Raw genomic sequence first — 72,089 nt, forward strand, 5'->3', positions numbered from 1 at the left:
CTTAGAATTTTTAGGGCAGTAAAACAATTCTGTATGATATTGTAATGATGGATACGTTTGTCCAAATCCACAGAGCAAATAACACTAAGACTGAACTGTGATATAAACTATAGACAGTGTGATTATGTTGTATACATGTAGGTCAACCAAGTCTAACAAATGGACCACTCTGACCAAGAAGGAAATTTGTAATGAGGAAGGTTGTGCATGTGTGGTGGCAGGGGGCATATGGGAAGGATCTATACCTTCCTTTCAAATTTGCTGTGAACTTAACATTGCTCTTAAAAAAGTGTTAAAATTTTCCAAAAACACCAAAAAATTCCTGTGCTTCACCTATTTAACCCTTCCCCTCACCCTTGTAAATCACTGATTAGTTTTCCATCTTTACAGTATTTCTTTCAGAATGCTTTATTAATGCAACCATCCAGTATGTAGCCTTTTTTTCACTTAGCAATATTTATTTAAGTTTCATCCATGTTCTTGCATGAGCTGATCCATCTTTTTTTATTGCTAAGTAATATTTCACTGTATGACTGCACTACAATTTTTTTATCTTTTCACCTATTGAAGGACTTCTTGGTTGCTTCCAGTTTTGGGCAATCTTGAATAAAGCTGCAATAAACATTAATGTGGAGGTATTCATGTGGATGTAAGTTTTCAAATCAGATAAATATGTAAATTATGAGGTCTGTGTCTAGGCTCATTACTTGCTGGTGGACATCTAAGTTTTAGTGCTACTTGTTGAAAAGCCTATCATTTTCCCATTAAATTGCCTTGGTCAAACATTCGTTGATGATATTTGTATAAGTTAATTTCTTTTATTCTTTTTTTTTAATTCCAATGTAGTTAACATACAGTGTTACATTACTTTCAGGTATATCATATAACAATTCAACAATTCCGTATATTACCCAGTCTTCATCAAGATAAGTATACTCTTTTTTGTTGTTTATTTTTGAGAGAAGAAAAGAGTGGGGAAGTGGCAGAGAGAGAGAGAGAGAGACAGAGAATCCAAAGCAGGCTCCAGGCTCTGAGCTGTCAGCACAGAGCCCAACCTGGGACTCGAACTCACAAACTGTGAGATCATGACCTGAGCCAAAGTCAGATGCTTAACCAACTGAGCCACCCAGGTTCCCCAAGATAAGTATATTCTTAATCCCATTTCCCATTGTACCCATCCCACCACCCACCTCCCCTCTGGTAACCCTATGTTCTCTATAGTTAAGAGTCTGTTTTTTGGTTTCTCTCTTTTTTTTCCTTTGTTTTTGTTTCTTAAATTCTACATATGAATGAAATCATATGGTATTTGTCTTTCTCCGATTTACTTTGCTTACTGTTACACTCTTTAGATCCATACATGTCACAAATGGCAATATTTCATTCTTTTTCCCAACTGAATAATATTCCATTGTGTGTGAGTGTGTGTGTGTGTGTGTGTGTGTGTGTGTGTGTGTGTGTGTGTATACACATAAACCACTTCTTTATCCATCCATCTATGGACGGACCCTTGGGCTACCTCCATAATATGGCTTTTGTAAATAGTGCTGCAATAGACATAGGCATATATCCCTTCGAATTAGTGTTTCCGTGTTCTTTGGGTAAATACCCAGTAATGTGATTGCTAAATCATAGGGTAGTTCTATTTTTAATTTTTTGAGGAGGCTCCATTCTGTCTTCCACAGCAACGACCCAATTTGCATTCCCACCAACAGTGCACTGGGGTTCCTTCTTCACCATAGCCTTGCTAACACTTGTTCTCTCTTGAGTTGTTGATTTTAACCATTCTGATAGGTGTAAGATGATATCTCATTGTGGTTTTGATTTTCATTTCCCTGATGATGAGTGATATTGAGCATCATTTCCTATGTCTGTTGGCCATCTGTATGAAATCTTTGGCAAAATATCTGTTCATGTATTCTCCCCATTTCATAATTGGATTATTTGGTTTTTGGTGTTGAGTTATATAAGTTTTTTTTATATATTTTGGATACACTAACCCTTTACTGGTTATGTAATTTGCAAATATCTTCTTTCACTCAATAGGTTGTCTTTTAGTTTTGTTGGTGTTCCTTTGCTGTGCAGAAGCTTTTTTCATTAAGTACCAATAGTTTACTTTTGGTTCCTTTGCCTCAGTATTCATATCTAGAAAGATGTTATAGCCAATGTCAGAGAAATTTCTGCCTGTGCTCTTCTTCTAGGATTTTTATAGTTTCAGGTCTCACATTTAGGTCTTTAGTCCATTTTGAGTTAATTTTTGTGTATGGCCTAAGAAAGAGGTTGAGTGTCATTCTTTTGCAGGTAGCTGTCCAGTTTTCCCAGAGAGATTGTCTTTTTCCCATTGTATACTCTTGCCTCTTTTGTTGAAGATTAATTGACCATATAATTTGGGTTTATTTCTTGGATTTCTATTCTGTTCCATTGATCTATGGGTCTGTTTTTGTACCAGTACCATATTGTTTTGATTACTACAGCTTAGTAATAGAACTTGAAGTCTGGAATTCTGCTAACTCCAGTTTTGTTTTTCTTTATCAAGATTGCTTTGGTTATTTGGGGTCTTTTTTAGTTTCATACAAATTATAGGATTGATGAAACTATTATTATACTCTTTGTTAACTAAATGGAATTTAAATAAAAACTTCAGGGGCACCTGGGCGGCTTAGTTGGTTAAGCATTTGACTTGATTTCGGCTCAGGTCATGATCTCATAATTGTCAGATTGAGCCTTGAGTCAGGCTCTGCACTGGGATGGAGCCTAAGATTCTGTCTCCCCCTCCCTCTGCCCCTCCCCCCACTGGTTCTCTCTCTGTCTCTCTCTCTGCCTCCCCCTCTCTCAAAAAAAAAAACTTTAAAATTTAGGATTTTTTGTTCTAATTCTATGAAAAATGCTGTTGATATTTTGATAGGAATTGCATTAAATCTGTACATTTCTTGCGCTGGTATGGATATTTTAATATTTGTTGTTCCAGTCCTTGTATGAAATATCTTTCCATTTCTTTGTGTCACGCTCAATTTCTTTTATCAGTGTTTTATAGTTTTCAGAGTGTAGGTCATTCATCTCTTTGGTTATGTTTATTTCTAGGTATTTTATTTTTGGTGCCATTGTAAATGGGATTCTTTTCTCAATTTCTCCTGCTGCTGCTTCATTATTAGTGTACAGAAATGCAACAGATTTCTATATATTGATTTTGTATCCTGAGACCTTAGTTCTAATAGATTTAGAGTTTCTATATATATTATCATGTGATCTGCAAATAGTGAATGTTTTACTTCTTACCAATTTGGATTCCTTTTATTTATTTTTGTTTGATTTCTGTGGCTAGGACTTCCAGTACTATGTTGTATAAAAGTGGTAAGAGTGAACACCATTCTCTTGTTCCTGACCTTAGAAGAAATGCTCTTAGTTTTCCCTGGTGAGTATGATGTTTATTGAGGGTTTATCATATAAGGTCTTTATTACGTTAAGGTATGTTCCCTCCAAACCTACTTTGTTGAGGGTTTTTTATCATGAATGGATGTTGTACTTTGTCAAACGCTTTTTCTGCATCTATAGAAATGATCATAAAGTTTTTACCCTCTTATTAATGTGATGTATCGTGTTGATTTCTTTGTGAATATTGAACCATCCTTGCCTCCTAGGAATAAATCCCACTTGATCATGGTGAATGATTTTTTCAATGTATTGCTAGATTCAGTTGGCTAAGATTTTGATGAGGATTTTTGCATTTATGTTCTTCAGAGATACTGGCCTGTGTTTCTCTTTTTCCATGGTGTCTTTATCTGGATTTGGTATCAGGGTAATGCTGACCTCATAGAATGAATTTGGAAGTTTTCCTTCCTCTTCTGTTTTTTGGAAAACTTCAAGAAGAATATCTATTAATTCTTCTTTAAATGTTTGGTAGAATTCACCTGTGAAGCCCTCTGGTCCTGGACTCTTGTTTGTTGGGAGTTTTGTTTATTATTGATTCAATATTATTGCTGGTAATCACTCTATTCAAATTTTGTATTTTCTCCTGCTTCAGTTTGGGTAGGTTGTATGTTTCTAGGAATTTATTTTCTTCAAGCTTGTCCAATTTGTTGGCATGTAATTTTCACAATGTTCTCTTAAAATCCTTTGTATTTCTTTGGTGTTGGTGGTTGTTTCTCCACTTTCATTTCTTTGAGTCCTGTCTCTGCTTTTTTGAAGAGTCTGGATAGAGGTTTATGAATTTTGCTTATCTTTTCAAAGAACAAGCTCCTAGGCTATTTATTCTATTTTATTGTTTGTTTCTATATCATTTATTTCTGCTCTAATATTTATTATTTCATTTCTTCTCTTGGTTCTGAGTTTTGTTTGATCTTCTTCTAGCTCCTTTACGTACAAGGTTAAGGTATTTGAGATGTTTCTTCTTCAGGTAGGCCAGTATTGCTATAAATTGTTCTCTTAGAACTATGTATGCTGCATCCTAAAGATTTTTAGATTATTGTGTTTTATTTTCCTTTGTCTCCATGTATTTTTTATTTGTTCTTTGATTTCTTGGTTGACCATTCATTGTTTAGTAGCATGTTACTTAACTTCCATGTATTTGTGCTCTTTCCAGATTGTTTCTTATTGATGATTTCTAGTTTCATGGTATTGTGGTCATAAAAGATGCATGGTATAACTTGGATCTTCTGGAATTTGTTAAGACATGTTTTGTGGCCTAATATGTAATCTATTCTGAGGAATGTCGAGAAACAAATGTGTATTCTGCTGCGTTAGGATGGATCTTCTGAATATATCTATTAAATCCTCCTGGTCCAATATGTCATTCAAAGCCACTGTTTCTTTGTTGATACTGTTTAGATGATCTATCCATTGATGTAAGCGGGTGTGAAAGTTCCCTGCTATTACTGTATTATTATCAGTGATTTCCTTTACAGTTGCTATTAACTATTTTATTTATTTGGGTGCTTTCATGTTGGATGTATAGATATTTACACTTGTTATGTCCTCTTGTTGTATTATCCCCTTAATGATTATATAGTGTTCTTTGTTTCTCTTGAAGTCTTTGTTTTAAAGTGTATTTTGTCTTATATAACTATTGCTACCCCAACATTCTTTTCAGATCCATTGGTATGATCAGTGTTTCTCCATGCCCCTATTTTCAATTTGCATGTGTCTTTAGGTATGAAATGAATCTCTCAGAGGCAGCATATAGATGAGTGTTGTTGTTTTTTTTTTTTTTTTTTTTTATCCATGCCATCACCTTACATATTTGGATTGGAGCATTTAGTCCATTTACACTCAAAGTAAATAATGATAGGTATATATATATTGTCATTTTTTTTTAAGGTCTTCTCTGTTCCTTTCTTCCCTTGATCACTTTTCTCACCATAAGTTGGCTTTCTTTAGGGGTGTATTTAGATCCCTTTCTCTGCATTTTTTGCATATCTCTTACTGGTTTTTGATTTGTGGTTACCACTACATTTTTATGTAACATCTTCAGCATATAGCAGTCTATATTAAGTAGATGGTCACTTAAGTTTACTCCTCCCCACATTATAGGTATATAGTGTCATATTTTACATGCTTTTATATTGTGAGTTCCTTGGTTATTTTTACTTCTTTTGTGCTTCCTGTTTTTCTTAGTCTTACTTATGGTTTTCCCTTTCCACTCATGTAGTCTCCTTTGACATTTTTTACAGGAGTAGTTTATTGGTCATGAGCTCCTCTAGTTTTTATTTTTCTGAGAAACTCTTTATCTCTCTAATCTGAGTGATAGTCTTTCTTGATAGAGCATTCTTGGCTGCACGTTTTTTTCCTTTCAATACTTGGACTATATTATGCTACTCCCTCTGGCCTGCAAAGTTTCTGTTCAAAAATCTGATGGATTTATGGGGTTCCCTTGTATGTAACTGTTTTCTTCCCTCTTGCTGATTTTCAAATTACTTACTTTTTAATTAATGTGTGTCTTTGTATGGACCTCCTTGGGTTGTTTTGTAGGGGGATCTCTCTACCTCCTGCATTTGAATTTCCATTTCCTTCTCCAGATTTGGGGAATTTTCAGCTATTATTTCTTCACATAAAATTTCTGCCCCTTTTTCTCTTCTTCTGAGATCCTTATTATACAAATGTTATTACCTTTGATGTAGTCACTGTGTTCCCGAAGTCTCCTCTCATTTTGCATACTTTTTTTTTTTCCTCACCTGCTCAGCTTGATTACTTTCCATTACTCTGTCCTCCAGGTCACCAATTCATTCTTCTGCTTCTTCTAGTCTGCTATTTATTCCATCCAGTGTATTTTTAATTTCAATTACTGTGTTCATCTCTGGTTCTTTTTTAATCTCTTTAAGAATTTCACTGATGCCTTCTACTCCTTTCTCAAGTTGAGTATCTTTATGATTATTACTTTAAATTCTCTATCAGGCATATTACATTTTCCATTTTGCTTAGGTTTCTTGCTGTAATTTTTTTCCTGTTCTTTCCTTTGAGACATATTCCACTGTCTCTTCATTTTGTCTAATTCTCTGATGTTCTGTGACTTAGAAAAGTCAGCCACATCTCCTGCTCTTGAAAGTAGTAGGCAGGGCATACCCTTTTGATGAGGTATCCTCCACAGTTGACTGGCCACCAACACAGACCAAGGTCCCACAAAGTACAAAGTCAGAAGACACAGTGTTGGCTTGCACCACCAGTCTTCTGGGGAAGGGGACCCACAGCCCCAGGACTGAGGCAGTCCTGGCTTGAAGGGACATGGCAAGATGTAAACAAGTGGTGAATGTCCATGCCATTATGGTTCCTGAAGGTGGCCATGTATTTATGCTGAGGGGCAGGGGAGAGAGATGACAATTGCCAGCTCCTTTGTTCCTAGTCAAGTCCCTCAGAGAACGCTGCCCTCCCAGGACATGCTCTGAGATGAGTAAATAACTCTTTCTCTCCCATGTACCTCAGAAATTTTTCAAACTTCTGCTTTTAATCTATATAGTTACAGGCAGTTTGTCCTGCTGTCTCTGCACGCGTGGGGACTCAGCTTTCTATGGCCACCCTGGCTCTCCAAGACACAAGCCCACTGACTTTTAATGTTCCAGGCTTTCAGTCCCACTGGTTTTAAGAACTCAGAAAATTCAGCCCCTCTAGTTTTCCAAGCCAAATGCTATGGGGATTCTTCTTCCCCACGAGGGCTTCCCAGTGTGATAATCTGTTTCTTTTTCCTGTGTCCCCAGCTCCCTCCCACTTGTAGATGGCCACTGTTGATTTAGCTTTCCACCATGTCTCCACTCTTCCTGCTCTCTTCAATGTGGCCTCTTCTCTGCCTTCTGTAGTGGAGTTTGTTTTGCCAGTCTTTGGGTCATTTTCTGGGTTATTTACACTGATATGAGAGTTACCTAGTTGTATCCATGGGGCAAAGTGAGCCTAGGGTTCTCCTACACCATCTTCCCCAGAATTCCTATATAGGTTTACTTTTGGGCTCTCTATTCTGTTCCCTTCAGTGTTTCCATTCCTTACCAATACCACATTGTTTGATAACTGTAGCTTTATACTAGGACTTGAAATAGGGTAATGTGAGTCTTTAAACTTTTTTTTTTTCAAAATTGTGCTGTCTATGCTAACACCTTTGCCTTTCTATATAAATCTTAGAATCAGTTTGTCACTGTACACAAAGCAACATTCTGAGATTTAAGATTGCACTGAATCAATAGATCAAGCTGGAAAGAATTGATGTAACAATATTGAGCCTTTCAACCCATTAACTTGGAACATCTTTTTATTTCTTCCATCTGTGTATTGTAGTTCCTCATATAGATCGTGTACATATTTTTTAGCTTTATACCCAAGTACTTCACTTTTTTTTTGGTGCTATTGTAAATGGTATTTTTTTTATTTCTAATTCCAATTGTTAATGCTAGTATATAGAAAAACAAATAAATTTTATATCTTTCATATTCTCCCACCATGCTATATTCACTTGTTCCAATATTTATGTAGATTCTTTAGGTATTGTTTTTTTTACATAGAATAACCATGTCATTTGTAAACAGTTTTATTTATTCCTTTCCAATTTGTGTGTGTGTGTGTGTGTGTGTGTGTGTGTGTGTTTATTTATTTATTTCTGCACTCTTGGACCTGAAAGAGAGCACTCTTTCCTGTTTTCAGTTTTGAAAGAAAATGTTCAATCTCTCATTATTAAGTATCACTCTTATTTTTTTACTCTTTCTGAATTTTCGTTTCAGGTGGGTCTTATATAGACCATAGTGTTGAATTTTGCTTTGTTAAACAATCTGAAAATAGGTTTTTGGGTTTTTTTTTTTTTATTTTAGTTGACACACAATGTTAGATTAGTTTCAGGTGTATGCCACAGTGATTCAACATCTCTATACATTATGCTATACTTTTCACAAGTGGTTAGCAACTGTCACCATACAATGCTATTACGATATCACTGACTATATTCTCTGTGCTATAACTTCTATTCATTCCACAACTGGAGAGTGTATCTCCCACTCCCCTTTACCCATTTGCTCATTCCACTACCCCCTTCCCTCTGGCAGTCATCAGTTCTCTGTATTTATACAACTGATTCTGCTTTTTGTTTATTGATTTTTTAGATTTCACATATAATTGAAATCATGTTATTTGTCTGAGTCTGACATACTTCACTTAGCATAAGTCCTAGGTCCACCCATGTTGTTGCAAATGGCAAGATCTTCTCCTGTTTTATGCTGCCTAATATTCTAACGTGTGTGGATAGATGTATCCATTCATCTATCTATTGACGCTTTGGTTGCTTCCATATCTTGGCTATTGTCAATAATGCTGCCATAAACATAGGGGTGCATATATCTTGTTGAATTAATATTTTCATTTTCTTTGGGTAAATACTCAGCAGTGGAATTGTTGGATCACATGGTATTTCTATTTTTGACCTTTTGAGAAACCCCCATACTACTTTCCACCGCATCTGTACCAATTTACATTCCCACCAACATGCATGAGGGTTCTTTTTTCTACATCCTTGCCAAGGTGTTTGTTTTTTTGTTGTTGTTTTTTACTTTAGCCATTCTGACAAGTGTAAGGTGATGTCTCATTGTGGTTTTAATTTGCATTTCTGTGATAGTGATATCACCTTTTCATGGGTCTATTGGCCATCTGAATGTCTTCTTGGAAAAATGTCTGTTCAGGTCTTCTGCCTATTTTTGAATCAGATTGTTTTTAGTGTTGAGTTGAAGTTCTTCATATATTTTGGATATTAACTCCTTCTTGGATATATCATTTGCAAATATTGAACAATCTGAAAATTGTTGTTAGGACAAATCCATTTATATTTACTGATGCAATTGATATCTTTGGTGCTGATTTTGGCATTGTTTTATGGTATAATTATATATATTTACATCTTTATAATATCTATTTGCTCTTTTATTTTTGAATATTTTTCTGTTACTTAGAGATGTTTCTATTTTTGTTCTAATGGTTACTTTTATTCCAATCCTTGTGTATAACCCTTTTTGTCACTTGGTTAATGTCTATTGATCCCTTACCATCAGCAATATTGAAGTTAGCTAGTAACATTTTTTCCCAACCCTGACTCTTCGTTATCTGACTTGAAGTAATATCCTTTTACTTCGTTAATGACTCTCAGTCAGCTACCTAATTCTGCTTTTTCCATCTCTTCCCATTCTCCAAATTTTTTATAGTTTTACTGCAATTACATTAGAATACATAGCCATTGCATACCATACCCTATATCATGTAATCATTAGATTTATGCCTGTGAGTAAATATATATTTTTTCTTAACACAAATCGTTATATCAAATTGTCCAGTCATTTTGGTTATTTGAAGTTCACTCCGTTTAATAAATTCCTTAGGAAAGACCTTAAGGGAAATAGTTCCTAAATTTTAATGTGTTAAAAGAAATTGTCCTTTTTAAATTGAAAGTCAAATTGTTTTACTTTAAAATTTCTGGCTCATATTTCCTTCCTTTGAGTTTCTTAAACATTTTACACCATTGACTTCTGGTGTAAATTGTTGATGTTAAAGAGAAAAGAAAAGACATAAATAATCATAAAATGAGATGCTACATAAGGAACAATCTACAAAAAATGTATAATAATCACACATTTGGATGATCCTAGCAAAAACAGAATTATAAGCTAAAATTGATATCACCACAGCCATAGTGGGAAATTGTATTATATCTTTCAGAAAGTTATAAACCAAACAGACCTGAAGTTAATACATGTATATAAAGTCTGAATACAATTGATATGCATAACCTTGATCTAATAGAGAAACACTGAGAAGTGGGGAGGCAATTTAGTAAAGTGGATTAAGGAGTGTATTTTTATTTCAGATACTGTTTTTTGTTGTAATTCTGTTTGGTTCTTTAATATTTCTGTCTTTGCCGAGATTCCTTATTTTTCCATTCATTACAGCATCTTTACTTCATTGAGCATAGTTATAATAGCTGTCTCAAAGTCCTTGTCTGATCATGCCAACATCTAGATTATCTAAGGGTTGGCTTCCATTAATTGTCTTTTCTTTTCAGAATGATTACATTTTTTCTGGTTCCTTCAGTGCTGAGTAATTTTGAATTGTATCCTGGACATTGTGATAGTTATTTTATGGAGACCTAGATTCTATTTTACTCCTCAGATTGTGTTGAAACTTTTCTTCTGGCAATCAATTAACTTGGTTCAACTGAAACTGCAAATACTGTTTCACCTGTGGTTGGAAGTAACTCAAATCTCAGGTGAGTTTTTTGGCTTTAGCAATAAATTGCTTTGTGTCTACCCCAAAGGCATGCTTCAGGGATCAGTAGAGATTTGAGTACCATTCATACTCACAATCTGGGGCATGCCCTTCTCTGGTTCTTACTGTTCTGGGATTTCATTCTCTGTCAGTGACTGTGGTTGCTGCAGACTCTGCTCTCAAATTGTTGAAGCCATTTTAAAAAATAGTAGGTTTCTATTGCATTTTAGTACTCCATGCTTCTCTGTAAACTGTTCTCAGGTGAAAGCTTCAGAAACAGAAAACTTGCCTTTTCGTGGCTCCTGCTTCCAAGTTTCATCTTTCAAAATTTGCCTGCCCCTGTTCACTCTACATAGCCCTCAGGTACTTGTTTTTAGTATTTTCTCAGAGTTGATGATTGTTATCTGAAGGAAAGTCAATCTATCACAAGCTACATGGCCATATATGATTTTTTTGTTGTACTCTTTTCATTCATTCTCCATACTCTCACTCCCTTTTTCCCATGGTCACCCATTACATACTATGATTCCTCATAGCATTCCAGTTTTTATTCAACACATATATTTAGGCATGTATGTGACCTTGAAAGGCATACAGTATGGTGTTAGTATTTTTATTTTACTTACATAAATGCTTTAATTTTTTCATTCAAAATTATTCTTTGATGTCTAATTACATTGCTACATGTAAATATAATTCATGATGTCTGAGAGCTGCATGTATTCTACTGTGTGAACATACAAAGTGTAACTTATCTATTCTCCTAAATGAAATGCATCTCTTTCCTAATGTGCCCAGTAAGGTGATAAACATTTTGTTTATTTTTCTGCTGAGCTTACTGACATGTTCTTTATTTTCAGTAGTAACTCTTACACTCTACATAATAATTCTTCATTACTTTTAAATGTTCCATATGTATTATCCCAGTCTGTCATCAGTGAATAAAACTTTTAACTTTGAGTAACTGAATATATAAATACTTTATATAAATACTTACAGTTTCTGTTTTGAGATCTTTTTAAGAAATACTTCCTAATTTGAGATCATAAAGAAACTACATAGTTAGGTTTTTATTTCATTTGAGCTTCTCTGTATGCAGCATGAGATAGGAATCTTTGTTTTTTCCAATTTGTCACAAGTGAGACAACTTTTCCATTATGGTTCACTAAATATAATTTTCTGATTTGTGATGTTACCAATGACATATAGCAAACTGCCATCTATAAGCAGGTCTGTTTCCAGAGGACCTATTCAATTTGATTGGTTTATTTGATACTACAATACTGTTTTATTACTATAATTTATGGTAGGGGTAGTCGTATTTTTTAAATGTTTCCCAGGTATTCACAGACTATTACATTCTGCAAAATTTTACACTCAGGTTTTCTCTCCCAACCCAAGAAAATCCTCTTGGGAACTTAATTCGAAATACATAGAATTTTTTTTTTTAAACATGGACACAGTTGGCAGATTTATTCTTTCTGGTTTCAAGACTTATATAGTGGCGCCTAGGTGGCTCAGGTCACGATCCCATAAGATAGATCCCTGCATCAGGCTCTGTGCTTATAGTGCAGAGGCTGCTTGGGATTCTCTCTCCCTCTCAAAATAAATAAACGTGGGTTTTTTTTAAAGCCTTCTTATAAAGCCACAGTAATTAACACAGTGTGGTATTGACACAAAAGCAGACATAAAAATAAATCGAGCAGAATAGTTCAGAAATAAACATTAATATACAGGACCAAGTGATTTTCAATTTAAGTGCCAAAGAAATTCAGTGGTGAATAATCTTTTTAATAAGTGGCTAGAACACATATGTATATCCATCTGCAAAAAATGATCCACAAACATTCCCTCACACCATAAACAAAATTTAACTCAAAATGGAAAAAAAGTTGGTAAATATAAGTGAATGATTGCTTCAAAAAACAAAATAATATGCTGTTGATTTTAAAATATACATAAAATTAAAATACTAGACAAAAATAACAAAATCCAAAAGGGTAAGTAGTGTTAAAGAATTCTAAGTTTCTATCATAATCAAGGATGCAAGGTGTAATTTTTAAGATAGCCAATAAAAGATACTAAGATAATGTAAAACCCTTAGTTAAATAGAGGAATAAATGGAATAATTTAAACTATTTGATTAATCAGGTGCCTGGGTGGCTCAGTTGGTTAACTATCCAACACCAGCTGAGGTCATGATCTCACGGTTCATGAGTTGGAGCCCCCGCACAGGGCTGTCAGCACAGAGCCCACTTTGGATCCTCTTATCCCTCTTCCTCTTCGACTCCCCCACTCGTATGCTCTCCCTCTCTCTCAAAAATAAACCTTTTTTAATTTAAAAAAATACTTGATAAATCCAAAAGGAGGCAGTAAAATAGGCGGGTCCTGTAGGGAAAAAAAAAGATTAAATATACTAAAAACCAAGATTTGTCTCACCATATTAAAACAATAAAACTTCTATGTTGATTACAAGTGCCATATTATAAAGAACTTAATGTTTGAAAGTAAAAAAGGGGAGTATTTACCATTTCTCCTCCACCCCCAAAATAAACCAAACACTAACCAAAAAGAGAGGCAAACCAAGAAACAGACTCGTAACTATGGAGAACAGATAGTTACCAGATGGGAGGGGGTGGTGGGAGATGGGGATCAAGGAGTGCACTTGTTGGGATGAGCACTATACTGAACACTTGAAACCAATATGATACTGTATGCCAACGGACTGGAATTTAAACAATAACGTTAAAAAAATGCTTTTCTCAAAGCCTCTTTTGCCTTTCGTTATTGTAATTACACAAGCGTTTTTTTAGTTTATTTCGAGAGAGAGGGAGAGAGCACATGTGCACGCGTGCAGGATAGGAGCAGGGACAGAGAGAATCCCAAGCGGGCTCCATGCTGTCAGTGGAGAGCCCGACATGGGGCTCAAGCCCAGGAACCATGAGATCATGACCAGAGCTGAAATCAAGAGTTACCTGCTTAATCAACTGAACCACCTAGGCACCCCCAAACCGACCTTCTTAATGATAATATACCAGGAAAATATAATCAGGAAGATAATATACTCAGATAATCCACCAAGAAGTTATAATGATGCATGTACTAATACTATGTCCTCAAAATATATAAAGCAAAAATTGATAAAAAATAGAGACAAATCTACAGCCATATTAATAGACATTAACCTAAGTAATTTTTTACAAGTGAAACCTATGTGAAATACAATTGTGAACTGCACATTCTTGTAGGTGCACCTAGATCATTTCTGAAATTAGACCATAGCCTTCAGATAATGCAAGTCTCAATTTCTAAAGGTTAAAATTGTTCAGCGTATGCTTTCTGATATAGTGAAATTAGACCAGAAATCAAAAACTGAAAGTAGAAAGGGGCACCTGGGTGTCTCAGTCAATTAAGTGTCCGACTTCGGCTCAGGTCATGATCTCACTCACAGTTCATAGGTTTGAGCCCCGCATCCAGCTCTGTGATGACAGCTGAGAGCGTGGAGGGTGCTTCAGATTCTGTGTCTCCCCAACTCGTGATCTCTCTCAAAAATAAACATTAAAAAAAAAACTTTAAGTAGAAAGGCATCAACAGTTTGAGAACTAAATACATCAAGAGAAATACATAGAATTTTAAAGTTATTTAAGGGAAAATTAACAAATTTATAATATTAAGCCACCCTATTTTTCAAAGTGTTAGAGTTTTTCACTCAGGTCTTTTCAAAATGCCTCCATCAAGTTCAGAACTTACCTTCTATTATATTGTTTTGGTGATTATTATTGGTATAGGTAAGTGCTATTGATTTTTGCAAGTTTATTTTGTATCCAGTTCCTTACTGACTCTCTTAATGCACATAATTTGCTATGTTTGGTCTTCTTTGTGGACAATCACAACGTCTGCAAAAATAAGGACAGTTTGCTTTTTCCCTTAAAATTCTCATACCTCTGATTTTTTGTTTTATTCAGGGTTTCTAAAATTGCTAACCTCTTTGTCTTCTTCTGACCTCAAAAAGAAGGTATTTAGGGCTGCGTGGGTGGGTCAGTCGGTTAAGGGTCCAACTTGGGCTCAGGTCATGATAACACAGTAATGTCATTGGAGCCCCACATCAAGCTCGGGGTTGACAGCTCAGAGCCTGCTTCAGATTCCGTGTCTCCCTCTCTCTTCCCCTCCCCTACCCCACTCACACTCTGTCTCTCAAAAATAAACCTTATTTTTAATTTTTTAAAAGTATTTAACTTTTTAAATTGAATTTTAATGTTACATTAGTTTCGAAATACAGCAAATGTTATTTTGGCAACTGTACTCCTAATTTGAGAACAGTAAAAAACATGAAATGTTTGTCTTTAAACCACTAAGAATAAATTACACTGTAAGATCTTTCTCTCTGGGGCCATTTGTTAATCCTAAATTAATACGTAATTGACCATGATGAATAAACACACATACACAGTCAGGCTACATCTGTATCTACATTGATAGATATAAAAGAATCTTAAAGCCATGTTCAACATATGCAGAAGGGAAGGAAATAGGCCTATATTTTTCTTATATTATGCTTGTGAAGTCTTAGCATAAAACATATTTCTAACTCATAATATTAATTGGACAGTTTTTTCTCATTATGGAACCTAGGGATATCTGCACCCACTGATAAAACAATCTCAGCCTGTGACTTCTAGAAGTGGGGAAAATGGTAACATTTTATCATTATCACAATTACATTATTATTGTGTTTATTATTTATGTGTATTGAATGGTTATTCTCTATCCAATTTTTCTATTCCCTTTTGTGCAAATTAAGGTTTTTAAAATTTTCCAGAAGTACATGAAAAGATTCTTGTTTGGGGTTTTATTTATTTGCATCTCTATTTCTTCACTGATCTTGTCAGAGGTTGACTCTTGGGTTCCTTTAAGCTTTATTTTTTATAACATCTCATCTCCTTGGGTTTTTGTTTGTTTGTTGGTTTGTTTTTGTCCCTTTTGGTTTGCTCTACTGTTTTCTACCAGCCACAAGGATTTTATTGATTGTTGCTGGGGTGCAGTGGAGACATATTTTGGTGAAGCTTTATGTGTGTTGTTAACTTTTTTTTCTTCTGGTTTGTTATTAGTGTACAGAAATGTAAAGATTTATGTAATTGTCTGCCCTGCAACTTGAATGAATTCATTTATTCTATTTGGGCTTTTTTCTTTTTTTTTTTCACAGGGTCTATTTCCTCTACACAGTCATATGTCATCTGGAATTAGTTAAGGTTTTACTTCTTCCTTACCAACTTGGATGCATTTTATTTCTTTTCTGATTGTTGATGCTAGAACTTCCAATAGAAGTGGTGAAAGTGGACATGTGTGTCTTGTTCCAGATCTTAGAGGAAAAGCTTTCACGTTTTTACCACTGATTATGATGTTAGATGTGGGTGTGTCATATATGACCTTCATTATGTCGAGGTACGTACTCTCGACATCCACCTAGTTGAGAGTTCTTATTGTGAACACAAGTTGAATTTTGTCAAATGCTTTTTCTCCATCTGTTGAGATCATATAATTTTTAATGTTTTTGTTGTTGTTAATGTGGTATATTACATGGATCAATTTTGGATGTTAACTCATCCTTGCATCCCTGGAGTAAATCCAACTTGTTCATGGTGAATGATGCTTTTAATATACTACTGGACTCAATTACTTGCTGAGAATTTTGGCATCTATGTTTATTAGGGATATTATGTAGTTTGGCGGATTTTTTTAATAGTGTCTTTAGCTGTGGTATCAGAGAATAAATTTGGCATCACAGAATAAATTTGGAAAATTCCTTCCTCTTTAAGTTTGTGGAACATTTTGTAAAGAGTAAGTATTAACCCTTCTTAAAATATTTGGTAGCATTAGTCTGTGAAGCCATCTGGTCTTGGACTTTTGTTTTTTGGGGAGATTTTTGGATTACTGATTCAATTCTGTTACTAGTAACCAGTCTGTTCTGATTGTCTATTTCTTCCTGATTGAGTCTTGGAAAATTTTATTTTTCTAGAAATTTTTCCACTTATTCCAGTTTCTCAGCATGTAGTTTTTCATAGTAGTCCTTTATAGTCCTCTTTAACTTCTGATTTAAGTCCTCTTTTTTCCTGATGAATCTGGCCAATGGTTTATCTTCTTGAATTTACTGAGAATTACTTTGTAGCCTAACATGTGATCTATCCTAGAGAATTGTTCCATATGCATTTGAAAACTGTACTCTGCTGTGTGGGGATTGGAATGTTTTGTATATAATTGTTAAGTGTATCTGGTCTAATGTGTCATTCAAAGTCAGTGTTGTTTTTAATTGACTTGCTGCCTTGATGATCTATCCATTGATGCTGGGGTGTTATAGTACCTGACTATTACTGTATTCTGGTCAATTTCTCCTTTTATGTCTGTAATATCACTTTATATATTTAGGTGAGTCCATGTTTGGTGCATAAATATTTACAACTATTTATACTCTTGTTGAATTGATCCCTTTATCATTATGTAATTTTCTTCTACCTCTTGTTACAGTCTTTGTTTTAAAGTCTGTTTTGTCTATTAATATTGCTACCCTGACTTTTTGTTTCCATTTGCCTGGAATATATTTTTCCATTCCTTCACTTTCTTTCTGTATGTCTTTAAGACTGAAATGAGCTTCTTGTAGGCAGCATATAAATGGGTCTTTGGGTTTTGGTTTTTAATCTCTTTAGTCTCCCTTTGTCTTTTGATTGGAGCATTTAGTCCATTTACATTAGTTACTGATAGGTATGAACTTCCTGCTTTTTTGTTAATTGTCGTCTCCTTATTTTTGTAGCTCTTCTCTGGTCCTTCTCTTGCTTCCTTCCCTTGTGATTTGAAGGCTTTAGTATTATGGATTCCTTTTTCTTTATTCTATATCTATTAGAAGCTTTTATGTTTATAATATAGTTCATATATAGCCCCTAAGTGTATAGCAATCCATTTTAAGTGGATGGCCACTTAAAATGTGTTCCAACTTAAAAGCACTATATTTTTCTATGTCTCTGAAAGTTTAATATATATTTCACATCTTATTTTCTGTAGCTCTTAGCTAGTTATTATGGATATTTCATGCTATCAACATTCATATGTTATTGATCTATCTTCATTATGTTTCCTTTTGCCAGTGAAACATTTTTGTCATAATTTTCTTACTGTACTTATGGCCCTTTATTTTCCCCTTTGAAAAGTGTCATTACTAATTCTTGTAAGGTCAGTTTAATGGTGATAAACGTTCCTACACTTCCGAATCATTTTGCTGGTTAGAGTATTTTTGCTTGTAGGTATTTTCATCATGTTGAATATACCAGGTCAGTCTAGTTGGGTCTGAAACATTTCTGTTGAATCCCTTCTAGGGCTCTCTGTAAGGAGTTTGTTGTTTTGCTCTTTTTAAGATCTCCCTTCACCTTTTTTTGTTTTTCGACACTTTATGTGTCTTTGTGTGGACATCTTTGTGTTCATCTTGTGGAGTTTTCTGGTCCTCAATATCTGTTTCATTGCCCAGGTTTTCAAGTAAATTGTATGCCTCTCTCTTTCTCCAGAGGGGTCTGTAATGTGAATGCTACTATACTTGATGCTGTCCCAGATCCCTGAACCTATTCCCATTGTTTTCTTTTTGTTATTCAGCTTGGGCAATTTCCTGTCTTCTATTATCACTGATCCATTCTTCATCCTCTAATCTGTTGATTCCTTCTACTGTATTTTTGTTTCAGTTGTTATTCTATTCTGCTCTGATGGGTTGGGTTTTTATTTCTATCTCTATACTAACTTTCTCACTCGAGTTCTGTGAGCATCTTTTTGACGGTTATTTTGAATTCTTTCTCAGGTAGATTACCTCAGTTGTTTGTTTGAAGCCATTTCGTCTGCCTCTCTGTATTAGGTAGGTCAGCTCTATTTCCTGTTCTTGAAAGTAGCAGCCTTCTGTAGAAAATGTCCTGGGAGGCTCAGGAGTTTCTGATCACCAGGGGTGACTCCTGCATGGGCTGCATGTGCCCTCCTGTTGTAATTCACCAACTATGGGGGGGTGGCTGCCAGCCAGCCCCCTAGGCGACCAATCTAGCCCACCAGCATGCCCCCAGTAGTCATGGCTATCAGCTTGCCAGGAGGTGGGGTTAGCTCCCAGCATAGCTGGCTCCTTTCCCCCACCACTATGGCAGGAGTTGTTATGAAGGGACACCTGCAGTGGGGGGCAGCTTCGGTGATGTAGATCTGCACAAAAATACCAGGGTGGGGTGAGAACGAGTAGCAAGGTAGATGGAAAGTGCCTGAACTGCCTCCTGCGAAGGAAGGCAAGAAAAATGGCACCCCCTGATACTCCCAAAAAAGCTCCTACAGATTTCTGCCCCTCCAGCACACGCCCTAAAATTAGTTAGTGAGCCTCCTTCACATATAATCCAGACATGTTTCAAAGTGCTGCTTCTGTGCAAGAGATAGAGTGTGCTTGTCCTTTAAAAGAGGAGTCTTTATTTCCTATAGCCCCCTCAGGATCTGCCAAAGCCAGACATTATGGGTGCTTCTCTTTTTAGTGAAAGCTTTCCAGGGCTGTGGGCACCTAATGTGGAGCTTGATGCACACCTGTGATATTTCTACTGCAAGGGGTCACCACATTGGGAGTTTGGTTCATGACCACCTCCCTCCCCCTCCTATTCTTGTCAACGTGACCTTCTCTTTATACCTTCAGTTGTGGAGATCTATTCTGCCAGTCACAGGTCATTTTCAGAGTGAGTTGCATTATATGTAGTTATTGCCTCAGTGTGTCCCTGGGAGGAAGGGAGCTCAGGATCCTCTAGCTCTGCCATCTGCCAGACCAATAATCTTTTAGATTCAATATATTTACCCACAACTGTTCAAGTCTTCCATAAAATATGGAAGTTAAAATATATACCGCAGAGAATACTGATGAATAATTAATCGATTCGGGTGCATTTACTCTTCCTTTACTTATACAACTCATATCCTGCCATAACTAAGTTCTACTCGTTCTACCTCAATCTAGTTGTTTTTTTTTTTTAACCTATGTCTAATAGTCTTTTACTGGTCAAGAAGAGAGGTGAAGAATCTGAGCTCAATTCCTCCTGCAGACACAAGGCTGTAACGGCATATAGTACACCTCATTCTGAGAACAACCCAAAGACTGGCAGGACAGCTTTTCCACAGTTAAAGATACGAAGACAAAGCTACATCTAGAAAGGTATGATGGGCAGAGATGCAGTCCTGACAAAACCCTCAGTGACCAACGAGCAGGAAGGATATCACAGGGGTGGAGGTCCTCCCTGAAGGATGAGGGTTTGAAGTCCCTCATTGGGCACGCTCAGTCACAGGGATCTGCATTGGCTCCATGAGCCCCATAACATCAGGCTTTGAAGATAAGCAGGGGGTTAACTTCAGTAAGAGTGGAGGGCTATCAGAAAGAGGGATACACCCTTAAAGGGCTCAAGTACAATGAGACCACAGAGGCAGCAGTTTGAAAAGTGCCCAAGCTACACATGTAGGACATTTATAGACTAGGCCATGTGCCAGGGGGGCAGGAACCATCTCCAGGTACAGAAGTGCTGGCAGGTACCACTTTCCTTGCCCCTCTTGAGCCTAGCTGGCCTGACACAGGTAGGTGCCAGTTGGTCATTCACCATCTATCCTGTGGACTTACCATTGCAGGTGTTCCTGTATAGCGACTATTACCCTGCCATGCCTTGTGGTCAACCCGGTCCAGAACCAGCACCGCTCCAAAGCAAGTCTTGCCCTAGTAAGAGAAGGAGGTAGCCCTGCTTACCACCAAACCGTGGCAAGTTGTACCCAGGAATTTCACCCAGCTGCAAACATAGGAGACACCACTGGAACATCTGGTTCTACTAAACAGTAAGTACTGCACTAAAGGAAACCCCAAGATTTCTTCTCTATAGGGCCAGTAACTTTAAGACCAGGAGACATAGCTGACCTAATACATAGAGACAGAGTCAGACAAGTGACCTACCTGATCAAGAGTTCAAAGCAATAGTCATGAAGATGACCACCATACTTGAGAGAAGAGTGGATGAGCAGCTTGAAAACTTCAGCAAGGAAGCAGAAAATAGAACCAATCAGAGCTGTAAAGTACAACAACTGAAATGAAAAATATCGTACAGAGAATCAATAGCAGATAACAAGATGCAGGACAGATCAGTGATCTAAAAGAAGAAACCTCTAGGACAACATCAAGGATAATGCCATTCACATAGAAAACTTAAAGAAATAATCACTGAAAATTTCCCTACACTGGGGAATGAAACAGACATCAAGCTCCAGGATCGACAGAGAGCTCCAGTGTGAACCCAAAAAGGCCCACATCAGGACAGATACTAATTATGACATAGAAATTAAAGAGAATTTTTAAAGGCGCAAAAGAAAAGCAATTGCTTACTTGCAAGAAAACCCATTTTAAGCTTTAAGTTGATTCTTGAGCAGAAACTTTGCAGGCCAGAATGCAGTGGAATGGTATATTTGAAGTACTGAAAGGAAAAAACCTACAACCAAGTATACTGAAACCAGCAAGGTTAGCATTCAGAATTGAAGAAGACATAAAGAAGTTTCCAGATGAACAAAAGTTAGAGTGTATCACCACTAAAATGGCCATATAAGACATATTAGACTTCTTTGAAAGGAAAAAGAGCCCATAGAGAAAAAGCAGACCAAAAATTTACAAAAATACTAATATCAATTTTATATACAGTTAAGAGATACAAAAAAGATAGGAAATATTTCATATACATGGAAGAGGGAGTAAAAACATAATTCTTTTAGAATGTGTTCAAACTTAAGCAACAGTCACCTTTACATGAGGTGCTATATGCATAGGATGTTATATATGAACATCATGGTAACCACAAATCAAACTATAAAAGAAAGGATCACAAGGGAAGAACGAGAAGAAAAAAGGAAAATAAAATTAACAAAATGGGAACAAGCACATGTATATTAAATAATTACCTTAAATTAAATGGACTGAATGTTCCAATCAAAATAGACAGACTGAATGGATTTCAAAAAGAAAACAAAAGATCCACCTATATGTTGTTTACAAGAGACCCACTTCAGACCTAAAGACACATACAAACTGAAAGTTAAGGAATATATAAAGATATTCCATGCAAATAGAAGCAGGGGGGAAAAGCCAGTGTAGCTATACTTGTATCAGACATAATAAACTAAGAAAAAGACTATAGCAATATACAAGGGCAATGAAGAATAAGTGATAAGCAAGAGGATACAACAATTGTAGATATCTGTGCACTTACCATAGGCGCACCTGAATATATAAAAAAAATATTAACAGACATAGGGGAGAAATTGACAATAATACACTGATAGTAGGGAACTTGAACACCCCACTTACAGCAATAGAAAGATCATCCACACAGTCAATAAGAAAGAGTGGCTTTAAATGATACATTAGACCAAATGAACTTAAAATATACACATAACATGCCATCCACAAATAGCAGAACACACGTTCTTTATATGCACATGAAACACTCTCCAGGATACATCACATGTAAGAACACAAATTTAAATAAATTCAAAAAGATTGATCTTTTGCAAACACAATGGTATGAAACTAGAAATCAATTACAAAAATAAAACTAGAAAAGCAAGAAAACATGGATGTGAAACAACATACTACTAAACAACCAATGGGTTAATTAATGGAGAAAACAAGAAGGAACTTAAGCATGAGGACACAAATAAAAACCTTTGAGACACAAAAGCAGTTCCTAGAGGGACATATATGACAATAGAGCCATCAGAAGCAACACTTAATGGAGTCAGAAAAACTAAAAAACACACCCAAAATTAATAAAAGGAAAAAAACAATGAAATAAATACTTTAAAACAGAGTTCATTATTTGAAAAAAGAAACTGGGGATAAAAAAATGAACTCTTACCATTTGCAACAATGTGGATGGAACTAGAAAGTGTTATGCTAAGCAAAATAAGTCAGGCACAGAAAGACAAATAACAGATGATTTCACTCATTTGTGGAATTTAAAAACAACAGATGAACATACGGGAAGGGAAGGAAAAATAATAACAGAGAGAGGCACACCATAAGAGTCTTTTAAATATACAGAATAAACTGAGGGTTGCTGGAGGGGAGGTGGGGGGAAGGATGGGCTAAATGAGTCATGGACATTAAAAGAGGTCAGTTTTTTAATTTTTTGAGGAAACCTTAGACTGTTTTCCAGAGTGGCTGCACCAGTTTGCATTCCCATCAACAGTGCACAAGGCTTCCCCTTTCTCTACTGTTCCCTGAGTTGTTAATTGTAGCCATTCTGACCAGTGTGAGGTGGTCAGAATTGGTTTTGATTTGTATTTCTCTGATGATGAGTGATATTAAGCATGTTTTATAGGTCTGTTTGCCATCTGGAAATGTCCATTCATGTCTTCTGCCCCTCACTTAACTGGATTATTTGGGCTTTGGGGGTGTTGAGTTTGGTAAGATCTTTATAGATTTTGGTTACTAACCCTTTATCCAATGTGGCATTTGCAAATATCTTCTCCAATTCCATTGGTTGCCTTTTAGTGTTGTTCCCAGCAATTGCACTACTAGGCATTCATCCAAAGGATACAAAATACTGATTTGAAGGGGCACACTCGGGGCGCCTGGGTGGCGCAGTCGGTTAAGCGTCCGACTTCAGCCAGGTCATGATCTCGCGGTCCGTGAGTTCGAGCCCCGCATCAGGCTCTGGGCTGATGGCTCGGAGCCTGGAGCCTGTTTCCGATTCTGTGTCTCCCTCTCTCTCTGCCCCTCCCCCGTTCATGCTCTCTCTCTGTCCCAAAAATAAATAAACGTTGAAGGGGCACACTCATGCCAATGTTCATAGCAGCACTATCCAAATTATGGTAAGAGCCCAAATGTCCATCAAGTGATGGATTAAGAAGATGTAATATACGTATATACACATATATATCTCACACACACACAATGACAAATGATGAAAAAGAAGTCTTGCCATTTACAACAACGTGGATGGAACTGGAGAGTATTATGCTAAGCAAAATAAGTCAGAGAAAGATTATCATATGATTTCACTCATATGTGGAATTTGAGAAACTCCACAGATGAACATGGGGGAAGGGTAGTAAGAATAAGATAAAAACAGGGAGGCAAACCATAATACTCTTAAATATAGAGAACAAACAGAGGGTTGCTGGAAGGGAGGGTGGGTTAAATGGGTGGCGGGCATTACCATGGGCACTTTTCAGGATGAGCACTAGGTATCATATGGAAGAGATCAGTCACTGGATTCTACTCCTGAAACCATATAAAGCACTTGACAAAATTCAGCATTCATTTATGATAAAAACTCTTAACAAAGTATGTGTAGAGGGAATATACCTCAACATAAGAGAGGCAGTACATGACACATCCTCAGCCAACATCATACTCAGTGATGAAAAACTAAAGCCTTTCTTCTAAGATCAGGAACAAGAAAAGGATGTCCAGCTTCATCTCTTGTCTTCAACATACTACTAGAAGTACTAGCTGCAGCAATTGGAGAAGACTAAGAAATAAAGTTATCTAAAATTGGTAAGGAAGATGCAAAACTGTTACTATTTCTAGATGACATGATACCATATATGGAAACCCTAAAGATTTCAACACACTGTTAAAACTAATGAATTCATCAAAATTCAGGATACAAAATTAAGAATATAATCCCACTTAAAATTGCATTAAAAAGAATAAAAAACCTAGGAATAAATATAACCAAGTTGGTGGAAGACCTATACTTGAAAACTATAAGACCCAGAGGAAGGAAACCATGCTCATGGATTGGAAGAATATTGTTACACTGTGCATTCTACCCAAAGCAATCTACAGGTTCCATGCAATCCTGATCAAAATACCAACAGTTTCTTTTCCCACAGAACTAGAACATACAATCCTAAAATACTCATGGAATTATAAAAGTCCCCAAATTGCAAAAGCAATTTTGAAAAAGAACAAAATGAGAGATCTCAGAATCCCAGATTTAAATATATACTACAAAGCTACAGTAGTCAAAAATATCAACACATGTCAAGGGAACAGGGTAGAGATTCCAAGAATCTACACATTTATGGTCAATTAATATATGACAGAAGAGGCAAGAATATACAAAGGAGAAAACATAGTCTCTTCAATAAATAGTGTTGCAAAAACTGGACCACTTTCTTACACCATAAACTCAAAATGGAAGATCTGAAACCATAAAACACTTAAAGAATAACCTGGACCCTAGCCTTAGCAACATTTTATGGACATCTCCTCAGGTAAGGGAAACACAGCAAAAATGAACTACTAGAACTATGTCAAACCAGAAGATTTTGCCCAGTGAGGGGAATTTTCAACAAAATGAAAAGGCAACCTATTCAATGGGAGACGATATTAGCAAATGATATATCCAATAACGTATTAATATTCAAAATATATAAAGAACTCACACAACACCAAAAATAATACTAACCTTATTTAAAAAATGGGCAGAGGACCTGAATAGTCATTTTTCAAATAAGTCATACACATGACCATCAGACACATGAAAAGATGCTCAACGTCACTCATCATCAGAGAAATGCAAATCAAAACCACAATGAGCTATCACCTCACAGCTGTCAGAATGGCACCGAGACAAGAAATAACAAGTGTTAGCAAATATGTGGAGAAAAAGGAACTCTAGTGCACTATTGGTGGGAATATAACTGGATCCTGTAGGCAAAAACAATAGGAAGATTCCTTGAAGGTTAAAAATAGTAATACCTTGGGTCACCTGAGTGGCTCAGTCGGTTGAGCATCTGACTCGGCATAGGTCATGATCTCGCAATTTATGGGTGTGTGTGGGCACTGCATCAGGCTCACGGGTGTCACTGTGGAGCTGTCTTGCCTCTCCCACCATTTGTACCCTCTCTCTCAAATAAGCTTTAAAAAAACATAGACAAGCCATCCAGTAACTGTACTTCTGGGTATTTACCTGTAGAAAATGAAAACCCTCATTCAGAAAGATGCACTCTTATGTTTACTGAAACATTACTTACATGAGCCAAGATATGGCTAAGTGTCCATCAATTGAAGAATGGATAAAGAAGATACAAGGTACATACAAAATAGAAGATTACTCAGCCATGAAAAAGAAGCGAATATTGCCATTTGCATCAACATGGATGGAACTAGAGGATATTATGCTAAGTGAATTAAGGCAAATACCGTATGATTTCATTTACATGTGGAATCTAAAATATAAACAAATAAAGAAAAACAGAAATCGACTCAGAACTATTGGTTGCCTGAGGAGAGAGCAGAGTAGGGATAAGCATAACACATAAAGGGGATTAAGAAGTACCATCTTCCATTTATAAATAATAGTATAACAACTTTGTATAGTGACACATGGTTACATTGACTGTGGTGAACATTTTGTAATGTACAGAAATGGCAAATCGCTATGTCATATACCTGACAGAAATATAACATTGTATATCAACTAAAGTTGAAAATAAATTTTTAAGTTATTTACATGTCTTTCAAAATTATCAGTTTAAATAATACTGATGATAATAGGCAAATAAACATTACAATTCATAACTAAAATGACTTGAAGAGGTTCATTTCATTATGTCACATACCTGGTAATGTCAGCTTGGGTCTGGTCTAAACTTACCGATCTCATTCTATCAATGGAACACTTCAATGAAATCCTTATACCCTGAACTATCACTGATCCCGTTAAAGTCACCAACAGAGACTGAGCAAAGAATAAAGGGAATCAGAGAGAAACCAGACCCGCTGACCCCACCCAGATCTTTCACCCGCATGAACACCACCCCTAGTGCTGCACACAGCACAGCACTGTTCTCCACAGTGGGCGGGGGGGGGGGGGCAGTTAGACATCCTAACGGAGGTGAGGGGCCCCTTGGGATACAGGAAGGAAATTGGTGGTGATTCCCTGAGGCTGGGATCTGGGATGTGCTCCCCATCTCAAAAAGCAGGCACGACATGAATGGAGGCAGACTTCAACAACAGCACCTACCTTGTCAGCTTCAGTCTGTTCTGGGAAGGCCTGGTCTCCATCTCTCCTGATCATCCACCCCAGTGAAGGAGTATTCTGGAAGGCAAGGAGCCAAGGCTACGACAGGGTTATTTTCAATGGTAAATTTGTTAATGGAACTACTCATGTCTTCATTGAATTTGGCCTGACCCCAAACTCACGTATGAGCTGTGGGAGTACTTGTATACCCAAGACCAAGAAGCCTTCTACTACCTGAAACCTCAGCACACACACTGTGAGGCTCTGACTCACAGGGCCACCAGGAATTGAGAAATGTCTTATCTTGCTGTGAAGGAAAAAAGCCTTTTTGTACACATCAATATACTTTTAGATACCCGGGAAGTTCTGTGGGCAGAGCTACATTCAATTAATATTGAACACGACACTTTCAGATAGCTGTCCTACTTGATATGTGGAGTGTTTAGGAGACCCCTTTTTATGATTTCCACTCCCATGGTTGGCATTCTCACCAAAATGTTCCTGCCCGAAGTGGAACTCGGTATTATATGTACCTGTACTTTCCCGTGAAAACACACATCCTTTACCACAGACCTAGGTCTTACAAAATATGTTCAGTGTAAAGGTATTCTGATATGTGTTTAAAATGTTATGCCAAAAAAAAAGGATTCTTTGATGAAATATGGAACGTCCATGTACGTTCATCCCCTATATCAAATTGTGTAAATTCTACCTCTTAAATATCTTTTGCATTTATCCACTTCTCTCCAAGCCTAGTGCTGCTGAGTTCAGATCATCATCATCTCATCTAGATTACTGGTCACAGCTTCCCTCCCACCAACTTTACCCTCCCTAATCCGTAGTCTATACTGCATCCTAAGTAACCTTTCCAAAAATCCAACTTCTACTGGTCATCTCCATTTGATTTCAAGATCAGATATTCCTCAGCATGTACTGCTCAGGCTGAAGGAGTCCATACTCCCCAGGTTGCGATGTAGTGATTCTTAAAATCCCCCAAACAGTCCTCCACAAACTGGGTTGAAAGCATATTTCTCCTATCAGAGCTGCATCAAGGCCATGCCTTTCTTCCCTTTCTCACAAACAGATGCTCACTTCCTGGCCTCCTGGATCTCTATTAAGCTGGAAAATTTCATTGCTTAGAATGAAGTATCAGGGTCTCTTCATAAGCCACTTTGCGAAGGGTAACTAGGTACCACCACAAATCCTTGAACTTACGGTCCAAGCCCTGAGAAAACCTGTCAGTTCCAGACTCCTTTGCTCCTTTAATAACTTCCTGTAAGTTTCAAGGGCTCAGTCCATTTCCTCTTTTCATTCCTGAGGATTCACTTTTCCTAAGGTTGATGATAGACTGTAATGTTAGCTTCTCAACACCTTTCTTGGTGGTTTTCAAAGTCAAGTTTGCAGTCTTCCTCCCTTACACTTTCAAAAAATATGCTGAGAGGAAGTAAAGTATGGATAGCAAACACGGAAAAACAACACACATTTCAGGTCTTACGTACTTTTCCAGGTGTTGATCTGTAGTCTCTGAAAGAAGTCAAAGTTCAATTGGGTTTCTGGTCTTTCCCTTTTGTCTCTGATGGTGTACCTCACCAAATCTTTTCCTACCCACTAACCATCCTGAGGCCTAAAGTCACAGTAATGGATGAAAATGTGATCTCTTCCTTTTTCTGACTTGAACCTAAGGAGTCATCCACAGCAGAAAATTAAGTACCACTTCTATCCATTGTACCTAGCACCTGGATCCCCGTTCCCCCTTTATCCCCTTTCTGCTTGCTATCACTTACATACACATATACACAGGTTTAAAACAGTGAGTCAAAGGGAGGATAAGAGCTTTGAAGCAGGAAGGTAGTCTTTCATCAGCTGGAGGAAAGAAATACAATGTACATTGATTCATGCATCAGACTAAACACCACTTTCTGCCAGCCACTTTGATAGATAATAGGGAAATAGCAGATCAGAAAAATGCATTACCTTCCTTGATAAGGTTTACAATTGTCAGAAGGCAAATTTCTAGGAAAAAATGGGAGGTAAGCACAGCAAGAAACATGTATAAAGAAATAAGCAGCAACCCTGTGACAAAAGGTCTGCAGACCATGCTAAAGAGCCTGAACTCCTCAAGGAAGCGGTTGGGATTTTAAAGAGTAATGAATAGTTACATTTGCAACTAGAAAGGGTGTTCTGGAAGTTGTGTTGAAAAATTTAGGTGGGGTAAAACTGAGACAGCTTGGTTAATTAGAGGCCCACATTAATCCAAGAAAAATATTACATGAACTTCAAAAAATGATGTGGAAATGAGAGAAGACAACTTGCATATCAGGTAAATATTTTGAATCACAAATTTCTAGGACACACTGACTGCACGTGGCAGATGAGTAGAGTGGCCCTGGACTTGACGTGCTCTCAGACAGGGAGAGAGTTTTCCAAAATGCTAATCCACATACAATGCCCAATATATGCAAAATTCACAACAATAATAGTTGTCAGTTGTAGCCAATTTTAAGTTATTTCTTACTCACAAGCAAAAGAGTTCTATTACCTGTATTGTGTGGACAGACAGAAGGCCAATTTATGATCTTATTTTTTGAAGGTCCAATGTGGCAGGTGAAATGATGAAACCTCCTAAAGTCATTGACATCTCCCAGTGTAACAGTAAGTTTGCTCTGTCCTATGGTAGGTGGTGCTTGTCCTGGATCGTCCAAGAGTCATTCTTACACAGGGGGATGGTGATCAGTACCAGTCCTAGTAATCATGGATTTCCTGGAGCTCAAGTCCTAGCAGGTGTCTGTGGTATCAATCACCTTGTATTTTAAAGAGAGAAATCAGTTCAAAGAAATTATTTCCAACTCGTTTTATAGCAGATTTCATAGCCATTTTTCCTAAAGGGGAAAGTATCAATATTCTACATTCATATTTAAACATGGTAGTGCATCTCCTAGAGTTGGTGATTCTGTCTGGGGCACTGTGCAAATGTCTTTGATGGTTACCCACGGCTTCAGAGTTGGAACATTTTGGTTTGGTTGGCCGAATTCTCTGTTGGCATAACTTCCTAACCTTTAGTTTATGCACTTAGCAATTTTATATGGAGTTTCCATTTTATTAAATGGGTTTTAGTGGCAACTGTAAAGCCATGTTACTTAGAATAATGTTTATACTAGGCTTTAAAATAACTTTCTTTAAAGCTTATCTGAGTTTACCAATAACATTCATTTTGAGATTTATTTCAACTAATGATTTATTGCCTAATATTTATTCATGTATTCTGCAAATGTTTATCAAGGTTCTAATAGATATGAGGCATTATGGACAAATGGAGAAAAATAAATGTTCAGCAAGGTTGCAGTCTGAAAGACATTCAATGTAGCAATTCTATAAAGAAAGTAAAAGGTAGAGGGCTTATGTTAGAGTTTATATCTGACTTAGCCCTGAAGGATATCTGTAGACAAAGAATGAGGCGAAAGAGAAAACTCATAAGGATCATGAGTAGGATTGCCAGGCTTAGCAAATAATAATCTAGGGTGTAATTTAGATTTGAGTAATTTCTAATTTTTTATGCATATTACATGAGATAAAGGGTAAATACTGCATGGAAAATTGCTAAAAAAATTTATTGCTAGAAATAATTCAAGTTTAATTTGGTATCAATAGGCCAATGGAGTGGAAGTATTTGAGGAAATACAGCAAAGGAAGAGACTAGAAAAAAGAAACTAAATCATGGAGGTTCTCATATACTATGCTGAGAATTTGAGGGTTCATTCAGAAGGTTTTTGAAAGCTACAAAAATCAACTAAGGAAGAAAGTGATACAATCCACTTTGTGCTTCAAAAGGCCATTTCACAAATTTAACAAAATGTGTATGACCTACAGAAAAAACGTTTTAATGTTACTAAGGGATATAAAATAAGGGTGTTTTTTTCTTCTATTTATATAAATGTTGTTGTTGGATGGGATGATTTGATGTTGAAAAGGTGTCATAATGGCTTAAAATAATACAAATATATCATCTTGCAGTTCTGTAGTTCAGTAGTCAAATATCTGTCTCACTGAGCTAAAATAAAAGTTGAGCAGGGCAGCATTCCTTTCTGGAGGCTGTAGGGCAGAATCAGCTTCCTCACCTTTTCCAGCTTCTAGAGGTGCCCTTGTTCCGCACAGCCCCCTTCCTCCATTTTCCAAAGCTACAACAGTGGGCCAAGTCCCCCATAACATCTTTCTGATCCACTCTTCTGTCCTCCCTCTCCCACTTTTGAAGACTAATGAGATTTAGGTTGGTCCCACCTAGATCATCCAGGATTATCTCTCATCCCAAAATCCATACCTTTCATCACATTTGGAAACTCCCTTTTGCCATGGAAGGTAACACATTCACAGGTCCCAGAAATTAGAATAGAGATATCTTAGCAGAGGGGGGGATGCTAGTCTCCCTGCCGTAATCTTTAAACTAATCAACAAGTCTAATGGAATCTTAATAATTCTGGAGTAGGCTTAACAGTATATTGATAATAATGTTAAGTAAAATAAACATTAAGACTAATCATAAGAAAATTTGTCGTAGGGGCACCTAGGACCTCATTGGACCTTCAAGAGTCAGTTGAGCATCTGACTCTTGATTGTGGCTCATGTCATGATCCCAGGGTGGTGGGATAGAGCCCCACAACAGGTCTACCCTGAGCATGGAGCCTTCTTAGGAATCTATCCCCCTTTCTGTCCCTCTCCTGCTTGTACTTTCTCTAAAATAAATAAAATGAAAAAAAATTTTAATTTTATTTAAAAAAATTTGTTATATATTTGAGATAGTCTTTCAAAGCACTTAGCTTGACACATGGCAAAATGAATACTCTGACACATATATATTGTACAAGATATGGTTTACAATAATAAGCACAAAGGCTATCTTCCTACCAAAGTATGCCAGTACATTAGGATTATTAAGATTCCAGGGTTATGATCGTCAGTCATCCAGGCGCAATGCTATCAAACCTCATAGAACCCCAAACATGTCACACTGAAGTTTTGATATAATTATAGGATTATGGAAACTCTCATGAGCAAGCCTAATCACTATGACTTAACAATTCTTTCAGGTAATCCTGGAATAGCTAGTTCAGAATTTTCCAATTCTTCCACTAGCACCATTTTTCCACTTTGTCTGTAGGTTACAAACACAGTACAACCATACTTATGAATATTCTGTGGAGACAGCCAGCCAGAGACTGCAAGGCCTCTGGGGGTGCTAAGCATGCAGAGTAAAGCAAAGACTGGGTGTGGTCTTCCAGGACCCATTCTCCCTTCCCTCTGTGGTAATAAAACACTGCAATTTTAGCTAGGCCTGTGATCACCCAACTACAGGCTGTCTTCCTTGAAGCTGGTGGTAGCCATAACTAGACTTTTGACTGGATTATGAGTGGAAGTGATATGGGAAACTTCTGGGTCATGCCTTTAAAAGTAAAACACCTTGACCTCTGCTTCCTACCGGCTGAACTCTCGATATAATGCTGAGAGATGAAAGATCCATGTTAGACGATGAGACTGAAGTCATAAGTTAAGAATAGCACCTCCATTGTGACGGTGGTATCACGGGTGCATGCATATGTTCAAACTCATTCAACTGTATACATTAAATACATGCAGTAATTTGTATGCCAAGTATATCTCAATATAGCTATAAAAAATTAAAAAGTGAAGATTACCATACCTTCTCAAAAAAAAAAAAAAAAGTAGCAGAACAAGACAGAAAGTGTCCTTGAAAGCATGTAATGTCATATCAGCCCAAGTTAGGACTGTTTTGTGAGGGATAAATAAATGTATATGCTTAAGTCATTATTATTTGCTTTCTAGATAATACAGAATATGATATCAGTATAGAAATGCTTTGTAACAAACCTAAAATACAAGGCATGAACTCAGTGGTGGGGGAGGGGGGCATGTACTGAGTGAAAAGGAAACAAGACACGTAAAATATCTGAGGATTTTCATTATGCCATAGCAAAACTTTCGGTGCATTGCTGCCTGCAATGCCTTGGAAAGCAGACTATGTGCCAACAGAGCCTCTAAATCTAATGAAACTTGCTGGAAAATCTCAAAATATTGGTTTGCACTGTCTGCTGTATGTTAGTTTTTGTGAAATCCTATCTAAATATATCCATTCAAGCTACGTATTTTATAGTGTTTGGACTTTTTAAAATGCGGACATACTATATTTTAAGCTATTTTTTAACAAAAAAAATATTCTTATAAAAATTTCATAGAAAAAATAAGACCACTGCTTCACTAATGGAACAAAGGTAAGTAATTTGGTGCAAGGACACCAACTGTCAGATCACTAATATTCAGGTTAGAGACAAAAGCCTAAGTCACTGAAGAGTCTGCAGTGATGGCAAAACTTAGCCAACAACCAGATTTGGGAGAAAACGAACAAGGAGGAGTCAAGATGACTCAAAATCTCAAAGAAATGCATAGAAGTGGCTAAAACAAAGCTGGTGATCAAAGAATAGTAGGAGGAAGGAATTAGGAAACAGGAGTATGAGAAAGAAATCAAAAAGTGAAGGACAGAGAAAGATTAGATATTTAACTTACGCCAATAAAATCACTTACCACAAGTGTCTCTGTTATTAGAGTGAAAAATTAAAAGGATAATGCCAAGTCAGAATGAAGACTCCTGTCCCTGGTGGTTATACTTCAGAAGGAAGGTGGATTACATTTTGTAACCAGATTCAGTTAAATACAATGGAGATAAATGGCTCTTTGAAAGGAACATTCATTTATCTCCTGGGAGACTCTACCTTGCATCACTGGATCGAACACTTATCCAAACTTGTAAAAAAGTATGTAATTATGTTATATTATTTTAGAAATTCAGGCTGATATTAAAGTACTATTAATGAGATCTCTATTCTCTCACTTTGATTGTCTTATTTTCAACTTCATTTCACTTTCTAGGTTTGAGCCTTTTAATTTAAAACGTTTTATTCCCATTTTCACAAGAAATGGTGTTTCTCCTTATGAATTCCAATGAAAACTTTACATTTTGATTGATATTTCACACATACGAACAGATAATCTACCCCAAAGCGTAGGATGTTCCAGTAAGAAATAATCTAGATGGATGACTATTTTAAATGATAGAATAATCATTGCCTTCAAGTTAAAATTTTATTTTTTTATAAACTTTTTTCATCTTCCTGGAACTGGAATTTTTGAGAAGCATTTATTCTTGGGTGCAGAAAGACACATTCAGATTCAGTGGCAAAAAAATATAGGTACTCTTTTGTCACCCTTCAGCTCTACTCTGGAATAGATAAGGGTTATATTCCTCAGGAAACTGATGGGATATCAGATGACAAAAGCACAGCCATCGTCATCACACGTGGCCAACACTTCAGGCCCTTCCCCATTGACATTTTCATTTGCAGGGCCATGAATGCCCGAGAAGCTATTACACTACTATTCCTAAGAAGCCCAGCCACTAAAGTGATCTTTAAGACAGAAAACAGGAAGATGCACATACACACAGTCAGGTTTGGAAACTTCCGTGGTTACATTCAATATCGTACCATGAGGACATTTTCAAAGATCTCGGTGTGTATGTCACTGATGCCTGGGACATGACTATTACACAAGGCACTAATAGTGTCTACCTACATGACTATGTAATTAGAAATCAGATCAACATGTTTTTAAACTCCATTTGCTAAAGCATAAATATACAAAACCCCTAGAACCAATCTCTACAAATAATTCGATTTGTATTCCAAAGAACCCATCTGGACAGGGGAAGGACATTTAAGAACAAATACAAACAATGTAGGATGCAAAGCCAAGAAAATCAGACATGAAGAATGATTATACCGTCCCTGGAGATTGTCTACATGTGATAATAAATGTTCATATTCCTTAAGCAGGTTTGGGTCATACTTTCTGTTACTTGTGGCTGAAAGCATCCTAACTTGACACTCTATTAGGGTAAAAGAGAATAAACATGTGATCGTCTTGATGGTCTAAAACATACATTATCTAACATTTTCTGTAAAGGACTAGAAAATAAATGTTTTACACTTTGTAGTCCATTCATCTCTCTCACAACTGCTCAATTCTTCCATTGTAGGGTGACAACAGCCATAGACATGTAAATGAATGAGTATGGCTATATTCCAATAAAACTTTATGACAATGAAAGCCAAATTTCGTATAGTTTTATTCTTCTTTAGATTTTCTCCCAGCTTAAAAAAAAATACAAAACCATTCTTAAACTTCCAGGGAAAATGGCAAAGTAGAAAGATCCTAGGCTCACCTTGTCCCATGGATACATCTAGATAACACCCCCATCAGTATAAATAACCCAGAAAAGGACCCAAAGACTGGCAGAACAGACTCTCCACAGCTAAATGTATAAAAAAGGCCACATCAAAGAGGGTAAGAAGGGTGGAAACACAGGAGCCAAACTGACCAATGGGAGAGGGGAAAAGAACAGACCCCACACCAGGTACCCAGGCATGGGGAACTACACCGGGAAGATGAATCTCCATATTTGGCTTTAAAAACCAGAAAGGCCTAACTTTGTGAGCTCCCTCAATCAGTGGTGTGAACACCTGGAACTTTAAAAATCAGCAGGCTCAGCTCAGGGAGAGCCAAAGGGTGACAGGAAAGGGAGTCCCTGCCTTTAAAGAGGCAGCACAACAAACAGCCCTTTTGAGATACAATAGACAAGCAGCAGTTTGAAAAATGCCTGGGGTATACAGGAGGGAAATTTGTTTACTAAACTCAGAGTATGTGCTGAAGGGGTAGAGATCTTTGGAAGACTTCTCTAAGACAAAAGAGCTGGGAGATGCCATTCCCTCTCCCACCTCCCAGCTTAGATACACAGACATCTGCCAGAAACAGCCCAGCATGAAAACCCTCCACCTAGCTTGCTAACAGCATGCCCTATGCCCACACTCTTCTGTGGACTCACCCCCTGCAATCCAGCATCAGTGGGAGTTTTCCCAGGTGGCTGCAGATCGCCTCTTGTGGCAGAACAGGCAGGCCCTGTTGGTACCTTGTGGTCTGCCCCTGTGTTCTCTTGTGGATCCATCTCCTCCAATGTGCCCTTGGCAGGAGTCCATCCAAAGCAGTGCTACAAACATGGCAGTGTGCAAGCAGCCCCAAGAAGGAGCTAGCACAACACCAAAGTGATTCCTGCCCCAGCAAGAGGGGAAGATAACCACACACACCTCTCCAGCTATGGACCCAGTAGTGGGCTGGGGGTAGACCTCTGGTCTCACTACAGGCCCCACCCACCAACAAAAGCTTCATAGGAGGATGACACAGGAACAACACACTGCATTTTGGTTCTACTTCAGCTCTTGCGAATATATGGTCTGACTCAACTCAAGCCCAAGGCAGCCCCACACTGGCCCACTAATAACACAAGGAGTAAACTCTGCTTACAATGAGCAAAGAGAACAATTACAGATAACTGGACTAAAGGCAAACATACACCAGCCCAGCAGTAAGGTACACACAACACACACAGAAACATGACTAAGTGCCAGGTTCTGGTGAACAGGGCAACACTGCACTGTTGACACTGTAGGATCTCTTTTTTATTAAGGCCACTAGTTTCAAGAGCAAGAGAATGTTGCTGACTTCCCTAACACATAGAAACAGTGAATTAGAAGAAACGAGGAGGAGCGGGGCACCTGGGTGGCTTGGTCAGTTAAGCATCTGACTTCAGCTCAGGTCATGATCTCACGGTCCGTGAGTTCGAGCCCCGCATCAGGCTCTGTGCTGACAGCTCAGAGCCTGGAGGCTGTTTCTGATTCTGTGTCTCCCTCTCTCTCTGCCCCTCCCCTGTTCATGCTCTCTCTCTGTCTCAAAAAAAAATAATAATAAACGTTAAAAAAAATTAAAAAAAAAAAGAAGAAACGAGGTTAGATAATATGTCTTAAATGAAAGAATAGAACAAAATCACAGCAAAACAGCTAAATAAAACAGAGATGAGCAATACACCTGATAGAGAATTTAAAGTAATGGTCATAAAGGTACTCACTGGACTTAAGAGTGGAGGATCTCAGTAAGACCTTCAACAAAGAGACGGAAAATATGAAAGAGAACCAACCAGAGTTGAAGAACTCAATAGCTGAAATTTACAATACACTGCAGGTAATAAATGGTAGAGTAAAGGAAGCAGATCATATCAGCAAGCTAGAAGACAAAATAATGGAAAGCAACCAAGCTAAACAGGAAAAAGAAAAAGAACAATAATAAATGAGAATAGGTTAAGGGAACTCTGCAACACCATCAAGCATAATAACATTTGCATTACAGGGATCCCAAATAAAGAAGAAAGAGAAAAGGGAGCAGAAAACTTATTTGAAGTAATAATAGCTCAAAACTTCCCTAAACTGGAAAAAGAAACAGACATCCAGATCCAGAAAGCAAAGAGAAACCCAAAAAAATCAACCCAAGGAGGTCTACACCACACAACACATAGTAATTAAAATGGCAAGAAGTCATCATAAAGAATTTTAAAAGCAGCAAAAGAAAACAGTTACATACAAGGGAAACCCCATAAGGCTATACACTGATCTTTCAGCAGAGTTTTGCAGGCCAGAAGGGAGTGGCAAGATACTGTCAAAGTGCTAAAAGGAAAAAACCTGCAACCAAGAATACTCTATCCAGCTAGGCTATAATTGAAAATAAAAGGCAAGACAAAGAGGTTCCCAGACAAACAAAACTTAAAAGAATTCATCACCATTAAACCAGCCTTATAAGAAATGTTAAAGGGGGGATTCTTTGAGTGGAAACAAAGTACTATATGCAGAAGTAAGGAAAAAAATTCACAGGTACACATGAACATAAAAGGTAGTAGATTAATCACTTATAAATCCCATATGGAAGTTAAAGCACAAAAAGAGTACAATCAAGTACATCTGTAAAAATCAGTCATGGGATTCACAAAATAAAAGAACATAAAGTATGACACCATATACCTAAAACATGGTAGGGGGAGAGTAAAAATTCTTTTAGAGCACTTTTAGAATGGGTTCAATCATAAGTGACCATCATTCTAATATAGACTGCTATATGCACAAGATATTATATATAAACCTAATGGTGACCACAAATCAAAAAACCTGCAAAAAATAAAAAGGAATCCAAGTATGTCACTTAAAAAAGCCATCAAACCACAAGAGAGCAAGAGAGAAAAGGGGCAGAGAAAAAGTACAAAAACAACGATATAAAACAAGTGACAAAATGGCAATAAGTAATACCTAACAATTATTTTGAATATAAATGGGTTAAATGCTCCAATCAAAAGACATAGGGTGACTTAATAAAAAACAAGACCCATTCATGTACTGTCTACAACAGCCTAATTTCAGACCTAAAGATACATGCAGATTGAAAGTGAAGGGATGATAAAACATTTACCATGCAAATGGAAGTGAAAACAAAACCTGGGGTAACAAAACTCATATCAGACAAAAGAGACTTTAAAACAAACACTGTCAAGAGCCAAAGAAGGACATTACATAATCATAAGAGAACAAGCCAACAAGATATAACAATTGTAAATATTTGTGCATTCAATATGAGAGCACCTAAACATATAAAGCAGCTGTTAACAAACATAAAGAAACAAGTAGTAATACAATAATAGTAGGGGAATTTAACACCTCACCTTTATCAGTGGATAGATCATCCAAACAGAAAATCAACAAGGAAACAATGGTTTTGAATTACACATTGTACTAGATGGAGCTAACAGATATATTCAGAACATTCCATCCACCCAAAAACAGCAGAATACACATTCAAGTACACATGGAACATTCTCCAGAATAGATCACATACTGGCAAAAAAAAAAAACCAGTCTCAGAAAATTTAAAAAGATTGAAATCTTTTCATGCATAATTTCCAACCACAATGGTATGAACTAGAAATCAACTGCATGGAAAAATCTGGAGAGAACACAAACACATGGAGGTTAAAGAACATGCTATCAACATCAATGGGTCAAAGATACAAAAATACTATTTTGAAAGAATACATGCACCCTGATGTGTACAGCAGCATTATCAACAATCACTAAATTATGGAAAGAGTCCAAATGTCCATCAATATTTGATGAATGAAGGAGAGATGTGGTATATACGTACAATGGAATATTATTACTCAGCCATCAAAAAGAATGAAATCTTGCCATTTGCAATGACATGGATGGAGCTAGAATGTATTAAGCTAAGTGAAATAAGTCAGAGAAAGACAAATACCATATGATTTCACTCATATGTGGAATTTAAGAAACAAGACAAAAACAAAAACAAAAACAAAACATGGTGGCAGAGGTGGAAAGACAGGAAAACCAACAAACAGACTCGTAACTATACAGAACAAACTGATGGTTACCAGAGAAGACGTAGACAGGGGTTATGGGTTATATAGGTAATGGGAATTAAGGAGGGCACTCGTGATGAGGACCAGGTGTTGCATTTAAGTGTTGAATCACTAAATTCTATGCCTAAAACTAATATTATACTGTATGTTAACTGATATTTACATTAAAATGTGGAAGAAAAAATAGATTTTAAAATAAAATTTTTAAAAACCCAACTGATAAATGAAGAAATCAAAGAGGAAATTTTAAAAATACATGGAGGGGCTCCTGGGTGGCTCAGTCGGTTAAGCATCTGACTTTGGCTCAGGTCATGATCTTGCAGTTCATGAGTTCGAGCCCTGCATCAGGCTCTGTGCCGACAGCGCTGAGTAGGGAGCCTGCTTCGGATTCTGTGTGTGTCTCTCTCTGCCCCTCCCCCACCTCTCTTTCAAAAATAAAGAAAACATTTAAAAAAATAAAATTTAAAAAAATAAAAATACATGGAGATAAATGAACATAAAAAGACAATGGTGTGAAATCTTTAGGATGCAGCAAGTTGTTCTAAGAGGAAGGTTATAACAATACAGGCCTACCTCACGAAGAAAAGTCTCAAATAAAAAACCAATCCTTATACCTAAAGCTAGAAAGAGAAGAAGCAAAACCCAAAAACAGGAGAAAGAATGAAATAACAAAGATTAAAACACAAATGAAATAGAAATTAAAAAAAAAAAAAGAACAAATCAACGAAGCCAGGAGCTTGTTCTTTGAAAAGATAAAACTAATAAGCCTTAAGCCACACTCATCAAAAAAAAAAAGGAAAGGGACATCTGGGTGACTCGGTCAATTAAGTAAACGGCAAGGTCATGATCTCACAATTCATATGTTTGAGCCTCTCATCAAGCTCCATGCTGATGGCACTGAGCCTGCTTGGGAAGTTCTCTTGTTTCCCACTCTCTCTGCCCTTCCCCTCTGTTCAAGTTCTCTCTCAAAAATAAATAAGCAGACTTAAAAAAAAAAAAGGACAGGACTCAAAATCACAAATCAAAGAGCAGTATTAATAACGAACATCACAGAAATACAAAGGATTATCAGAGATTATGAAAAATTATAAGCCAGCAAACTGGATGACTTAGAAGAAATGAATACATTCCTAAAAACATATAACCTCCAAAAACTGAATCACAAAGAAAAAGACAATTTGAACACACCAAGTACTAGCAATGAAATTGAATCAATTATCAAAAAACTCACGACAAACAAAAGTCCAAGAACAGACAGCTTCACAGGTGAATTCTACCAAGAAGGTAAAGAAGAGTTAATAGCTATTCTTCTCAAACTATTCAAAAAAAGAGAGGAAGGAAAACATCCAAATTCATTCTATGAGGTCAACATTATCCTGATGCCAAAACCAGATAAAGATACTACAAAAAAAGAGAATTACAAGCCAATATCTCTAATGAACATAGATACAAAAATTCTCAACAAAATATTAGCACACTGAATTCAAAAATACATTAAAAAATCATTCACTACAATGAAGTGGGATTTATGGGCAGACCAACAAACATGACACCTCACATCAACAAGAAAAGGATAAAAACCATATGGTTATCTTAATAGATGCAGATAAATCATCTGATGAAATTCAATATTCTTTCAAGATAAAAACTTTCAACAAAGTAGGCTTAGAGGAAATAAACCTCAACATAATAAAAACCATATACGAGAAACCCACAGCTAATATCATCCTTAATGGCGAAAAACAGAGCTTTTTCTCTAAGGTCAGGAATGAGATAAAGATTTACACTCATACCACTTTTTTCCAACACAGTACTGGAAGTCTTAGCCACAGCAATCAGACAAGAACAAGAAACAAAATGCATCCAGATTGGTAAGGAAAAAGGAAAATTTTATCATGACATGATACTACATAGAGAAAACCCTAAATAGTCCACCAAAGAAAAAAACTATAGAACTGATAAGTGAATTCAGTAAGTTCACAGAATATGAAATCAACATACAGAAATATGTTGCATTCTGTACATTAATAATAAAGTAGAAGAAAGAGAAATTAAGAAAACAATCCCACTTACAAAAATTGCACACAAAAATAAAATATCTAGAAACAAGCTTAATCAAGGAAGTGAAACACCTGTACTCTGAAAACTATAAAACACTGATGAAGGATACTGAAGATGATACAAATGGAAAGATATACCATGCTCATGGACTGGGAGAACAAATACTGTTAAAATGTCGGCACTACCCAAAGCAATCTACACATTTTATTCAATCACTATCAAAATACTAACAGCATTTTCACAGAGCTAGAACAAACAATCCTAAAATCTGTATTAGAACCATAAAAGACCCCTAAAAGCCAAAGCAATCTTGAAAAAAAGGACAAAACTGGAGGTATCACAATCCCAGTTTTCAAGACATACTACAAAGTTGTAATTAAAACAGAATGGTACTGGCACAAAAACAGACACATAGATCAATGGAACAGAATAGAGAGCTCAGAAATAAACCCATGATTATATGGCCAATTACTCTATGACAAAGGAGGCAAGAATATGCAATGGGAAAAAGACAGTTTTTTCAATAAATGCTGCTGGGAAAACTAGACAGGTACAAGAAAAGGAATGAAACTGGACCATTTTCTTAAACATACACGAAAGTTACCTCAAAATGGATTAAAAACCTAAATGTGAGACTTGAAACCATAAGTAGCCTAGAGGAGAGCACAGGCAAGTAACTTCTCTGACATTGGTCACAGCAACATTTTTCCAGATATGTCTCCTGAAACAAGGTAAATGAAAGCAAAAATAAACTAATGGGACTACATTAAAATGAAAAGCTTTTGCACAGCAAAGGAAACCATCAACAAAATGAGAAGGTAACCTAACAAATGGGAGAAGTTATTTGCAAATGATACATTCAATAAGGGGTTGATATCCAAAATGTATAAAGAACTTAATACAACTCAACACCAAAAAAAAAAAAAAAATCCAATGAAAAATATGAACAGATTTTTCTCCAAAGGCATACAGATGTCCAACAGACGTGTGAAAAGATGCTTAACATCACTCATCATCAGGAAAATGTAAATCAACACTATAATGAGATATCACCTCACACGAGTCAAAATGGCTAAAATCAAAAACAAAACAACAAATGTTGGCAAGGATGTGGAGAAGAAGGAACCCTCACACGTTGTTAGTAGGAATGCAAATTGGTACAGCCACTGTGGAAACAGTATGGAGGTTCCTCAAAAAATTAAAAATAGAATTACCTATGACCCAGGAATTCCAGTACTGAGTCTTTACCCAAAAAAATGAAAACATGAATCCAAAAAGATATATGCACCCCTATATTTATTGCAGTATTATTTACAATAGCCAAGACATGGCAACAGCCCAAGTGTCCATCCGTGGGTGAATGGATGTAGTACATGTATATACAAGTATATATGTTGTGTGTGTGTATATATATGTGTGTGTATGTATATATGTGTGTGTGTGTGTGTGTGTGTGTGTGTGTGTGTGTATATATAATAGGATGCCACTCAGCCATAAAAAAGAATGAGATTATTCCATTTGCAACAAAATAGATGGACTTAGAGAGTATAGTGCTAAGTGAAATAAGTCAGTCAGAGAAAGACAAATACCATATGATTTCACCCACATGTGGAATTTAAGAAATAAAACAGATAAAGAAAAAAGACAAATGAAAGAGACAGACTCTTCAATACAAACAACAAACTGGTGGCTGGAGGTGGGAGGATGGGTGAAACAGATAAAAGGGATTAAGAGTACACCTATCTTGATGAGCATTGGAGAATGTACAGAACTGTTGAATCACTGTATTATACACCTGAAACTAATATAGCACTATGTTAATTTTATTTCAATAAAAAAAGAAGGGAAAAAACTTGGAAGAATTGAACACAAATTCCTTGGAGGTTGAGGGAAAAACTTAAGAAAAAGGAGAAAATTCCTATAACTCGAGAAAGTTTATCTACTAGAAAACTGCAATAAATATCACTTAGTGAAAGAAATATAGCAAACACTTTCTGTTAATGTCAGGAAGAAAATATGAATGACTTTTACTCAACAATGCTGTGGTGTTCCATGTCAGAAAGGAACAGAAGTAAAAATAATAATAATAATGAATAAAAAACAATAAAAAGAAACAACAGAAATAACTGTTTCTGGTTATTTGCTCACTCCCTTACAAAAAAACCAACAAGAAAAAAAAAAAAAAAGATTAGAGTGGAAGAGAGCCAAAGCATAAGAGACTCTTAAAAACTGAGAACAAACTGAGGGTTGATGGGGGGTGGGAGGGAGGGAAGGGTGGGTGATGGGTATCGAGGAGGGCACCTTTTGGGATGAGCACTGGGTGTTGTATGGAAACCAATTTGACAATAAACTTCATATATTGAAAATGGAATGGAATGGAATGGAATGGAATGGAAAGGAAAGGAAAGGAAAGGAAAGGAAAGGAAAGGAAAGGAAAGGAAAGGAAAAAAAAAACCAAGAAGCTAAATATAAAAATTTAGAAGGTAACATAACACAAGCTCAACATAGGAAAATTAAAAGTTTTTGGCATACGTGCAATAATTAGACAATATAATCAAAATTGCATGGTATCTCTGCATAGAGAATGTGAACATGTTTTATTATATTTAATCCTAGAAATTTGGTACTTTTTGATCCATTGTAAATATATCGTTTAAAATCTTTAGTATTGTAGAGGCACCTCGGTGGCTCAGTAAGTTAAGCATCTGACTTTGGCTCGGTTCATGAGTTCAAGCCCCGCATCAGGCTCTGCGCTGACAGTGCGGAGCATGCTTGGGATTCTTTCTCTCTCTCTCTCTCTCTCTCTCTCTCTCTCTCTCTCTCTCTCTCTCTCTCTGCCTCTCCCCTGTTCACATTCCCAATCTCTCTCTCTCTCACTCAAAATAAATATATAAAGTTTAAAAAATTAAATTTAAATTTAAAAACCCACTGTAATATAAAGACTAATAAAAAGTTTCATATAAAGGCATGTAAACTTCAGAGTAGAAGGAACATGAATAGAAATGAAACTTCTTTTATGCCTTTTTATACCATTTTGGAACCACATACATGATTTACATATCAAAAATTTTACATTAAAAAAACAAGAGGGCTCCTGAGATCAAGAACTGCATCGGGCTTGTGCTGACAGGGTGGAGTCTGGGATTCTCTCTTCCTCTCTCTCTCTGCACATGCACCTGCAATCTCTCTCTCGCTCTCTCTCAAAAAAAATAAATAAGGCTCACAAAATGTGTATGGGCTGTGCTTTCAAAATTGTTAACTTAGTCCTGTCTCCTTGTCTGCAACCTTGGTCACATTATGCTTAGATGTTCTGGCTTTGTTCCTGGAGTCTTGCTGACAGATCTGGACTTGTAAAGACCAGACATATCATCCCTGTTATTAGGACACATTAGTTAATTTGCAAACAGTGAGGGATAAGTTTCCTTTCTCCTTTTTCCCAAAACACTTTCCCTTAACTCAAAGTCCTCCCCTGGAATAGTCAAGATATTTTGACATACTAAGGCATCAACACAGACCAAAAGATGGTTTCCCCATTCCTCAATATTCCCCCATTCTATTTCCAACAGTGAAGATCTTAATTTCAAGATACATCCACAAGACCTTCCAAAAATGTTTTAAAAACATGCAAAAATCCCATTCACAAAAGCAAATTACCTTTATCCGCAGTAAAAACATGCTTTTTTCGTCAAGATTTATTTTTTCGGTCCTCAACTAAGGCTGGTAGCTGGCAACATCTTCCTTAAAGATAGGAGTTTTCTTCACTGAAATATCTCATGTGGCTCCTTGGCTATCTAAGTTTGGTTCCAGCCGAAACCAATAAGAGTCAGAAAGCAAGGGCCCCATGGCTACATGGCTGAACATGCTGAGCCAGTCCTAAGAGTTTCTGTACCTCTCATCAGACTTTGGCTGATTTTGTGGAGCACAGCTTTCTTGCCACTGCTCCTGGTCTCGAAGCCTCAGTCATGGTGACTGGCACTTGGTAAGGAAGGGGTGCCGATGCAAAGGTGAACACCAAATAGCTGAGAGCCATTTTCAACCTGAAGGTGTATCGCCACAATGTAGGAAGGCATCAGTTCCACCACTACACATGAGCAGAACCCATCTGACCTCTCAGCAGGTCTGAAGCTTTCAGGTCCCGACGTACTTTGTGAACTCCATCCCCAATATTCTTTAGGGTCACTCTTTAGTCCACAATCTGTGTATCCTCCTGGCATTTGTGTGGCTACGACAAAGAGGACTGGCAGAGACAAAGTTATAGGAGTAGAACCGCCAGGGTTAGAGCTGAGACTTTGGTCAGAACATAGGATTCAGGGGTGCCTGGGTCGCTCAGTGAGTTAAGCGTCCAGATTCAACTCAGGTCATGATCCCGTGGTTCGTGGGTTCGAGTTCCAAGTCGGGCTCTGTGCTGACAGCTCAGAGCCTGGAGCCCACTTCGGATACTATGTCTCCCTCTCTCTCTGCCCCTCCCCTGCTCACACTCTGTCTCTCTCAAAAAACAAACAAACAAACATGGTATTCAAAGTCTCCCAAGTGGCCCCACACACCATTTGGATACCCTTTCCCGCTCAAGACTCCTTTTCCTCTACTTACTGCTCCCCAACCCCAACTCTCTCTGTCCTCCTCCATCTCTCCAGAGCACAGAAGACACCCCTCCACAGAGATGCACAGTCATGACCCCAGCACCATCCTTGGAATGGTTTTCTTCATCTCTAGTTCTTTAAGTAGGAGCACACGCATAATAGCATCAATCAGCATTTGTCAAATAAATGATGCTGCACCTCTATACTTCCAGAACGTGTTGTAAAACAGAACACAGAAAAGGGGCATGGCCCATTTTAAAAATCAAATTAATATAATCTTCTGTAAGCTGAGAGGAAGAGAAACAAGGTAAAAAAGAGTAAGCACCACAATCATCCAAGAAGAAGAAGAAGGGTGATGGGGTCAAAACTCTGTTTACAATTAGAATCACTGTTGACACTTCTTTACAGCTACTCCTTCCTGGGTTAGGGAGGAGTGATATGGAGCAGACATTACAATGTAGGAAATGGAGAAACAGTCTAAGCATGAGGAAGCCCAGGTTTTCAACAAAATTCACCTACAGCCACTAATCACCTTGTTTTTTTATTTCCCTCCTTTTCGATTATGCTAATGATACATATCGAGAACCTAAAAGATTCCAACAGAGAAGATACTGAAGCAACTGTAGGAAGAACAAGGCTCTGTTCTGAGTATCATTCATTAAATGCATACTTTTCTTTACTCAATAATGACCTTAAGATGGGGATATAACATTAAACTGCTGTGGTCCCTGTCCTCATAAAACGGACTGTCAAGAATGAATACCAGTAAATGTCAAGCTACTGCAATAGATACAAAGGAAGAGAAATCTAAAAGAAGACGAGAAGAATGAGTAGGATTCAGGGATGCAAAAGAGGAGGTACAAGGAGAGCAACCTAAAAGAAAAGCATTCCAGAAGGAACAGCATAGACAAAAGGCCTCATCTTTCATGTGCTTTAGTAGGCGGTCCCTCTCTTGTTTGCGGTCTTGTTTCAAATAAGATGATTCTTAAAATATCACTGGTACTTATGTATGCACGTACATACACACATACGTATGTATGTAAAAATGTGTGAATCATTTTTACAATGGACAGGATTCGCAAAGACTGGAAGAAAAAAAAAGGTTTTGTTACTCTACTTATTCAATGTAACCTCTCTCAGTATTCAATCTACCCTGGGCCAGACAAAGAACACAGCATTAAATTGACTGGTGATGTACTGTGGTCTTTTTTAATTAAGAAAAACAATATTCCCTCAGTTCATCCATAACTTGGTAGCCTGGGAGACCAAAATAAATGAGCTGGATAGAGTTAAACCTACTTTGCCTTAACTCAAGTCCCCAACTAAATTTTAAATTACTCTTGAGTAGAGAACTTGCCTTGAATGCCATGTACTATATACCTAGCACAAGACAGATTCTAAAATGTTTGTTAAACAAATGGATATATTATTCAATATATTTTAAAGAAATATCATGGTTTTTGAGATGCCTAAGAGTTTTTGTAAATGTCAGTTTCCTCCCCTTGTGACCCAGCTGTGTGAGGGTAACTGTGGAATGGAAAAGTCTCTTTCAAAACTATATGGACAGAATAGAGTTCAAGAGCTCCCTGAGCTGCCCCACAGGACAGCTCTGGTGGATGTGACAGAATCCAGGCATTTCATGCTGCTCGGTTTCCGCACCAACCCCTAGGGTTTTATTCATATAAACTAGCAACACCTGCACCACCACACACACACACACACACACACACACACACACACACACGAGGGACTGCACAACGGTTAGATCACAGGCTTGCAAGCCAGACTGCCCATCTTTGAATCACCACGCTGGAAGTTGTTAATTTTATGGACCTAGGCAAATTACTTACCATCTCCCTGCTTCATTTCCTAATGTATAAAATAAGTATAAGATAGGACCTACCTCACAGACTTGACTGCTCCCCCATACTCACTGAGTAATTAAGTAGGCAGCTGGCTGTCTTCATCTTCTCCCCACAATCCTTCCAGTGCCCTGAAAGAACTGAGATCTCACATCTAAACCAACTCAAACCTTGAGCTTTCTGGTGACTGTGTCCCCCAGTAACAGTGACCCTTACACCTCATATATTTTGACAACCCACTTTGATGGCCACACCTTGAACCCTGTCATCTCCAAATGACACCTCACACTTCCTTACACGTTCAAACCAGACTCTTACTCTTTCGTATTTAGCTTCTCACTCTTATTATGCCTCCCAGAAACCTTGAATTCACTAATTCACTAAACAAAAATATACTGAATGCCTTTTATGTCCCCAGCACAGTTTTCCTGGATTCTTCCAACCCCTTTCAAATTATAAGACCCCTGCTAGCCCCAATTTCCTTTTCTTCCCAACATAGGTTCTGTGGTTAATTACTTGAACTATTTTCTCCCCTACACCCTCATATTCATGAAACATGTTTGTTTTTTTCTGTTTGGAGTCTGTTTCCTCAAAGGAAAGCATATATTAATTCTTAATTTGTTAATTCTTAAGTCTCAGTTGCATCTTCCCAAAGGTTAAAGGAGTAAAATCAAAATTATGTCAGTAGATATCACACATTCCTGGAGGTTACAAGTTAATTTGTATTCTCACCTTATACCACATATCAAATAAATCTCAAGTTATTTATAGGTTCCACCTTTTTCAAACATCTAATTATTACAACAAACTCATGGGATATAGTCTCTATGAGCTCTTCTTTTAAAACTGTACAAGATCAACTTCAGCTAAACAAAAGATAAATGATAAGAACTCTTACAGACAAAATGATGACAATTACCAAATCCACATGACTATACAACTAGCCAAACACAAAATAAAACTACGGAGATTACAGGTGGAAAACAGAATATAAATATTTTAGACTGAGACATCAAAGAAATATTGTAAATGACATTATATACATATGTATTAAAATACTTATACTCATATGCACTTATATTAAATATTTTATATATACTTATACATATTTTAAAAATATTTTTAATAAAAAGGTTATATATAAATATATACTACTGTATAAGCCATATTAGATATAGTATATATGTTATATATAATAAATATAGTACATACTATATACTGTGATATCTAGTATATATTATACTATACTTCATCCCATAAAGTATATATACAATATATTAGACTATATACTATAGTCTATATATACACTACATACTATATATATATAACACACACATATACATATATGTAGTATATAATATATACTATGTAGTGTTATATATATATATTATAGTATATATATATATAAAACTTATTTTTTCTAAAACATACATTTCTAAATAAGAGTAAACACAAAGGCAAATAATTTAATAAACAAATATATAGTAGTGGAGAGGAAGAAAATAGGGTAAAAGAGTATAAACAAATCATTTGGGGAGCACCTGAATGAATCTGTCAGTTAAGTGTCTGCCTCTTGGTTTTGGCTCAGGTCATTATCTCACAGTTTCTGAGTTCAAGCCCCACATCAGGCTCTGCACTGGCTGTGCAGAGCCTATTTGGGATTCTTATCATTCCCTCTCTCTGCCCCTCCTCTATCCGCACTCTCTCTCTCTCTCTCTCAAAAATAAACATGAATAAACTTTAAAAAGTTTATTTAAAAAGTTTATTAGAAAAGAAAGAAAGAAAGAAAGAAAGAAAGAAAGAAAGAAAGAAAGAAAGAAAGAAAGAAAGAAAAACTTACACTTACATACTCAATCTACCACAAAGGAGGCAAGAATACACAATAGGAAGATAGCCTCTTCAGTAACTAGTGTGGGAAACTGGACCACTTTCTTATACCATACACAAAACAAACGCAAAATGGACTACAGACCTTAATGTGAAACATGAAGCCATAAAATCCTAGAAGATAACATAGGCAATAACCTCTTTAATATCAGCCTTAGCAACATTTTTCTAAGACATGTCTCCTGGGGCTAAGGAAACAAAGGCAAAAATAAACTAGTGGGACTACACCAAAATAAAAAGCTTTGCATAGCAAAGAAGACTATCAACAAAACAAAAAGGCAACCTACTGAATGGGAGAACACATTTACAAATGACAAACCTGAAAAGAGATTAATACTCAAAATATAAAAGGGCTTATACAACTCAATACCCTCCCCCCCAATTTAAAAAATGAGCAGACATCTGGGGCATGTAGGTGGATCGGTCAGTTAAGTATCTGACTCTTGATCTTGGCCCAGGTCATGATCCCACGGTTCATGAGATCAAGTCCTGCTGTCAGCACAGAGCCTGCTTGGGATTCTTTCCCTCCCAGTCTCTGCCCCTCTCCCAGTCACACTCACACACTCTCTCAAAATAAATAAACAAACTTAAAAAAAAAATGAGAATACATAAAGAGCCATTTCTCCAAAGAAGACATACAGATGGCCAATAGAAATATAAATAGATGCTCACATTTTCTAAGAATCAGGAAAATGCAAGCTAAAACCACTATAAGATACCACTTTACATATGTCAGAATGGCGTGTGATAAAGACATAGAGAAAAAAAGAACCCTCCTGCACTACTGGCGGAATGCAAACTGGTGCAACCACATTGGAAAACAGTATGGAAAAATTTAAAAATAGAATTACCATATGATCCGGTAATTCTACTACTGGGTATTTACCCAAAGAATTAAAAAAAATTAATTCAAAAATGTATATGCACCTCTATGTTTATTGCAGCATTATTTACAATAGCCAAGATACGAAAGCAACCCAAGCGTCTGTTGATAGGTGAATGGATAAAGATGTGGGGTGTGTGTGTGTGTATTTTTGTGTGTGATGTGATGTGTGTATATACATACACACATATATATACCCACATGTGCAATGGTATATTAGTCATAAAAAAGAATGAACTCTTGCCATTTATAACAACATGGATGGATCTAGATGATATAATGATAAGGAAATGAGTCCATCAGAAAAAAACAAGTACCATGTGATCTCCTCTTATGTAGAATTTAAGAAACAAAACAAATGAGAGGCGCCTGGGTGGCTCAGTCCGTTAAGCATCCAACCCTTGATTTCAGCTCAGGTCATGATCTCATGTTGTGAAATTGAGTCACATATCAGGCTCCGTGCCAACAGCACAGAGCCTTCTTGGGATTCTCTCTCTCCTCTCTCTCTGTCCCTCTCCCTACTTGTGTTCTCTCTCTCTCTCAAAATAAATAAATAAACATAAAAAAAAAAAAGAAAAACAAATGAACAAAGGGAAAAAAAAGATACAAACCAAAAAACAGACTCCTAACTATCTAGGACAAACTGATAGTTATCAAAGGGGAGGTGGGGGCGGGGGTGGTGGGAAGCATGAAATAGATGAAGGACATTAAAAGGACAATTATCATGATGAGCACTGAGTAATGTATAGAATTAATGAATCACTATATTGTACATATAAAACTAATATAACACTGTATTTTAACTATACTGGAATTAAAAACTTTTACAAAGAGGATAAAACAAACCCAAAAATGCACACACACACGCACACACACACACACATTTTTAATAATCAAAGAAGTGAAAGACTTGTACTCTAAAAACTATAAAACACTGATGAACAAAATTGAAGAAGACACAAAGAAATGGAAAGACATTCCATGCTCGTGGATAGGAAGAACAAATATTGTAAAAATGTCAACACTACCCAAAGCAATCCACACATGTAATGCAATCCCTATCAAAGTACCAACAGCATTTTCACAGAGCTAGAACAAATAATTCTAAAATTTGTATGGAACCACAAAAGACCCCACATAGCCAAAGCAATCTTGAAAAAGAAAAGCAAAGCTCAAAGCATCACAGTTCTGGACTTCAAGTTATATTACAAAGTTATAGTCATCAAGACAGTATGGTACTGGCACAAAAACAAACACACAGATCAGTGGAACAGAATAGAAAACCCAGAAATGGACCCAACTAATCTTTGACAAAGCAGCAAAGAAGCTCCAATGAGAATAAGACCATCTCTTCAACAAATAGTGTTGGGAAAACTGGACAGCCACACGCAAAAGAATTAAACTGGACCACTTTAATACACTATACACAAAGATAAATTCAAAATGGATTAAAGACCTAAATGCGAGACAGGAAACCATTAAAAGCCTAGAAGAGAACACAGGCAGTAACCTCTTTGACATCAGCCATAACAACTTCTTACTAGAAATGTATCCTAAGGAAAAGGAAACAAAAGCAAAAATAAACTATTGGTATACATCAAAATAAAAGGCTTTTGCACAGTAAAGGAAATAATCAACAAAACTAAAAGGCAACCTAGGGAATGGAGAAGATATGTGCAAAGTACATATTGAATAAAGGGTTAGGATCCAAAATGTGTAAAGAACTTATAAAACTCATCACCCAAAAAACAATCCAGTTAAGAAATGGACAGAAGACATGAATAGACCTTTTTCCAAAAAAGACTAGCAGGACATGAAAAGATGCCCATCATCACTCATCATCAGAGAAATACAAGTCAAAATGACAATGAGGTATCACCTCACACCTGTCAGAATGGCTAAAATCAACAACACAAGAAAAATAGGTGTCACTGAGGATGTGGAGAAGGGGGAACCCTCGCGCACTGCTGCTGGGAATGCAAACTGGTATGGCCACTTTGAAAAACCGTACGGAGTTTCCCCAAAAAGTTAAAAATAGGACTTAGTATGATCCATCAATTGCACTACTAGGTATTTACCCAAAAGATACAAAAATACTGATTCGAAGGGATATATGCACCTCGATGTTTATTAGCATTATCAGCAATAGCCAAATTATGGAAAGAGCCCAATGTCCATCAACTGATGAATGGATAAAGAAGATGTATACTTCAAACACACACACACACACACACACACACACACACACACACACACACACACACACAAAATGGAATATCACTCAGCCTTAAAAAAATGAAACCTTGCCATTGTAATGTCATAGATGGAGTTGGAGAGTATTATGCTAAATGAAACAAGTCAGTCAGAGGAAAACAAATACCATATGATGTCATTCACATGTGAAATTTAAGAAACAAAAAAAAAAACATGGGGGTGGGGGGGGGAGGGGAGGCAAACCAGAAAACAGACTCTTAACTATAGAGAACAAACTGAGCGTTACTGGAGGGGAGGTGGGGGGTAGGAATGGGTTAAACGGGTAATGGGCATTAAGGAGGGGACTCTTGATGAGCCCTGGGTGTTGTATGAAAGTGATAAATCATTAAATCCTACACCTGAAACTAACATTACACTGTATATTAACTGGAACTTAAATAAAAACTTGAAAAAGGAAAAAGAAAAAAAAAAAAGAGGTTGCATTCACACTGCATTCCCTTTCGTAACTTTTGAATTTTGAGTTATGTTTATATGGTAACTATTCCAAACTTGGTAAATTTTTACAAAAAGGTAACTTCATAGTTCATTGTTTAAAATGTTTAATTTTTACTATGATTTTTCCTTTTATTCTATTAGGATTTACATATAGGAAAACACTTCTTAAATACTTCTTTCAATTTAGTTATAATCATTTCTTAAAACAAAATTTCTTAGGCATATATTTTTAATAATTTTTTTCAATGTTTATTTTAGTTTTGAGAGAGAGAGACAGACAGACAGAACCTGAAACAGGCTCCAGGCTCTGAGCTGTCAGCACAGAGCCTGATGCAGGGTTCAAACCCATGAACCGTGAGATCATGACCTAAGCCGAAGCCGGACACTTAACCTACTGAGCCACTCAGGCGCCCCTTTTAGGCATACATTTTTAATTTCAATATTTCTAAATGAGTTTTAGCATCCTATAAAATAGTGGTTTTTTTGTTGTTTTTTTTTTTTTATTTATTTTTGGGACAGTGAGAGACAGAGCATGAACGGGGGAGGGGCAGAGAGAGAGGGAGACACAGAATCGGAAACAGGCTCCAGGCTCTGAGCCATCAGCCCAGAGCCTGACGTGGGGCTCGAACTCACGGACCGCGAGATCGTGACCTGGCTGAAGTCGGACGCTTAACCAACTGCGCCACCCAGGCGCCCCTAGAATAGTGGTTTAAATAAAAATGGAACAATCAATTCATATGTTTTATCTAAAGTTTTAGTACTTTTCAAAAAATGTTTATTAATTTATTTTTGAGAGAGAGACAGAGAGAGAGAGAGCATGAGCAGGGGAAGAGCAGACAGAGAGAGAAAGAGGATCCTAAGCAGGCTCCGTGTTCAGTGTGGAGCCCGAAATGGGGCTTAATCCCACGACAGTGAGATCATGACCTGCGCCGAAATCGAGGGTCGGACAGTTAACCACCTGAGCCACCCAGGCACCACTAAAGTTTTAGCACTTCAATTATGGCAATTGCTGGATTGGACATTTGGTGGTTAACGTATGAATAATGGTACAAGTCCATCATTCAGGTTAGTAGAGACAGGCTCAGCCATGTACATACGTTCCGTTACATTCCTTGCCAGTTTTGGTGTGGATAAAAGATGCTTACCTTTCTGCGTCACAGGATTACCTTCACAGTGCTCTTACACCGTGAAGTGCCATTGGACCCGGCCAGTTTCATCAGCAGAGACTGAGCTGAGAATAAAGGGAATCGTGGAGAAACACCACCGGCTGATCCCACCCAGACTCTGCACCCATGTGGTACCATCACCAGTGCCACACACAGCAGACCTACCGTCCTCCATCCCAAGACATCTACTGCAGGTGGAATCAGTGAACCATCCTGCTAGAGGTGAGAGACTATTAGGGACGCAGGGAGGAATATGGCAGGATCTCCCTGAGGGCCAGGATGTCCTCCTCAGCCCTGAAGACAGGTGCTTCAGAAAAGGTGAGACAACCAAACCTACCTGGTCAGCTTCACTTTATTCTTGGGAGGGCTGGGCCTCTGTCTCTCCTGCTCATCCACCGCAACAAAGGAGTGTCAGTTCTCTGGAGGGCAAGGAACCATGGCTATGACAGAGTGATCTTCACAGGCCAGTTGGTCCAAGGCACCTCCAGGGTCTTCTCTGAGTGTAGCCTGACCCTAACTGCAACTGTTGAATGGTGTCAGTACCTGGATGCTGGAACCCAAGAAGCAAGAGGCCTCATCACCTGCCCTTTGAAGGCCTGACCCATGTGACCACTAGTGACTTAGCCAAGAAGAACCTTTTATGTAAGGTTAGCAGGCCGTCAGACATAATGTGCAATTCGAAGGTACTTTATTTTTCTATATCAATTACCCCAATCACTTTAATTAACAGTGAGCCCTGCACTCTCAAATACCTATTGGTTATCAGCTTTGTTTACTAAAGTCCACAGTTCTAGATCTATCAAAATGTTCCAGGCAGAGAAAATGTGCAAAACTCAAAGTGAGTATCAGCCATACCAAACCTCATCAATTTCCACTATAGTCTCCCTTGCCCCAGATGCAAATGCTTTGAATTATTTTTTTTTATTTTTTTAATGTTGGTTTATTTTTGAGAGAGAGGGGATGAGTACAAGCTGGGAAGGGATAGAGAGAGGGAGACAGAGGATCTGAAGCAGACTCCACATTGTCAGCACAGAGCCTGACACAGGGCTAGAATTCGCAAACTGTGAGATCACGACTTGAGCCGAAGTCGTACGCTTAATCCACTGAGCCACCCAGGCGCCCCCGCTTTGAATTTTTTAAATGTTTTAAACACTATTTACCAGCATACTTCTTAAATATTGTGCTTATGTAGCTTGGTCAGCTACACAAAGCTCAATGTTCTGAACAAATGAGGGACTTTTCTCAGGTAAGGAAGCCTAGAAGAAATGCAGGGCTGACACAGGACCCGATACGCCCTCCAGGACCCATCTGAGACCCTTCTGTTCTGCCTCCTCAGCATGTGGCTCTCTCAAGCTTGTCACCTCAGTATCTCAAGATGGACTTGCCACATCTACCATCTCAACTGTGTCCCAGGAGAAAAGAGGAAGGATAAACGCAAAGGCACATTCCAGCTGCATCTGCTACCCAGGGACTTTTGATCTTCCATCACTGGCCAAAATCATGTAAAATAACCACCCTTACTGACAAGAAAGGCAGGGAAATAGAAGCTTTTGCTAAGCACGCTGCCACTCTGTGTTCTGTAAATAAGGAGAGAGGAGGAAGGACCCTGAGTCGGTCACTAGTGGTATTACCACACTGCTATCCCTTGGTTTTTCCTTTTTCCATTGACTATCAATTTCCAGGGTTCATTGTAAAAGCTCCAGTTCTCTTACATCACACTTGTACCCCATTTGCTTTCACGACATTCTTCCAACTTAACAACAGTTGATCCTTGAACAACAAAGGTTTCAACAGCACAGGTCCACATATATGTGGATTTTTTCCCCATAAATATATGGAAAACTATTTGGAGGTATGCAACAATTTGGAAAAAAAAAAAAAAAACTCACAGATAAGCCACATAGCCTAGGGATATAGAAAAAAAATTAAGAAAAAGGTAGGTCGTGAATTCATAAAATATATGTAATATATGTAGCTACTAGTGTATTTTATCATTTGCCACCATAAAATATATACAAATCTGTCATTAAAAGTTAAGATGTGGGGCGCCTGGATGGCTCAGTCGGTTGAGCGTCCGACTTCGGCTCGGGTCATGATCTCGCGGTCTGTCAGTTCGAGCCCCGCATCGGGCTCTGTGCTGACAGCTCAGAGCCTGGAGCCTGCTTCCGAGTCTGTGTCTCCCTCTCTGTGCCCTTCCCCCACTCATGCTCTGTCTCTCTCTCTCTATCAAAAATAAACTTAAAAAAAAAAGTTGAAATGTATCAAAACTTACACACATAAACACTTACAGATCATCCATGGCATCATTCATAGTCAAAAAGAACTGTAAACCAACACGCAGCATTAAATCCTAACTGTATACAATTTACCGTAGTAGATACTGCCCTGTTGGAATAATTTTGTAGCCACCTCCTGTTGCTATTGTGGTAGTAGGCTCCAGTGTTGTATCCATTTAAAATGCCCTATGATGGTAATCATCTCTGTGTGAGCAGTTTGTCTCTCCAAAAAGTGATCTCTTAAGGTTCTCCAAAAAGTGTTAAGGTTCTCACATGTTTTTTTATTGTGTTTGGTGCAACACCATAAACCCTGAACAACACCGCGGGACTCATACAGAGTGCCACGAGCGAGGCTGGAACTGCTCCCAAGAAGCAGAGAATAGTCGTGACGTTAGAAGGAAAAGTTGAATTGTTTGATATGTTACCACAGACTGAGGTCTGCAGCTCGGTGGCCCGCCATTTCAGGATAAATGAATCCAGCATAAAGACCACTGCAAAAAATAAAATAAAAGGAAATCTGTGATGCTGTCATCTGTAGCTCTGCCAGCAGGAACAAAAACTTTGCACATTTTGTGAAATACCTTTTTATCCCATACTGAAAATACAGCTTTTATGTGGGTGCAGGATTGCTGTAAGAAAGGCATACCTAACGACTCTAAGGATTCAAGAAAAAATGAAGTCATTATAAAGCGAAAGGAAGGTGAAGGATCTGAAGCTGGAGAATTTAATGCCAGCAAAGGACAGTTTAATAATTTAAGAGAGAAGTTTGGCTTTAAAAAAACAGCAAGCTAACAAGGGAAGCTGCTTTGCCTGACCAAAAGACAGCAGATGGGTGTCCAGACACTGTTTGCCTGAACAGGTTCTTAATATAGATGGGGGCAGCGGGGGTGAAATGCCATACAGGACATGTCTCAGTAAGTGAGCACGGGGATTTAAGACAAGAAGCGATACATTAACTCTACTATTTTATGCAAACGCAGTTAGGTTTGCGATCAGGATTGCCTTGATCGATAAAGCTGCTAACCTCTACACCTTGAAGGGAAAAGATAAACACGAGTTGTCAGTCTTTTGGTTGCACAACAGAAGACCCAGACAATAAGAACTCTTCTGGGTTGTTTCTACTGATGCTTTGTCCCTGGAGTCAGGAAGCACCTTGCCAATGAGAGACTGCCTTCTAAAATTCTTTTGATATTGGGCAGTGTTCGTGGGCATGCAAAACTCTATGTGAGTTCAACACCAAAATTATCAAAGTGGTCTACCTGCTCCCAAATACAGTATCTCTAATTCAGCCTCTAGATCGGGGAATGATAAGGACCTTTAAAACTCAAAAAGCTACTCCACGAAAGACTGTCGACACTATGGAAAAAACCCTGACAGAGAGAACATCGAGAAAGTCTGGAAGGGTTATACCCTTGAAAATGCCATTGTTGTTTATAGGGAAAAAAAAAACCTTGGAAGCCATCAAACCCAAAATAATACATTCCTACTGGAGAAAACTATGTCCAGATTTTGTGCATGTCTTTACAGGATTTAAGACAGGGCCACTCAAGGAAATCATAAAAGAGACTGTGGATATGGGGGGGAAAACAAGTGTGTGTGTGTGTGTGTGTGTGTGTGTGTGTGTGTGTGTGTGTGTGTGCGTGAAGGGTTTCAAAATAATGGACCTTGGAGAAACTCAAGAGTTGATAGACACCACACCGGAGGAATGAAGAGAAAAAGAGTTGATGAAGATGAGTCTTTCTGACCCAGTGCCAGACGGTGAGGAAGAAGACGCAGAGGCAGTGCCAGAAAACAAGTGGATATTGGACATTCTGGCAGAAGGGTTCTGATCATTCAAGATTGCTTTTGACTTCTTTTGTGATGCCAGTCCTTCCATGATATGGGCATTGAAACTAAAGCAAGTGGTGGAAGAAGGATGGGTATGGAGAGACACATTTTTAGAGAGACTAAAAAGCAAAAGGTCAGACAGAAATTATGATGTATTTCTATAAAGTATTTCCAGATTTTATTCCACCTCCGCCACCTGTTCTGCCTCTGCTCTCCAAAACAGCAAGACCAACCCTGTCTCTTCCTCCTCAGCCTATTACATTTGAAAACGATGATGATGACCTTTATGATGATCTCCCTCCTCTTACCAATAATCATGTTAACAAAGTAAATAAATTCATAAACTTATCTGTTGTATATATGAGTGCCTTTGTGTGAAAATCTAATAACCATACAGCAAGAACTGTAGATGTTTTGTGTTGTCATTATCATCATCACCAAAGTATTCGTTAGAACATCACATGCCAGACTTGCATGGAAGTCGATAGCTTATCCTTAATAGGCATCAAGTGGGTGGTATTTAACATAAAATTTCTAATATGTTAGTTTTCTTGCTGCTTCATAACTTTGCTTCCAAAGAATTATATCACAGTACAGTATGCCTCCCTCTCATAATGGGAGAAATTGCATTTCAGCCTATCATCACAGGCAAGTGAGTTTTTATAATGTAACAATGTTTCCAGTATTATCACGGTGACTATGCCATAAAATTTTTATAACAATTTATTCATTAGTGTGTAGGCGAGGCTACGGTGAAGCAATTGTATCAAACGACACTAGGCTACCACAAAGCAATCATATTGCTGGTTCTTCATTATCAGTGCATGAATCATTAACATGAAATCATTACAATAATTACACAAAATTCATCATTTTCACGTTATTTTTTCATTTCTGATGTCTAGTATTAGCAACAAATTTCACAGCTACAGTGTTGTGTATCATAGAAGACAATACTGATGTTGGTACTGACAAACAGTTCATCTTGTGAGCAAACAACATTAACTTATAGTAGCTCTACAGTACAAGACTCTAAACATACTTTCTCCTTATAATTTCCTTAAAAATATTTTTCTCTACCTTCATCATAAGAATACAATATATAATACATATAACATACAAAGAATGTGTTAATTGACCTTTTATGCTAATCAGTAAGGCTTCTGGTCCATAGATTATTGGTAGTTGAGTTTGGAGGAGTCCAAAGTTTTGTGCACATTTTTGACTGTGCATGTGGTTGGTACACCAACCCCTGTGTTCAAGGATCAACTGTATATACAAGGGTTTTTTAAATGAGTACTGTATACATTGCTAATTAAATGTGCTATCTGTTGTGGTTTATATATACAATGGAATACTACTTGCCAATGAGAAAGAATGAAATCTGGCCATTTGTAGCAACGTGGATGGAAGAGTGTTGCGCTAAGCGAAATCAGTCAGGCAGAGAAAGACAGACATCATATGTTTTCACTCATGTGTGGATCCTTAGAAACTTAACAGAAGTCCATGGGGGAAATGAAGGGGGGAAAAAGTTATAGAGAGGGAAGGAGGCAAACCATAAGAGACTCTTAAATACTGAGAACTGAGGGTTAATGGGGGTGGGGGAGAGGGGAAAGTGGGTGATGGTCATTGAGGAGGGCACCTGCTGGGATGAGCACTGGGTGTGTATGGAAACAAATGTGACAATAAACTATATTTAATATAAAAAAAAAAGGGTGCCTGGGTGGCTCAGTTGAGCGTCTGACTTTGGCTCAGGTCATGATCTCACGGTCTGTGAGTTTGAGCCCCACATCGGGCTGTGGGCAGACAGCTCAGAGCCTGGAGCCTGCTTCAGATTCTGTGTCTCCCTCTCTCTCTCTGCCCCTCCTCCGCTTATGTTTTGTCTGTCTCTTTCTTTCAAAAATAAACATTAAAAATATTTTTAATATACGTATAAAAAATATTTACTGAGTCTAAGTAAATAAATAAAATTAGGTTTAGTAAACAACAACAAAAAAATGTGCTATCTGTTGAGCCATGTAGCTCATGTTCCTTCTACCTCTTCACCCCAATCACTAATTTTTGGTTTTACTGAAATTTCATTTGTTTAGTTGACTACATACTGGTCTTTCATTTGTCCACATCCTCCATCATATCCTTGAAAATTCTTCCAACTTTATTTTCTAAAACATCACTAACATTAGACAGTGTTTCAAGTCTATCATTGGCCATCAGAATCCTTCCCCAGAACATTGTATCCATCTATTCTAGTCAGCAATGACCACTTTCTACCTGCTGCACAGTGTAGAAGACCTGGAACTCTCCCTGACCACTTTGCTGTGTAGCATCTCCCATCTCCTGAGTTTACTGCTCATTCTGATGAAGTATATCTTCCCACAACTTTATAAGGGAAAATTTTTAATTTTTACTTCTTACCTATCTAAAAATATCTTCATTCTACCTTGGTACTCGTTGAATAGTTTGGCTGAGTTTAGAATTCTGAGTTGATAATGATTTTCCTTCAGTTGTCTTTAACTACAGAGACGTTCAGGGCTGTTCTGATTCATAAACACGTCTATGTTATCTGTTTCTCTCCTCATCTCTTCAAATCATCTCTCTATCCTGATGTTATGATTATATGGTTTGAGGCGAATAGGAATAAAGACTTTTTCATTTGTTGGCTGGACACCCAATAGATCCTTTCAAACTAGAGGATTTCAGAAATATTTATTATTTCTTTGATAACTGCCTGTCACTTAATCTCTTGTCCCCTTCTGGAATAGTCCAACATTAGATCTCCTAGATATACCTTCTAAATTTCTTCATTTTTATATTTTTTAACAACTGTACATTTTCCCTATATTTTCTGCAAGATTTTCTTGATCTTATCTTTGGCATTTCTGTTTTTCAGTCACCAATGTTTCTTTTCATTTTAAAGCTCCTACTTTTGCTTTGAATATACTCTAACAGCACCCCATTATTTCCTGGATGCAATATTTTATTATACTATGAAGATATTCAGATTATTATGTTGTTGTTTAATTTTTTTTATTCCTTTCATCTGTATGATTATTGGTCTTTCATGAAGGATGTGTTCATCAAATGTCTGACATCCTTTGGATGTCTACTTATATCTGTTCATTATGCACTAAAAAGCCACTTGGACGCTCTACATGCATGGATGCAACTAGTCAACAGGACAAACTCACTGTACACTGATAGGATGACAAACAAGGAAAGCCTTGTAATACTGAGTTTGATGACAATTTCTTGGATATGACACCAAAAGCAACAAAAAGCAAAATAGATAAATCTTACTACACCAAATTTTAAAACTAGGGTGCCTGGGCAGCTCAGTTGGTTGGCATCTGACTCTTGATTTTGGCTCAGGTCATGATCTCACAGTCATGAGATCAAGTCCCACATCAGGCTCCATGCTGAGCACATAGCCTGCTTAAGATTCTCTCCCCCTCTCTTTCTCTGCCCCTCCCATACTCACACTCTCACTCAAATAAACTTTTTTTTTTTTTAATTTTAAAACTTGTGTGCATCGAAGACACAATCGACAGGGCAAAAAGGTAACCTATGGAATCAAAGAAAATAATTACAGATTATGTATCCAATAAGGAGCTGATATCCAGAAAACATAAATAACTCCTACAACTCACCAACAACAAATATCCAAATAACCTGATTTTAAAATAGGCAAAGGACTCGAAAAGACGTTACTCCAGAGAAGATACACAGATACTGGGGCACCTGGGTGGCTCAGTCGGTTAAGGGTCTGACTTCGGCTCAGGTCATGATCTCACATGGTTTTTGAGTTTGAGCCCCGCGTCGGGCTCTGTGCTGACAGCTCAGAGCCTGGAGCCTGCTTCAGATTCTGTGTCTCCCTCTCTCTCTGCCCCTCCCCCACTTGTGCTCTGTCTCTCAAAAATAAATAAATGTAAAAAAAAATTTTTTTCTAAAAAGAAGATATACAGATATCAACAAGCATAAAAACGATGCTCAATATCATTCATCATTAGAGAAATGTAAATCAAAACCAAAAAGATACTATCTCGTACCCATTATGATGGATGTTATTTTAAAAAACCCATAAAATAACAAGTGTTCACAAGGATGTGCAGAAATTAGAACCCTTGTATACTATTGGTGAAAATGTAAATCAATGTAGCCATGATGGAAAACAGTATGGCAGTTCCTAAAAATAAAAACAGATTTACCATATGACATAACAATACCTCTTCCAGGTATAAATCCAAAAGAATTGACAGAAAGGTCTCAAAGAAATAGTTGCAAACCCGCAGTCATAGCATTATTCACAAAAGCCAAGAGATGAAAGCAATTCCAATGTCCATAGACAGATGAGCGAATAAACAAAATGTCTGTATACATGCAGTAGGGTATTAGTCTTAAAAAGGAAGGAAATTCTGACACGTGCTGTAACATGGATGAAACTTCAGGACATTATGCTAACTAAAATAAGCTCATCCTAAAAAGACAAATGCCTCAAGATTTCATTTATGGGAGGTATCTAGAGAAGTCAAACTCCTCTAAATGGAAAGTGAAATGGTGATTGCCAGAGGAAAAGGGGAAGGCAGAGTTATCATTTAAAGTACACAAAGTTTCCGTTTAGAATGATGAAAAATATCTGAAAACTGGTTGCACAACAATGTGAATATTCTTAACAAAATTGAAATGTACACTTAAAAAATGGTTAAAACCGTACATTTTACGTTATGTGTATTTTACCACAATTAAAAAAAAAACATACCTCTATTTCTCCTACTATGGTAGACAAATATAATCCAAAACCACATCTGTTGCAAAATACTTAGAAATTCTAGATGATTTATAACAAACACCTTTTTTAAAAGCATAATCTTACAAAGTCCCATGGAATTTCATACCATATATAACCTGACAATTCCCAAATTTACGGGTATAATGCAGGCAATTTCCTCTGAATGCTTCCAGACTGATATATTCAACTGCCAATCAACATCTCAACTTGATACATCTCAAGCTTAAGATCTAAGTGTCTAAAACCAAACTCTTTATTTTCCTCCAAAAACCTGTTCTATCCTGTCTTCCTCATCTCAATAAGTAGCAGTGCATTTCTTGCCAGTTGCCCGGGTCTGAAAACCTTGAAGTCTCTCACATATGCTCTGCATTAATTCCATCATCAAATCCTATTTTCTTCCCCTTCAAACTATATCCAGAATTTGATGACTTTTCTCCACCGTCATTGTAACCATGTGTAGACCACCATCATCTCTCACCCACACTACTGCCACGGCATTCAATTTTGTCTCCTTGTTTCCAATCTTGGGCCCTATAATCTATTTTCAAGTGCATCCAGAAAAATCCACGTAAAATATAAACTGGGTCAGGGCACTTCAGTGGCTCAGTCAGTTGGGCGTCTGACTTCGGCTCAGGTCACAATCTCACGCTTCCTGAGTTTGAGCCCCACATCGGGCTCTGCACTGACAGTTTGGAGCCTGCATGGAGGCTGTTTCGAATTCTGTGTCTCCTCTCTCTGCCCCTCCCCAAGTCCCGCTCTGTATCTGTCCCTCAAAAATGAATAAACATGAAAAAAAAAAGTTTAAAATATAAATTGGGTACATGCCACACCCTTGCTCAAAACCCTCCAATGATTTTCCATCTCACTCAGAATATGAGCAAAAGATCTTGTCCTAACTCACAAGGTCCTACATGTTCTTGCCTCTCATTACCTCTCTGGCTTCATATCCTACCACCCTGCCCCTTATTTATTCCTTCCAGTCTTACTAGCTTTCTTGGCTTTAACTCAAACAGGATACAAACTTATATACAAACATATACAAGGTATGGGGCCTGAAATCCCTGCATAAGCCCAAATTTCCAAAGGGCTACTCTCAGAGAAAGGGTCTACTGGAAAAAATATACCTATTGATAATGAAAGATGACAAAGAAGTTTCTCAGTTTTGTCCTAAACTCTTAGAAGGAAGGCACAATCTCCACCTGGGAGTCAGTAAGCACAGTCCTGGCTTGATAAAGAAATTCTTATCTAGACTACCTGTTCAATTCAGGAAACCCCAATCCAATAACCAAGAAAGTAAATAAGCAAGCTGGGGAGGACTCCTTAGGGTAACTTAACAGAAACAAATGCAAACTTTTCCTGAATTCATGCACTCAAAACAATCCACATAGGATTCTCATAAAATCAGTCCAAAAGTACACAAGAAAACTATCTTACATAAGCAAGAATAGGAAGATATCATGCAATTTAGATCTCCAATAACCTCAGATGAGAGTTTTCATTATTTAAAACACCAAAGAACGCTAGTAAGACTGGAAGGTAATAAATAAGGGGCAAAGGTGACAGGTTATGAATTATTTAAAATTACTAAGGGAAGGGGGGTGGGGCTTGGGAAGACGGCAGAGTAGAAGGGCCCTGGGCTCACCCTGCCCCACATTATGAACTAGGTATCATCCACCTCCAAGTCAATAAACTGGTGAGCAACCCAAAGACTGGCAGAACAAACTCTACAACTAAATACTGCATCTGAAAGGTTAGGAAGGTCAGAAAGATGGAGGGAGGCTGTCCATAGGAGTGAGGGTGCTGTGCACAAGAAGAAGGCAGAGAAACAGCCTTCACACCCGGGAGCTCACACAGCAAAGACGAATCCTCACCATGTTTGGCTTTAGAAAACAGAGGGGATGAATTCCGTGAGTTTGGAAAACCAGTGGGATTTGGAGCCTGCAACTTTAAAAGAGCTGACCTAGCGCTGAGCACACCAGGGCAAATGGGGGACAGCTCTGCTCGTATGGATTCTGGAGTGTGTTGGGGGCCCTCTCCAAAACGAGGGGGCTGGCATCTTCCTCCCACATCCCGCATCATAAACACAGAGACACCTGTGCGAGTCAAGGCCGCACAGAGGCTTGCCGCCCAAGCAGCTAGCACTGCGCCACGCCCACAAGTTCTCCTGAGGGCTCACCCACTCCAAGCCTGCCAGCCTCCGCCCCGGGCTCAGGGCAAATTTTGTTAAAACCTCGCATGTGCCCCGCCCAAGTGTCGGGTGCGCGGTGGCCACCTCGAACCACGCCCATGTGCTGCACCGGCTCCGCCACGTCCCCTCAGGCAGCGTTGCGTGCCGCGGGCAGCCGCGCGCCCCCGGTCAACACGGTATGCTGTGCCCGGGGAACAGGTGCACTGGCGCCATCGCACACCGCGCTCAGCCACCACACCAGGCCCAACCGCCACACCGTACCTAGACGTGTGCCCCCGCCGGGTGCCACGCTCAGCCTGTCACCCCAGCTGCCCCGGGGCACAGTCCCCAGCTGCTGCAGCGCTGCAGAGATTTCGGCATAGGACTGGTGGCCCGGTGCAAATTTTGCTAATACTACCTCCGCGCTCCCAAGTCCCCCGGCAGGCACGCTCCTTCAGAGCTGGCCTCCTGGCATCCCGCTAACACCACAGAGAGCAAGCACAGCCCACAACGAGGGGAGAGTCAGTGCGGACGAGCTCACCAAAAGGAACAGCGACTCACACACAACAACGGGGTATAAGCAACACACGTAGAATAATCTCCTGAAGTGCCAGGTTCTGGTGAACAGGGGACACTGCACGGCAGGGCACCCCAGGACCTCCTCTTCATAAAGCCACTACTTTCAAGAGCAGAAGACACAGATGGCTTTCTTAACACAGAAACAGACACAGATAGCAAAGAAATTTTTAAATGAGGAGACAGAGAAATCCTAAATGAACAAAGAGGACAAGGCCACAGCCAGAGATCTAAGTGAAACAGATGTAAGTAACATGCCCGGTAGAGAATTAAATGCAACGATCCTCAAGATACTCACCGGACTTGAGAAAAGAGTGGAGGACACCAGTGAGACCCTTAACACAAAGATTAAAAAGAACTAACCAGATGAAAAACATAATAATTAAAATTAAAAATACAGTTCATGAAATACACAGCAGGCTAGAAGAAACAGAGGAATAAATTAATGACCTTGAAGACAGAGTAATGGAAAGTAATCAAGCTCAACAAGAAAAAGTATTCAAAATGACAATAGGCTTAGGGAACTCACTGACTCCATCAAGCATAATAACATTTGCATTACAGGAAACCCACAAGAAAGAGAGAAATGGGGGCAGAAATTTTATTTGAAGAAACGATAGCTGAAAACTTCCTAGATATGGAGAGAGAAAGAGATATCCATATCCAGAAGGCACAGGGAATCCCCCCAAAACTCAACCCAAGGAGGTCCACAACAAGACACATAATAACTCAATGAAAAAAAGTAGTAATAAAGAAAATTTTTTCAAGCAGCAAGAGAGAAAAAAAAAATTATGTATAAAGCAATCTCCATAGAACCATCAGTGAATTTTTCAACAGAAACTTTGCAGGCAAAAAGGGAGTGGCATAATATATTCAAAGTGGCTCAGTCCGTTAAGCAGCCGACTCTTGATTCAGCTCAGGTCACAATCTCACAGTTCATGTGTTTGAGCCCCACATGGATCTCTTAGCTGACAGGGCAGAGCCTGCTTAGGATTCATTCTTTCTCTCTCTCTCTCTCTCTCTCTTAAATAAACTTTATTAAAAATACATATGATATGATATGATATATTATATATGTATTCAAAGTGATGAAAGGCCAAAATCTGCAACCAAGAATACTCTATCCAGCAAAGCTATCATTCAGAATAGGAGGAGAAATACAGTTTCTCAGATAAGTAAAACTAAGCAAGTTCATGACCACTAGACCAGCCCTATAAGAAATATTAAAGGGGACACTTTGAATGGAAAGGAAAAGCCATAAATGAGAATATGAAAAGTAAAAAACACAAAGCATTAAAAATAAGTGTATCTGTAAAACTCAGTCAAGAGATTCACAAAATAAAATGATGTAAAATATGGCACCATATACCTAAAACATGGTAGAGTGGGTAGGAAGGAGTAAAGAATGGGTTCAAATTTAAGTGACCATCAACTTCACTTAGACAGCTATATGCATTAGATATTATATACAAACCTAATACTGACCACAAATCAAAAACCAGTAATAGATATGCAAGGAATAAAGAGAAAGGAATCCAAGTTTATCACTAAAGAAAATCAGCAAACATTGAAAGAACGCAAGATCACAGAAAAACTACAAAAGTAATCACAAAACAAGTAACAAAATGGCAATAAACACATATTTGTCAATAATTACTCTGAATGTAAATTAACCAAATGCTCCAACCAAAAGAAATAAAGTGACAGAGTGGATGAAAAAAAAGACCTATCTATGGGGCACCTGGGTGGCTCAGTCAGTCAAGCATCCAACTCTTGATTTTGGCTCAGGTCATGATCTCACAGTGAGTTCAAGCCCTGCATCGGGCTCCATACTGACAGCGTGGAGTGTGTTTGGGATTCTCTCTCCCCTTCTCAAAATAAAAAAACTTAAAAAAGAAAACAAAACAAAAAAGAAGACCCACCCATATGCTGCCTACAAGAAACTCATGTGAGACCTAAAGACACTTGCAGATTGTGAGTGAGGGGATGGAGAAACATTTATTATACACACAGAGGTCAAAAAAAAAAAAAAACTGGGGTAGCCATACTTATAGCAGACAAAATAGACTTTGAAAGAAAGACTATAACAAGAGACAAAGAAGGACACTATATAATAATAAAGGGAACAAGCCAACAAGAAGATGTAACAATCATAAATATTTATGCATCCAACATGACAGCACCCAAATATATAAAACAGTTCATGACAAACATAAAGGAAATAACCCAAAGTAATACAATAATAGTAAGGGACTTTAACACCCACTTACATCAATAGACAGAGAATCGAAACAGAAAATCAACAATGAAACAGTGGCTTTGAATGACACACTGGAACAGATGGATTTGACAGATATATTCAGAACATTCCATCCTAAAACAGCAGAATACACATTCTTTTCAAGTGCACAGGGAACATTCTCCAAAATAGGTCACATATTAGCCCACAAAACAAGTTTCAACAAATTCAAAAAGACCAAAGTTATACCATGCATCTTTCTGACCACAACGCTATGAAACTAGAAATTAACCACAAGAAAAAAATCTGGAAAGACCACAAATACATGGAGATTAATTAAGAGGCTACTAAACAATGAATGGGCCAACCAGAAAATCAAAGAAGGAATACAACATTACATAGAAACAAATAAAAATGAAAACACAATGGTACAAGGTTTGGGATGCAGCAAACATATTTTAAAGCGGGAATTTTGTAGCGATAATGGCCTAACACAAGAAGCAAGAAAAATCTCAAATAAACCTAACTATACACCTAAAGGAGCCAGAAAAAGAAGAACGAAACCCAAAACCAGCAGAAGGAAGGAGACAATAAAGATTAAAGCAGAAATAAATGATATAGAAATTTTAAAAACAATAGATCAATGAAACCAGGAGTTTGTTCTTTGAAAGATCAATAAAATTGATCAACTATTAGAACTGATCAGTGCATTCAGTAAAATCACAGGTTTGAAGATCAATCTACAGACATATGCTGCATTTCTGTACACCAATAATGAAGCAGCAGAAAGGGAAATTAAGGAAGCGATTTACAATTGCACCAAACATAATAAAATACCTAGAAATAAAATTAACCAAAGAGGTAAAAATCTCTACTCTGAAAACTATAAAACACTGATGAAAGGAATTTAAGATGACACAAAGAAATGGAAAGACGTTCCATGCTCATGGATTGGAAAAACAAATATTGTTAAAATGTCCCCAAAGCAATCCACACGTTTAACGCAATACTTATCAAAATAACAAAAGCATTTTTCACAGAACTAGAACAAACAATCCTAAAATTTGTATGGAACTACAAAAGACCCCAAAGAACCAAAGCAATCTTGAGAAAGAAAAATAAAAGTGGAGATATCACAATCCCAGATATCAAGATATACTACAAAGCCGTATACTCAAAACGGTATGGTACTGACACACACACACACAAAAACAGACACATAGGTCGATGGAACAGAACAGAAAACCCACAAATAAGCCCACAATTATATGGTCAATTAATCTTCGACAAAGGAGAAAACACAGTGCCTTCAACAAACGGTGTTGGGAAAACTGGACAGCAACATGCAAGACTGAAGTCGCTCTGCTTTTTTTCATCATACACAAAAATAAACTCAGAATGGATTAAAGACCAAATTATAAAAACCCTAGAAAAGAGTATAGGCAATAATTTCTCTGATACTGGCCCTAGCAACATTTTCCTAGGTACTAGGTCCCCGAGGCAAGGGAAACAAAAGCAAAAATAAACTACTGGGACTACACCATAATAAAACACTTCTGCACAGTAAAGGAAACAATCAACAAAACCAAAACTGAATGGAACAATGCTCTCTGTGCGGTCAGCTTTCTGCGCCTCCCCTGCTCACGCTCTGTCTCTCTCCCTCTCTCTCTCTCAAAAATAAATAATAAAAAATTTTTTTAATATTTAAAAATAAACATTTTAAAAAATATATAAAAATCATTACACTGAGGGCAAGAAGTTAGACAAAAAAGAACATATACTGTGTGATTTCATTTACATGAAGTTCAAGAATCAACAAAATGACTCTGCTGATAGAAAACATTATTGAAGGGCTGTGTGTCGGCAGCTCAGAGCCTGGAGCTGCTTCCGATTCTGTGTCTCCCTCTCTCTCTGCCCCTCCCCCACTCATGCTCTGTCTCTCTCAAAAAATAGACATTAAAAAACAAACATAACTGTGGTTGCTGGGGGTGGGATGGGAGCAGAGACTTAGTGGAAGAGAGCATAAGGAACTCTCAAAGGATGCAGAAGTTCCGTGTTTGGCTTGGTTTGTTCGTTACAAAGATTTGTCAAAAACCCATCGAATTGTACAATTAAGGTATGTGCATTTTATTGTTTGTAAATTATACTCCATTTTTACAAAATCCGAAAGCAATTCAATTACATTAAACCTATAAAAACAACACAATCTGCAAGTCAAAAGTGATATTATGAGGGCAACTATATTCAGAAGTCTCAGCAAATATATTTATTTTTAAACATAAAAATAAAAATGATTTGAAAAAAATTCCAAAAAGAAAAGAAGCATATAGGTTGAGGAGAAATAAATTAATAATATAAAAGCAAACATTATTTGAAAATAAAAAAATAGATAAAAATAAATCCTAGAGCTAATTTCTTCAAAAATACCAATGAAATGGAAAAGCATATAGCAGTTTTGCATAGAAAACACATTCAAATCATTAAAGTGAGAAATAGACTGTATTCACAGATATAGAAGTACTTTATAGTGGTATAAGAAATTTTCATGCACCACTCTAAAGCTACAAATTCTGAAAATATAGATGAAACACACAATTTTCTAAGAACACATAAACTTCCAGAAATGACTTGAGAAAGTAGTCCATCTGGGTACCAATAACCATGGAAGAAATAAAAAATTTGCCTAGGGAATAACTCCAAATGCTGTACCATATCTAAACAATTTAACTAGCGAATTCTAGCAGAGCTTCAAGGAAAGATATTTCACATGTAATTTAAACTGTTCCAGAGCACAGAAAAAGATGGCATGTTTCCCAATCATTTTCCCAAGCCAGCAATATTCGCATTTCAAGCCCAACAAATAGAGCACAAAAACAGAAAACACAGATTAATCTCCCTATTGATGTAAATAACATACTAATCCAGTAGCATGTTAAATATACCAGTCAATTAATTAACCACTTCAATACCTCAGAATATTGAAAAGTAAATGCAAAGATTAAAAATAATTAAAATAAATGCAATATTAAAGTAAATTCAAAAGCTTCCTGATAATAGAAGAAAACCTCCTCAATCTATCAGAGAATACTTACATTTTTATAGCCAATATATAGTTGTTAATGAAATACTAGAGCCCATTCACATTAAATTCAACAAGAGCAGTGTGCTTAATGTCGAGCACTTTTCTGGAAATTCTAGCCAGTTCAATAAAGGACAGAAGAATTTGTTTAACTGGTAACTTTTAGAAGAATGGAGACAAGTTTCAGAGGATGCTTCTCTAAATAGAAAACCCAAGTCAATTAAATGAAAACTACTAGCAGAGGTAACTACTTTAGAAATATACCAAACCTACCATTTTTTTCTATATACAAGTAACCCGTTGAGAAATTTAAAAGGAAAAAGAGCACCCCATTTTAAACAACAACCAAAGACATAAAATGCCTAGGAAACATCTTAATAAGAAATGTCCAACAGCTTATATGAGAGCTATCAAGCTTTACTAAGGACCAGAGAAGAAAACCTCTTTATGAGAAGGTTTAATATCATAAACATGTTAATGAAAATACAAACAGAATGTTTAAGAAGTTAACACAATTCCAATGTTCATTTGAAAGAATAAACAAGTTCTAAATGGCCGAAATACTTTGAAACATGAGTAATAAGTTAATAATAAAAGATGCAGAATATTTGTCAAATATTAAAATGTACTATGAAGATACAGGAATTAGAGTAAGAGCATTGCAACGGGAATAGACAGAAAAAGAACCAATTACATATAACCATTTACTCTAGATAAAAATGCCATCTGGAATCAAAAGAACCCTGTGTAGGAGGAGGAGTTAACCCCATTTAACAGAAGAGGAAAGAGAGGATCACAAGTAGAGTAACTTGCTCTATATCATCCAGTTAGCATCCAGCTGGAAAACGTTATTAAC

The 72,089-nt window shown here is 37.4% G+C and overlaps 1 protein-coding gene, 1 long non-coding RNA gene and 1 pseudogene across 2 annotated transcripts; 2 read left to right on the plus strand and 1 right to left on the minus strand.

Moving 5' to 3' along the window:
• Positions 1–11,773: 11,773 nt before the first annotated feature.
• LOC113593189 (uncharacterized) lies at positions 11,774–20,994 on the minus strand. The gene is made up of 3 exons (XR_003413256.2): positions 20,690–20,994; positions 20,366–20,458; positions 11,774–14,606 (listed from the first exon to the last, which is right to left on the minus strand). It is a non-coding gene; the product is annotated as an uncharacterized LOC113593189 (long non-coding RNA).
• A 4,050-nt stretch (positions 20,995–25,044) lies between these two features.
• On the plus strand, positions 25,045–34,450 carry LOC106980585 (NXPE family member 1). Its single transcript, XM_053202553.1, is given in 8 exon segments — positions 25,045–25,098; positions 26,372–26,580; positions 26,582–26,806; positions 26,808–26,941; positions 26,944–27,127; positions 33,882–34,002; positions 34,005–34,311; positions 34,314–34,450. Coding segments are annotated over 8 exon segments (1,371 nt in total).
• Positions 34,451–54,204: 19,754 nt separating this feature from the next.
• LOC106980579 (NXPE family member 1-like) lies at positions 54,205–57,351 on the plus strand (annotated as a pseudogene).
• The last annotated feature ends 14,738 nt before the right edge of the window (positions 57,352–72,089 follow it).

This window comes from Acinonyx jubatus, chromosome D1 (genome assembly GCF_027475565.1).
Source record: "Acinonyx jubatus isolate Ajub_Pintada_27869175 chromosome D1, VMU_Ajub_asm_v1.0, whole genome shotgun sequence".
In the NCBI taxonomy this organism is placed as follows: domain Eukaryota; kingdom Metazoa; phylum Chordata; class Mammalia; order Carnivora; family Felidae; genus Acinonyx; species Acinonyx jubatus.